At 38.2% G+C, this 70940-nt stretch overlaps 6 protein-coding genes, 1 long non-coding RNA gene and 1 other non-coding gene across 13 annotated transcripts; 4 read left to right on the top strand and 4 right to left on the bottom strand.

Annotated features, from left to right (window-relative positions):
* Window positions 1–18492: 18492 nt before the first annotated feature.
* On the top strand, window positions 18493–19834 carry LOC116192477. Of its 2 annotated transcripts, XR_004154086.1 has the most exons (3): window positions 18493–18744; window positions 18853–19260; window positions 19549–19834. It is a non-coding gene; the product is annotated as an uncharacterized LOC116192477 (long non-coding RNA). The 2 variants fall into 2 exon arrangements; XR_004154085.1 differs by having other exon boundaries at window positions 18853–19834.
* A 3813-nt stretch (window positions 19835–23647) lies between these two features.
* Window positions 23648–25948, top strand: LOC116188559 (ergosterol biosynthetic protein 28). Of its 2 annotated transcripts, none has more exons than XM_031518011.1 (3): window positions 23648–23844; window positions 25273–25479; window positions 25620–25948. In XM_031518011.1, the coding sequence occupies exons 1-3, from the start codon at window positions 23730–23732 to the stop codon at window positions 25685–25687; spliced, it is 390 nt and encodes a 129-aa protein (XP_031373871.1). In that variant the 5' UTR covers window positions 23648–23729; the 3' UTR covers window positions 25688–25948. The 2 variants fall into 2 exon arrangements, with proteins under 2 accessions (XP_031373871.1, XP_031373861.1); XM_031518001.1 differs by lacking the exon at window positions 23648–23844 and adding an exon at window positions 23864–24881.
* Window positions 25949–26119: 171 nt separating this feature from the next.
* Window positions 26120–28250, bottom strand: LOC116188552 (cilia- and flagella-associated protein 251-like). The gene is made up of 2 exons (XM_031517988.1): window positions 27967–28250; window positions 26120–27266 (listed from the first exon to the last, which is right to left on the bottom strand). Exon 2 carries the CDS (start codon window positions 27239–27241, stop codon window positions 26477–26479), a length of 765 nt encoding a protein of 254 aa, XP_031373848.1. The 5' UTR covers window positions 27242–27266; window positions 27967–28250; the 3' UTR covers window positions 26120–26476.
* On the top strand, window positions 28126–34060 carry LOC116202973. Its single transcript, XM_031534611.1, has 5 exons — window positions 28126–28130; window positions 31989–32859; window positions 32902–33689; window positions 33849–33951; window positions 34049–34060. The coding sequence occupies exons 1-5, from the start codon at window positions 28126–28128 to the stop codon at window positions 34058–34060; spliced, it is 1779 nt and encodes a 592-aa protein (XP_031390471.1).
* LOC116193367 lies at window positions 32506–32612 on the bottom strand. The gene has a single exon (XR_004154276.1). It is a non-coding gene; the product is annotated as a small nucleolar RNA R71 (small nucleolar RNA).
* A 6137-nt stretch (window positions 34061–40197) lies between the features above and the next one.
* On the bottom strand, window positions 40198–43907 carry LOC116192993 (putative lipase YDR444W). Of its 3 annotated transcripts, none has more exons than XR_004154180.1 (10): window positions 43378–43907; window positions 43231–43298; window positions 42346–42416; window positions 41938–42177; window positions 41503–41663; window positions 41346–41401; window positions 41078–41130; window positions 40843–40991; window positions 40525–40622; window positions 40198–40414 (listed from the first exon to the last, which is right to left on the bottom strand). XR_004154180.1 is itself a non-coding variant. In XM_031521711.1 (10 exons), the coding sequence occupies exons 1-10, from the start codon at window positions 43644–43646 to the stop codon at window positions 40343–40345; spliced, it is 1218 nt and encodes a 405-aa protein (XP_031377571.1). In that variant the 5' UTR covers window positions 43647–43904; the 3' UTR covers window positions 40198–40342. The 3 variants fall into 3 exon arrangements, 1 of the variants encoding a protein (XP_031377571.1); XR_004154181.1 differs by having other exon boundaries at window positions 40866–40991; window positions 43378–43906; XM_031521711.1 differs by having other exon boundaries at window positions 40862–40991; window positions 43378–43904.
* Window positions 43908–51006: 7099 nt separating this feature from the next.
* Window positions 51007–54113, top strand: LOC116192072 (endo-1,4-beta-xylanase 1-like). Of its 2 annotated transcripts, none has more exons than XM_031520505.1 (5): window positions 51007–51124; window positions 51364–51779; window positions 51926–52103; window positions 52187–52744; window positions 52840–54113. In XM_031520505.1, exons 2-5 carry the CDS (start codon window positions 51379–51381, stop codon window positions 53953–53955), a joined length of 2253 nt encoding a protein of 750 aa, XP_031376365.1. In that variant the 5' UTR covers window positions 51007–51124; window positions 51364–51378; the 3' UTR covers window positions 53956–54113. The 2 variants fall into 2 exon arrangements, with proteins under 2 accessions (XP_031376365.1, XP_031376356.1); XM_031520496.1 differs by having other exon boundaries at window positions 51040–51124; window positions 51360–51779.
* Window positions 54114–56469: 2356 nt separating this feature from the next.
* LOC116198537 (homeobox-leucine zipper protein HAT22-like) lies at window positions 56470–58897 on the bottom strand. The gene is made up of 4 exons (XM_031528707.1): window positions 58539–58897; window positions 57973–58241; window positions 57674–57753; window positions 56470–57010 (listed from the first exon to the last, which is right to left on the bottom strand). The coding sequence occupies exons 1-4, from the start codon at window positions 58735–58737 to the stop codon at window positions 56713–56715; spliced, it is 846 nt and encodes a 281-aa protein (XP_031384567.1). The 5' UTR covers window positions 58738–58897; the 3' UTR covers window positions 56470–56712.
* Window positions 58898–70940: the final 12043 nt, after the last annotated feature.

Below are 70940 nucleotides of genomic sequence, written 5' to 3'. Positions count from 1 at the left end.
GAACAGAAGAAATAGTGTAGTACAACCGTGGAAGAGATTTATTTATAGGTAAATTGCACTTGTGGTTTAAAATTTTTTACAAATATTTCAATATGGTATAAAATAATTTTTTTACTACTTGATAGTACAAAATGTTTTAAAGTTATTTTAGTATAGTATAAACCGTCATATCGTCATTGACGTCGTCAAGCCGACGCTGATGGTGCAAAATCGGTTTTTGTGGGACGTTCCATGATGATGCAAAATATTTTAAAGTTGTAACTTAATAGTACAAAATGTTTTACGTAAGTTACATGATGGTGTAAAATTTACAGATTTTGTAAAGGACGGTTTGATGGCGTTAATGGCAATATGACGATTTGTACTATACTGAAATAACTTTGAAATATTTTGTACTATCAAGTTACAAATAAAACTTTTTGTACTAAATTAAAATATTTATAAAATTTTTTGAACCACCAGTATAATTTATGTTTTATTTAATTCTCGTTAATATGATTATTTGTAGGCCTTTATTTAGTTTTAAGTTTTTTTATATTATGCTTGTGAGTTTCTTTTGTAATGAAAAAATAAAATGTAAGATGAATTTATTACTAATTTAAGGAACTAGTACCTACTAGAACGGGAAAGACGTGCATATACATTATTATTATTATTATTATTATTATTTGATTATTAAATATAGGAATCCAATTTTCTATTTGCTCATTAGTCGTCTTTCTTCCTCTGGGTTAGGCAAGGCTTGCTTTCTTTGCTGGTGATATGGCAATAATTCCCCCGATATGATAATTTGTCTATGACGGTATGACCCCATGGATGGATAGATAAAAAAATAATAATAAATGAATTGAAAATTTGGTGATGAACGTGTGGATGGGATATAGCTGTAATGCACTTCCCCCTATGACCTCCTGCCAATCTGAATATTATTAAATTATTGTACTTTTTATTTTCATGTGTATTCATACATTTAGAAATTTATCGTGTCTCGATTAATTCAATTCGAGCAGAGTCAATTCATAAAGTCATAAAAAATAAAATTCTTTCAATTGATAAATTTTTATATTTATAAAATTTAAATTCAAAACTTTATATAAGAGAAATAAACGTGGCACCATTTCGATTTTTGTTGATAATTATTAATATTTATTTGTTTATTTATTAAAATTTTCTATCCGTGCCTGTGGTAACCTCCAGTTGGATATTGGATCCTTTGAAATCGAATAAATTAACGCCGCGCCGCTCAACCAAACGGCATGTGAGAGATGCAACGTGACATCTCACTATTAGGCTATATTTCAAGACAGGACCCTCAGATTGGGAGCCAGCCAACTTGCGTGCACAGACATAGGTTCATTCTTCCTGACCAATTGATTCTCGACGTGTTAGCAGGTACCCCGGTCGTAATATGTTTCATAAATTTGGCTCTTCGCCCATTAAACTATTACGTGAACGGGATTAATTTCAAAGAGTTTGGCTTAGTGGTTAAGGTGCGCCTAAACTTATATTCGATCTCGGATTCGAATTCCATTGGAGCTACCGGAGCGCCTTTGGCGTGATTACCCGCTATGTGCGCCGCCAGGGGATTCACAGAACCCTGAGGATTAGTCGGACGAAACCTGAACACCCCGGATTAGCAAAAAAAAAAAAACGTGAACGGGATTCAGAGCGTCATAAAGAAGTTTATTGTCTCGCTATATGAGTTAGAGTCGGGAACCAAATTAACTATTCATGTCCCGAACTACCATCGTTCGTGAAAACTGAAAAATAAATAAAGGACGAAGAAAGAACGATTTCTATGCACCACAGGGGACGGGGATGCCGGTCCTGACTAAACAGAAGTTTTTTTCGATAATGTGTTAGTCAAAAGTCTAGCTACATGCTTAACGCATGTCCATAACACGGGGATTAACTACTCGAGTTAATCTTGTAGACTGGGCGAACCAAAGTGAGTTTCTTTAACCAATCCATCTAATTATATGGGCATCTCTTCGGCACAACATGAGTCATCAATAAAAACGATTTTGAGTGATTGGCGAGATAATATATAAAATAATTTCAGAGAAATTAGGGAATTTTTATTCGTACCGTCTTAGGTGCGCCGAGTAATCAAATAAAAATATAATGGGACCATAAAGAGAAAAGTTTGGGGGGCACTTTCAATACATGTTACCCATGCCGTATGAGTACTAGTTAGGCACGTACGAAAAGAAAGGGAAAATGTGGTGGGGGAGTTTTAAATTGGGAGGGTGCAGGGGCCCACTCGGGGTCCGGATAACAGCTAACCATAGCTATGTGAAATTGTGAATGGAGAAATAGCAGAATAATATTAATAATTTAAAAAATGAAAAATGGGGCAAAGAAAAGAATCTGGTCAATGGAAGTCCGATAGCCGGCAGCAGCAGCTCCTCCGTGAGTAATGTTGGGGACGGCAACAGGAAGGGTTTGGGACGGCCGACTCCATCCTATATTCGTATCCATTAAGAAGCTAAAAATGAAATGCAACACATCCAATATGGACCATGACTAGAAGGATATAGAGCAATCGATTGAGACGAGCAAACACAACAAACCTCATATGACAACAAGGTTGCTTTGTAAAAATAGACAAATATGAATTGCATTTTGGTAATTTAATTACTTAACGGGTTTAGTGCGGATTTTAGCATAAAATCCTTACCAAAACCTACTAGAAATTTACAAAAATAGCCTAAATCTTTCCTACAACTCAATGGATAAAACCCTCTAATGGCCTATTAGAGTTTGATACGAATAAATTATCTATTTATATAAACCCATTGTCATCCCTATTGGAGACTGAAAATTTTAAAGTTAGAGTTGAAGTAGAATAGATAATTTTTTTAACATAATATAATAAAATAAAATTTTTAATAAATAATAAAGAGATACCATAACTTCATTATCAGAATTGATCTTACAACATTTTTCTTTTTTGTCGGGTGAGAATCGCACTGCCTTAAGGTCTCCTTTTCAAGAGACAAGGACGGGACAAGTCATTTGATTTGTTTTGTTTCGACGCTAACGGCTGGCCAGGGAAGAATTGGCATATGTAGACTTTCCGTTGATATTATTTATTTTTAAAAATAGCAATATCAATAATGTTTATAAATTATAACTATATTGGTGATGATAGTATACTCCTTTTTGAAAATTATTAACAACAATAAATTTGGAAAAATTATACTTTCCCGATTGGATACGATATATTAGGACTTGGATTTGCAAGTTCCAACCAATCACTTAGCCAAAAAAAAAAAGTAAAAAAAATTCAGCCCTACTAACACTTGGATTTGGGAAATCTTGCCCCTATCCCGCGATAAACAGAGCATGCCCCGTCCAATGGTAATCAAGGTCTCAGACAGATGTTATAGCCTGTGTCCCTCAAATATGGTAAAGGTTCGGCAATTAATTTTATACCTGATGAAATTGCGCCGGTAATTTGAAGCTGGGACGGAATCAAGATTTTCATTAAGTGGAGGACAAAAATATGATTCGACAAAAATAGTGCATAAATATTTCACATTCTAATTATTGGGTATGTCCAGTTCATGGATAATTTAAGTGACATTCCACATCATCAAGTCCGACGCAAGGTCCCATTCTAAAAGTATTGATCGGATGGTGTAGAGAGATTTCTCAACTTTTATTAGTGAACGGGACATGAGAATTTGCCTGATTTAACTGGTATGCATGTAGGAAGGTTGTCTCAATCGAAATAGTGTACTATGTGCTTCCCCGTTACGAGTCTCTAGACAGAATTTATACTCTTTTATCGGCACTTCACTCCCCTTAAAATTTCGATATTCTTAAAAAATTTGTAAATATCGTCCTATAAATTTTTATGAAATTACTGATGTTCGTCACTCTTAAATCAGAAAATTTATGTTCTTATTATCCCCTTCAAGGATCTTGCCCTCCCAATCTAAATCTTGGGTCGATCCCTGCCAACGTGGAAGCTACCACTCAATGTATTCTTGGCTTGTGTATATGATGCTTAAGTATTAAACTAGTAGGACGAAGATGGATTAATGAGAATTCGGGGAAACCTCTAATGTTAAATGCATGAGGATTAATAAGTCCCGAGACGTATGTATTTGCCTAAGCGTCTTTTGGATTAATATCTCCTTTACTAATTACATTATACAATTAAATATTCTGAAAAAATTAATCTTATTAGACGATAGATTTAACCATCTATTTATATGACACAATAACTGTAAAGATTGTATTGATTGGCGAACATATTTCTTCCTCCGTGGATCATGATTCTTGGAGGGCAACGTCACGATAGAATCATTTGTGCGATACCTTTGCTTGAGGGAATATATCTGATTATTTATCAGCATCCCGCACCTAGGAATATCGCCTTTTTGCAATTGCTGCATATCGTCATGCACCATTAATATTACTAGCCAGTGGTCATCAGAGATCTCGAGGGGATTAATCTACATGTAATAGCCAATCTGTTTTTGCATCACGATGTCGACTCGCGATATGTACGAACTAGTCTTAGCAGCTAATATTAGGAGAAGGAACGAGGAATCACGGAGGCATTAATGACCAATACATTAAGACTAATGTTATTTGCAGCTAATATTAGGAATAGAGTTTTTTTTGTTGTTGTTTCCATTATTAGGAATAAAGTTAGTTAATTTGTTCTTTTTATAAGAAAAAAGCGAAATATGGTTGGGGAAAAAATACTATCTAATCCGTCATATTTCACATGATACAAATCGTATTAAAATATTCACACGTGAATTAAGGGCAAATTGAATGCGGCTGGCTACTGACTGTCAGTGGATCCTATGTTCGAAGGACACATCATATCACTTTTTTTTTCTGATTATTATTATTAATTATTAGGGAAATTCTAATTATTAAAGTAAATTATCATTTTCATACATGAAATTATCTATTGTCGTCAATTTGATACATGACGAAAATTTACCATCAATTTGATACATAAAGTTCCAATCCGTCCATCAAAATGCCGAACTGTTAAATTATTGTGACAGAATTGTGACGTAACATCCTATACAACATAAATGGTGATAGAAAAAAAATATAAAATCCATCAGACCAAAACGACCTAGTGTTAGGCTATTTAAAAAAAATATTATTTCAATGTTCAGAAAAAAAAAAAGAAGAAGAAGCAAGGGAGGATGGGGAGCAAGGATGGGGCATTCCCTTTCAATTTTTTTTATTAAATAATTATTTTTTAATTGGACTATATTAGGTCGTTTTAGGGTCTGATGAATTATTTATTAATTCTTTTAACGCTTTCAAGTCATGTAAAACATCATGTCAGATTTCTGTCAGTCACATTTAATGTCTGAGTATTTTGATAGACGAAATAGACTTTCATGTATCAAATTGATGGTAAACTTTCTTGATATAACAAATTGAAGGTCACGTACAATTTCATTTACCAAAATGATAATTTTCTAAAATTATTGACTAGGATAAACTCGTGCGATACTGCGAGATAAAAAATTTCTCTATCAATCGTTTGGTTCATTATCATATTAATAATCCAATGCAGAGTATAACTGAAACTAATTACAATACTTATATGTAAAGATTATGAACTTTATTCATCTGAAAAAATTATGAACTCTTGATTATTAGTAAATGATTCAAAATTTTTTAAAAGGTTATATTAATATTAATATTAATATGTCACACAATATAAAAACTAATTTCATATTAAGATTTTATCCTAAAGATCATGATTATCTGCACTACCCACCATCACCTCTCGATAGTATCCCAACACTCCACTACAGAGGATTGTGCCCTATTGCAACCGATCCTACCATCCATATGTAAAACCCAACCTTTTGTGGCTTTACGTTTTTTTTTTTTGGTCTTTTACAAGTCTCGACTCCTCGAGGTCAGTCGCTGGTTTGAACCGATAAAAGAAGTCTAGTTACTCTGGTTTGACAATATGCTACTTTGGTTTCATTATCGCTATTTTGAACCGATTAAAAAAAGCCTACCTACTTTGATTTGTCTATCTTTAGGATTGGGTTGCTTAGGGCATGGTTGAATTGTTTAGGTTTAGCGTTTATGACTTGTGAAGGGTTCTTGCGTTGGATATCAATCCAAGACCCCCATTGTCTCTGCTCCTTATTTCTACATGATAATAGTCTCTATATGGATTGCCCTTAGCTCTGCTTTCCAGGTTTGACTGAGTTCTATATAGAGTTTAGGAACAAGAGATCGAGAATACATCTACAACAACTGGAATGATTCCTGCAACTGTACTTGTGTTTAATTAATGTGCTCATGTCACATTTTATTTTCCTTTGCAGTGATCTCGATGGATATGCTGTATTTTTTAGTTACTGTAATCTTTCTCTTGGACATTTTACCTTGTATCTATTTTTGATGGTGATGGACATTCATTGATTGCCGATAAAAAAAAGATTATTGCCCCCTAAAATGGAACACTTTATGATCTTGTCCTAAAGATTATGATTTTTAAATTTTTCCCCAACATTGTCCCGCTAAATGTTAAAACTCTCTAAGTGCATGTTTGGTAGGCCGTATATAAAGTGGGATGGGATTTTAAAAATCCCAAACTCATTTTTGGAGACTACAAGATAAGGATTAACGGGGATATAATGTTAAGAGGTTAATGCTAGCTAAGGGGTGGGTTAAGGGTGGATTGGGATAGCATTTTATACGAAAGGATTAGAATGCCCCTACTCTTAGTTCAAATTTTCAAAAACAACCATTAGGGTAATGGAGAGGAAGAGGGGTGGTAGGAGCCTTCATGCGGCCCACCGCAACCCCTAGCGAGGACGCAAACCCAAGAATCACTAGAGACCTTGTAAGGGGTTATTGCGGCCAGCGTTGAGCCTTCACCGCCTCGAAATCATTTCTCTCTCTCACCACAGCCCCTGTCCTTCCCTCTAAGGCCGGCAGTATTTGACACCACACAATTATACGACATGGATATAACACGGAGTTAAGTGGGTTTGGGTTACGGCTGAATGTGTTTCATGTCTAAATTGGTTAAACTTGTTTAGACATGATAAATAATCGTATTAAACGGGTTCGCCCTTGTACCCTTTTTGACATGGTTGGACCAATTTATATTATATATTATCATGTTAATAAACTTGTTTCACATATTGTATCAATTTATAGAATAAAGTACACTAAAATCATCTAAATCTGTTTATATAAATCACTCATTTATGATTTTTTATCATGTCAATCATGTAGTAATGTGTAATTAAAATTAATAGCGTCATATCATGTAGGTATAATATGTATATAAAGGTAATATTGTCATATCGTATAGGTAATACATATTTAAACACGCTTAGTTAAACGGGTTAGATTTGTCGTGTCCGTGTCAACTCGTAATTAAACGTGTCGTGTTCTTTTTTTTGAAAATCTTAACACATTTATTAAACATGTTGTGTTCGGGTTTAAAGCTTTTTGACACCAACCCGTTTAGACACAAATCGTTTAAACACGACACGATATATATTGCCACCCTTACTCTCCCTCTCTTCTTTGAATAAAGAGAGACGATTGTAGGGAGGTGGAAGCTAGATGCGAGACGCCGTCGCCTTTGTGAGGTCATTAGCAAGCCCTGCGTGAGGGCTCCTACCGCCTCTCTCCATAAACAATCGCAGGTGGCCTATATTTGTTCCTTTAAAAAAAAATTAAGATAGTTTAAAATAATTATTTAAGGATATATTTGACATTTCCTTTTTATATCTCAATCATAATTCTTGTACACCTAAAATATTTGATTAGTATTACGGATATGGGTATTTACCTAAAATGGCACATGATTTGTCCGTTTTGTCAAATCTATCCTATGTTTTTTTGTCAAATCGATCCCATGGTTTACTTTTTGCATCAAATCTATCCCGACGTTATCTTTTTCGTCGACATCTAACGACCGTGCTGATGTGGCGCCTACGTGGCAAGTGTGGCCCACTATCTCTCCATTTGCCACGTCAGCACGGCCGTTAGGTGTCGACAGAAAAGATAATGCCGGGATAGATTTGATGCAAAAAGTAAACCATGGGATAGATTTGATCAAAAAAAAGCGTAGGATAGATTTGACAAAACGGACAAACCATTGGCCATTTTAGGTAAAAACCCCTTGCGAATATGTTATTGAGATTAGCGGAGGGGAGCATTTTCTTGTATCATGTCATTATAGCTAACCTTATTAGTTTCATGTATTTTAGGCAATAGATATCCTTTCTCCTTTTGCTCTGTATCTTGTGCTATATGTATTTGTCCAATTAGGGAATGGAGATTATGCTTTCCATTTGACAAATTAACATGGTATCAGGGCGATTCAACTCTGGGACCGCATCACGTTTTCTTGTTTGGGGTTTCAGTGACGGCAGAGTTGGTGGAGGGTGAAGAGATGACCGAGAAGGGAGTTGAGGCCGATTTGCTGTCGGTTTACTACACCAATTTGTCGGACTTCACTGGTGTGAGTCTAATCAACTGCAAGTTGAATGGATCGAACTACCTCACATGGTCGAAGGCCATGTTGACTGCATTGACAGTAAAGAACAAAGTCAGGTTAATTGATGGAAAGGTTCCAAGGCCACCAAAAGGCAATCCCAACCGAGCACGATGTGATATGTGCAATGCTTTGGTGTGTACTTCGATATTCAATACACCAGAATCAGAATTTCAATCATGTATAGCTTGTGCGACAGTTGCTTAAGTATTGTGGGAGAATCTCCATGAAAGATACTCGGAGGGTAACGGGTAACGAGACAAGGATCTATCAATTGAAGGCTGACATTGGGAAGCTCAGGCAGGAGGGTTTGGTAATTATGAAATATCATTCACGGCTGATAACGTTGTTGGAGGGTATATGCGAGGCAGTCAAGACATATGCAACACAACGAGAGCGGGAGAAGATTCACTAGATTTTGATGGGACTGGAATTCGAATATAACAGGGTGAGATCAAACATCCTGAGCCATGAGCCTCATCATTCCCCGAATAAGGTACATGTAATGATTCTGCATGAGGAGAGGCAAAAGATGGTGGCCATCTCTTAGGAAAACGATGCTAGTTCAACGGGGCTAACGGAAGCGAAAAAGAAACAGAAATTCAAAATTTCCTACCCGTGAAACTAATCCCAAGACCTACTAGAAGAATAAGAGTAAATAAAAGCGTACCTGGAATATTTAAAATTGTCGACCGAGCGTCCCACGCGTGACGCCTCTACCGGTATCCACACCGACTTTGTCGACGAGTCTTCGAGATCGGCGGTGCTAGCGGCCAACACTCGAAAAAAACACCGATGCGACACCCGAAATTTTTATACTAATGGACCAATTTGAGTTTGAACAATTCAACCCAAATTATATTAATATAAACTTATATGCATACACATATCATATATGTATATAAATAAGCCTGCACATATATATATATATATGCATACACATTATATATATAAAGCATTCCTGTTAGTGCTATTTATAAGCAATTTGGGAAATGCTTTCCCTTTGAATTGCCGATGTGGGATGAGGGGAATTAATGTCCCCAAGTGACATGTGTTCATACACATGTCCATTCAAATAAAAGCCATGTGCCACCATATTAATCGTGTATCAATTTGGTCCATTTAATCTAAAAAATCGAGTCTAATTAATCGACAAATTTAATCTCATTAAATATCTGATTAATCAGTCACACCATAAATCATCTAATCTCAATTAGACGATTTTATTGTTTCAAAATATCTCGTCAATTTAGTCGTAGTGTGTGACCCTGTAGGTTCCCAATTACGTTGACAGTAATATCGAAATCTCTATTTCAATATTATAAACAGTGAGCGGCATCTAGCAATGCATCACTGTTACTCAAGTAATCGGAAAGTCAATTTCTCGACGAACCTCGTGACCTATATTACCGTGTAATATAATCCATTGTCCTCTATATCTCTATTGAGCCCAAGGCATGGTCGATGACATCCTTGTATGGCTCAATATCTCTATTTCTTGGTTTACTGGGTAAGTCTATCAGAACAAATGAGTTCGATATCGCTATATCGACTCATTTGGGTATGCATACACTTTTAGACTTAACCACCAAGTGGCCGTGAGATATCGCTCCCGTTTCGTAGGAGGGACAAATCCTATCTTGATTACTCACATTCCTCTCCATGCTCTGTTGTATACCCAATAACTGTCTTTATAACCAGCCTGTTACAGTGGCGTTTGACAGTATCAAAGTATATGACATTACATGTAGGAATCCATGGTGACCTCAAGTCAAAGGACCATTACACTATAGTCACTTTGAGATATGCTAATGACAGTCACGTAACAACCCATGTAGCAATCTCATGGCGGATCAGTCCAATACACATTACTCTTAATGTATACATGTGGTGTGGTTTGATATCTCCATATCCATGACCTATGAGATTTGGTCATCAATCAACACTCACACTAATCTAACAGTATTATCGTTGTCCTAATTAACGATAATACTTTGACTATGGACATTTAGGAATAATGTTCAGTAATTATAGGATCTCACAATCAAGTCACACTTGATGCCTATTGAACCTACTATTCCAAGGACATTATTGTGTAAAATCATATTTAGCGCAATCTACACAATAACAGATATGCCTCGTAATATAATGAAATAGATATCATATTACAGAACTGATTATAGATTGCCTCTAGGGCATACACCAATTCCCAACAATCTCCCATTTGCACTAGAACCAATCTGGCATCTCTCTAATGCCAGTAGATCTAGTGTGAGCCTCGTGCTTGCGCTGCACAAGAGGCTTCGTAAGTGGATCTGCGAGATTCTCATCTGTTGGTATTCTACATATCTTCACATCTCCTCTATCGATGATCTCGCGAATGAGATGGAAGCGCCTGAGTATATGTTTGGATCGCTGGTGAGACCTGGGTTCCTTAGCTTGCGCAATGGCTCCATTGTTGTCACAATAGAGATCCACTGGGTCTGCGATGCTAGGAACCACAGCAAGTTCTGTCACGAACTTCTTGATCCAAACGGCCTCTTTTGCAGCGTTAGAGGCAGCAATATACTGGGCCTCTGTGGTAGAGTCGGCTACTGTCTCCTGTTTGGAACTCTTCCAACTCACAGCACCTCCATTCAGGCAGAACATATACCCTGACTGCGATCTACTGTCGTCCTTATCGGTCTGGAAGCTAGCATCGGTGTAACCTCTTACAACGAGCTCTTCTTCGCCTCCATATACCAAAAACTTCTCCTTAGTCCTTCGTAAGTACTTAAGGATGTTCTTTACTGCAATCCAGTGTCTCTCACCTGGATCTGATTGGTATCGACTCGTCATACTCAAAGCATACGAGACATCGGATCGAGTGCATAACATAGCATACATGATGGATCCAATAGCCGACGCATATGGAATTCTATTCATGCGGTCCCTCTCCTCTCGAGTAGAAGGACTCTGAGCCTTCGAAAGGCTTATGTCATGTAACATAAGCAGCAACCCTTTCTTAGAATCTTGCATGCTAAAGCGCCGAAGCACTTTATCTATGTATGCACTCTGACTTAAGCCAAGCAGTCTCCTGGATCTATCTCTATAGATCCTGATACCTAGCACGTAGGTAGCTTCGCCTAAGTCCTTCATAGAGAAACACCTTCCCAACCAAGTCTTCACAGACTGTAAGGAAGGAATGTCATTCCCGATCAGAAGTATGTCGTCTACATACAACACCAGGAAGATCACTACGCTCCCACTAACCTTCTTGTAAACACAGGGTTCATCTTCATTCTTGATGAAACCAAACTCTTTGATTGCATCATCAAAACGAAGATTCCAGCTCCTAGAAGTTTGTTTCAGCCCATAAATAGACCGTTGTAGCTTACAAACCTTTCCGGCACTATGTGGATCGACAAAACCCTCAGGTTGTGTCATATACACATCCTCGAGGAGCTTCCCGTTCAAAAAGCAGTTTTGACATCCATTTATCAGATCTCATAATCATAATAAGCTACAATTGCAAGCAAGATCCTTATGGATTTAAGCACAGCCACCGGGGAAAAAGTTTCGTCATAGTTAACACCATGAACTTATCTGAAACCTTTTGCCACAAGTCGGCCCTTAAAGGTAATCACATTACCGTTCATGTCAGTCTTCTTCTTGAAGACCCACTTACAGCCAATGGGTTTTGCCCCTTCAGGTGGATCAACCAAAGTCTATACTTGGTTAGTGTACATGGACTCCATCTCAGATCTCATGGTCTCCAGCCATTTCTCAGAGTCAGGGCCTATTACGGCTTCCGCATAGGTTGTAGGCTCATCATTATCTATGAGCAATATGTCATTGTCTTGAGTCACGAGAAATCCATATCTCTCGGGCTCATGACGTATCCTACTAGACCTACGAGGCTCCTGTGTCACCTGTGTAGAAGATTGTGCCACAACAACTTGTGGTACTTGTTCTGCAACATCGCCCGTCGATTGGTCAATGTCATTTTGTGGTAGAACTTCCCCAAGTTCTAATTTCCTCCCACTAGTTCCTTTGGAGAGAAACTCTTCTCAAGGAATACCGCAGTTCGAGCGACAAACACTTTGCCCTCGATGGGATTATAGAAATAGTATCCTCGAGTTTCCTTAGGATACCTCACAAAGTAACATTTGTCCGATTTAGGGCCAAGCTTATCCGAAGACAATCTCTTCACATAAGCTTCGCAACCCCATATTTTTAGAAAAGATATCTTGGGACGCTTCCCATACCACATCTCATATGGTGTCCTTTCAACTGATTTCGACGGAGCATTGTTTAATATGAGAGCAGCTGTCTGTAGAGCATATCCCCAGAAGGAGTCAGGTAAGTTTGCATGACTCATCAAAGATCGAACCATATCTAATAAAGTTCGATTCCTCCTCTCAGCTACACCATTCCACTGTGGTGTTCCAGGTGGAGTCAGTTGAGATAAAATCCCACACTGTTTAAGATAGTCAGCGAACTCATAGCTCAAATATTCACCTCCTCGATCTGATCGAAGAACTTTAATGCTCTTACCCAACTGATTCTCCACTTCATTCTTAAATTCTTTGAACTTTTCAAAGGATTCAGATTTGTGTTTCATCAAATACACATATACAAATCTACTGAAATCATCAGTAAATGTAATGAAGTAGAGATACCCACCTCTAGCAAGCTTGTTCACTGGTCCACATACATCGGTATGTATGAGAGCCAGATGATCACTAGCTCGCTCACCTTTTCCGGTAAAATGGGCCTTAGTCATTTTCCCCATTAAGCAAGGTTCATGTCTCGATCGATTCTAAATCAAACGAGTCCAGTAATCCATCCTTATGGAGTCTAGAGATGCGATTCTCGCTAGTATGGCCTAAACGACAATGCCAGAGGTAAGTCGGGTTCGAATAATTAGATTTAAGCCGTTTGGTTTCCACATTATAAATAGGCGTATCTAAATCAAGAACATACAGACCATTACTTAAATGTGCACTGCCATAATATACATCATTTATGTACATAGAACAACACTTGTTCTTGATGGTGAAACAAAATCCCTTCTTGTCCAAACAAGAAACAGATATTATGTTTCTACTAATAGCAGGTACATAATAACAGTCGTTAAGATCTAATACTAGCCCAGTAGGCAAAACTATGTGATAAGTCCCTACAGTTAATGTAGCAACTCTTGCTCCATTTCCAACTCGTAGGTCCACCTCGCCCTTTGCCAACGATCTACTGTCCTTTAGGTCCTGCATATTCCCACAAATATGAGCACCACACCCGGTATCTAATACCCAAGATGTAGAAGTAGTAGATACATTGATCTCTATAACATGGATACCTGAAGTGGAAGTCTCACTTCCTTTCTTCTTCTTCAACTCCTCCAGGTATACCTTACAATTCCGCTTCCAATGTCCAGTGTTGCCACAATGGAAGTAGTAATCATTTTTCACCACCTTGGCTTTAGGCTTCAACGCACCCAAGTCATACTTGGATGCACCTTTAGCCCTCTTGCCTTTACTCTTGCCCTTGCCCTTTCTTTTGGTCCCTTGGACCATTAGAACGGACGTCCCCTTGCTGATATCATGCTCAGCTGTTCTCAACATGTTAAGCAGTTCAGGCAATGGTTTATTGTAGTCATTCATATTATAGCTCATGATGAGCTGACTATAACTGCTGGGCAGCCACTGTAGGACTAAATCTGTGGCCAACTCTTGACCCAGAGGAAATCCCAGTCTTCCTAGAGTCTCGACGTACCCAATCATCTTGAGTACATGAAGACCTACCGGGCTACCCTCAGTCAACCTTGCCTGAAAAAGTGCTTTAGAGATCTCGAATCTCTCATGTCGGGCCTGCTCTTGATAGAGCTGCCTGAGATGCACGATCATATCGTACGCCTTCATGTTCTCGTGTTGCTTCTGAAGCTCCGAGTCCATGGTGACTAACATGAGACATCCGACGTTTACGGCATCATCATGATGCTTACTATAAGCATCTTTCTCAGCTTGGGGGTCTTCGTCAGGTGGTGGCGCAAGAAGAGGTTGCTCTAAGACATATAGTTTCTTTTCTTGGGTGAGAACAATTCTTAAGTTTCGATACCAACCAATGAAATTATTCCCTGACAGTTTGTCCTTATCAAGGACGGATCGCAAACAGAAAATACTAGAAGTGCTCCCTGCCATGGTAACTACCACAAAAATATGCAAAATAAGTATTATGACACTACAATATTTAATGAGGACTTTATTAAATATTGCTCCCACTATTTATATCAAATCAATGACCCTCACCATTGATTCAGAGAATATCATTTTCATAGTAGTTCAAGATCCATATCTCACCAAGCTCTGAGTCAGCGAGGGCTGATTCACCGAGAACTGGCTATTTAGGTAGGGAACTCACTTTCCCAATTGCATCACATGCAACTCTTGACTAGTTGGGTGAATAACTCCTTATTCAAATCTATCTTGTAGATCGATGCCCAACTACATGCCTCTGAACTCCTAATCTTATTAGGCTTGCTTAGTTAAGTCCGACCCATTGGTAAACACCACGTCTTACTAGGATAGATGAGGGCATCCTGCGAAGGCAAGGTCTACACACTCATCGATCTTGGTCTTGACGAGCGTTACACGGTGGAAGGATATGGACTTAATATTTTGAGGGATTTTATTAACATTTAATCGATCTCACCATACACTATTATGTAACCATTACATAATAGTCCACACGTATAACTATTATACTAACACAACTAGGACCTAGTCCATGTCTAACAGTCATGCACCGCAAATATCAAAACATAATCACACCAGTACTAAGCATAAAATCATATTTTATGCTATTATCTACTCAGATTCTAACTAGCTAGGCTCTGATACCAATTGCTAGTTCCACGGGGCTAACGGAAGCGAAAAAGAAACAGAAATTCAAAATTTCCTACCCGTGAAATTAATCCCAAGACCTACTAGAAGAATAAGAGTAAATAAAAGCGTACCTGGAATATTTAAAATTGTCGACCGAGCGTCCCACGCGTGACGCCTCTACCGGTATCCACACCGACTTTGTCGACGAGTCTTCGAGATCGGCGGTGCTAGCGGCCAACACTCGAAAGAAACACCGATGCGACACCCGAAATTTTTATACTAATGGACCAATTTGAGTTTGAACAATTCAACCCAAATTATATTAATATAAACTTATATGCATACACATATCATATATGTATATAAATAAGCCTGCACATATATATATATGCATACACATTATATATATAAAGCATTCCTGTTAGTGCTATTTATAAGCAATTTGGGAAATGCTTTCCCTTTGAATTGCCGATGTGGGATGAGGGGAATTAATGTCCCCAAGTGACATGTGTTCATACACATGTCCATCCAAATAAAAGCCATGTGTCACCATATTAATCGTGTATCAATTTGGTCCATTTAATCTAAAAAATCGAGTCTAATTAATCGACAAATTTAATCTCATTAAATATCTGATTAATCGGTCACACCATAAATCATCTAATCTCAATTAGACGATTTTATTGTTTCAAAATATCTCGTCAATTTAGTCGTAGTGTGTGATCCTGTAGGTTCCCAATTACGTTGACAGTAATATCGAAATCTCTATTTCAATATTATAAACAGTGAGCGGCATCTAGCAATGCATCACTGTTACTCAAGTAATCGGAAAGTCAATTTCTCGACGAACCTCGTGACCTATATTACCGTGTAATATAATCCATTGTCCTCTATATCTCTATTGAGCCCAAGGCCTGGTCGATGACATCCTTGTATGGCTCAATATCTCTATTTCTTGGTTTACTGGGTAAGTCCATCAGAACAAATGAGTTCGATATCGCTATATAGACTCATTTGGGTATGCATACACTTTTAGACTTAACCACCAAGTGGCCGTGAGATATCGCTCCCGTTTCGTAGAAGGGACAAATCCTATCTTGATCACTCACATTCCTCTCCATGCTCTGTTGTATACCCAATAACTGTCTTTATAACCAGCCTGTTACAGTGGCGTTTGACAGTATCAAAGTATATGACATTACATGTAGGAATCCATGGTGACCTCAAGTCAAAGGACCATTACACTATAGTCACTTTGAGATATGCTAATGACAGTCACGTAACAACCCATGTAGCAATCTCATGGCGGATCAGTCTAATACACATTACTCTTAATGTATACATGTGGTGTGATTTGATATCTCCATATCCATGACCTATGAGATTTGGTCATCAATCAACACTCACACTAATCTAACCGTATTATCGTTGTCCTAATTAACGATAATACTTTGACTATGGATATTTAGGAATAATGTTCAGTAATTATAGGATCTCACAATCAAGTCACACTTGATGCCTATTGAACCTACTATTCCAAGGACATTATTGTGTAAAATCATATTTAGCGCAATCTACACAATAACAGATATGCCTCGTAATATAATGAAATAGATATCATATTACAGAACTGATTATAGATTGCCTCTAGGGCATACACCAATTCCCAACAAACGATGCACCAGATGAAACAATATTTCTAAGCAAAATGGCTGGAACTAAGCAGGAGTTGCAAGGGGGTGGCAGTAACCAACGGTAATGAGGCAGTAGTATTGGGATTGATGTGTTCCATAGAGGCAATCCGTCATCAATTTTGTACTATGACATTTATAAACCATGAGTCATTTCTGTTATCGTGTGGTTGCGCTTTCATTTTACCCGATAACGTCCTTGGATAATAGGTTCGATAGGGATCGAGTATGACTTGATTGTGAGATCCTATCAATGATTAACGTTATTCCTAAACGTCCTTGGTCGAAGTATTATCGTTAACTAGGACGACGATAATGCAGTAAGGCTAGTGTGGTGGTGATTGATGACCAAGTTTCACGGATCATGAATGTAGAGACATCAAGTCATACCACAGGTATGCATTAGGGGTAATGCGTACTGGATTGACTCGCCATGAGACTGATACATGAGTCGTTATGAGATTATCATTAGCAATTCTCATAGTGACTATGGTGCAGAGGTCCTTTGACTTGAGGTCACCGTGGATTCCTACATACAATGTCGTATACTTTGATGCTATCAAACGCCACCGTAACAAGCTGGTTATAAAGACAGTTATTGGGTATGCCACAGAGCATGGAGAGAAATGTGAGTGACCAAGATAAGATTTATTCCTCTTCGTAACGGGAGCGATATCTCACTGGGCCCTTTGGTGGGAGAAGTTTGGAAGTTTATGCGCATACCCAAATGAGTCGATATAGAAATGTCGAACTCATTTGCTCTGACAGACTTACTCGGAACCAAGAAAAGAGATTGAGCCATACAAGGATGACATCGACCATGCCTTGGACTCGATCGGGATATAGAGGTCAAAGGGACATGTTGCACAGTAACATAGCCCATAAATTCGTTAACCAGTTGACTTTCTGATTACTTTGGTAACAGTGATACATTGCTAAATGTGCTCACTGTTTGTAATGTCGAAATGGAGATTTCGATATTACTGCGAATGTAATCGGGAACCTACAGGGTTACACACAACAACCGAATCAACGGATGATAAAGGCGATTTCATCTAATAGAGATTGGATGAGGTTAAGCGCAAGACGGAAACGTCGGAAGTTTAATGAGATTAAATTTCCCGATTGATTGGATTCCGATCATTAGATTTAATGGATCGAATAGGGGATCAAATCGAGCGATGACACTTGGTCCAATCATATGATGACAAGTGGACCAATAATGTGTCGACACGTGGCACGGTCATATGATGACAGGTGGACCAATGAAAAGTCGACACGTGGCGGACACATGGCGCATGGAGAACATCTCTTGGCAATCCCACATTGATTTCATGAACTCTATGGGGTCCTCCCCTAAGCCTATAAATAGGGGTCAAGGCCCTTGGTTAAGGGTATCGATATTTGGGTTCAAGAATTAGAATTACCCGATTCGATCACGACAAGTTGTAATATGATTACATCTTGCTCTAGGGCCTTATTCGGGTCCATTAGTTTAATAATTTTATCTTGAGCGGGCGCCTTCCTCCGGGTATAGGCCGCTAGCACTACCAGTCTCGGAGTTCTGTCGATGTGGTTGGCATGGATACCGGTAGAGGCGTGACACATTGAGCGCTTGGTTTGGCGAGCCGACATCAGTTCTGCGCAATAAGATCGCGCCCAGGTACGCTTTTTTTGCTTCTATTCTTCTAGTATAATCCTGGTTTTAGGTTTCGCATGGTAAAAAAATTGAATTTTCTACTTTCCTTTGCTTCCGCTGTTGCTTTGTTAGGCGCGTGATTCTCACAAGTAGAGGTTGGGGTTTTGGAGGAACGGGAACTGCAAGGACTTATTACTATTGTGCTCGTGCGGGCCATATCAAAAGCTCATGTTGGCCACTGCATAGGTACTCGACCAATTGGGAATCAAACCAGACGAAGGACGGGGGGAAGAAGCCATTCATAGTAGCAGTTCAGAGGAATTATGGCAGATCAACAGTAGTAGTTTAGAGGCAAGGGCTGGGGCCAAGTGGCTCGAAGTAATTTGGTGGGCTTCAGGCATCAAGCCCAACTCGGATAATCCAGGAATAGGCTAGACAGGTTCTCACGTCTCTCGGAGAAAGCATTCCAGAAGCTGCTTGATTTTCTTGGTCCCGATAACAATAACGTGCCTCCTAAATACCGATAAAGATTTTATTCCGGTAAAGCTTGGGCATAATTGGATAATTGATAGCGGAGCGTTTAGGCATATAACTGGTCGTGCGGATTTTCTTGTTGAGTCGCATTTGCTTGCAAATAGGTCGAGGATTCATATTCCGAATGGGGGAGGTTCTGATGCATGTAGAGCTGGACGAGTCCACATTGGTTCTCTTATTCTCTCGGACGTCTTATTAATTCCCGAATCTAATTGCAATCTCGTTTCCACTTCCTAATTATCCAAGGACCTAGATTGTTTTGGGATATTTTACAACGATTTTTGCTTAATACAGGACCGTGCCACGAGGAGGATGATTGGAGTGGGTGAGCATCAAGGGGGTGTGTACTATCTTCGACGTGTGGTTATTCAGGGGCCGGCCAATCGAGCCATCAGTGATGAGGCGAATGATTTATGGCACATGCAACTTGGGCACCCATCACGGCTAATTAAGATTAATGGTATTGATTTAGAATTGAGTGCAACTATGAATAAGGAGTGTGATATTTGTCTGCGGGCTAAATAAACTCGAACAAGTTTTGACTCGAGTACAAATAAAGCTGTTTTTCCATTTCAATTAATTCATTGTGATTTATGGGAGCCTTATAAGGTGCCATCTATTTCAAAGGCTTATTATTTTTTGACAATCTTGGATGACTATAGTCGTGCTATATGATTATATTTGTTACGAGAGAAATCGGAGGCTCAATATCTTCTCTTTAATTTCTTCAGATTGGTGAAGAATCAATTCGACCGCGCAGTTAAAATAGTGCGGAGTGATAATGGGGAGGAAATTATTTGTTGGGACTTGTAGAATTATTTCTTAAATGAAGGAGTTATTTATGGCTCCATCTCGGAACTCGTGGCATCTACAATTAAGACAAGCCCACATTCATGAATTTGTGGTATCTACGTTCCGCTGCTTCTTACTTGATACTGTGTCGTGTGATTAACATTTGCTTTATCCACCCTATGGTCTAAAAAGCATAATTAATAACTAAACCGTGAAATTTTATCAAGTTCAGTCCTATACCGTCCCAAAATAAACACAATCGACTACAAAATAAAATACAGTTTATTAGAGCCAAGGGTTTTAAAGTGTAGTCGATTGTGTCCATTTGAGTCTCGGACGGTACAGGTCGGGACCGAATAAGCATCCCTAAACTGTACATTACGATGTCTCGAGTCTCTCTTATACTAAGAGTAAACTGGCAATTTCGTCTCTGACTTACGCAAATTGTATCATTTGGGTCCCTAAAAAAAATGTTACATCGAATTCGTTCCTGGTCACATCGAAGTCGTCCCTAGTCACATCGAATTCGTCCTTGGTAACATCAAGTTCGTCCCTCGTCACATCGAATTCTCCTGTACACATCAAATTCGTCCTTGGCCACATCAAATTCGTCCCTAGGCACATCGAATTCGTCCCTGGTAACATCAAATTCGTCCCTGGTCACATCAAGTTCGTCCCTGGTCACATCAAGTTCGTCTCTGGGTACATCGAATTTGTCCCTGGTCACGTCAATTAGGTCATCCGTCACATCAGTTTGGTCATTGGTAACATCAAATCCATCCATCCGTCAAATCTATCGTTAACACTGGACGAAAAACATTATATTCATCAATATCGTCATTCTATGTAACCGTTCAATTTATTCCCCTTTTTTTTTGTTCCCTCTTTTATCACTCCTTTTTGTCTCTGGTTCATAACTCCCACTCTCCCGCTCTCTCTCTGCTCTCTGCTCTCTCTCTCTCTCTCTCATAACACCCTCCAAGCACGAGCTAAGCGATGTTGTTTCCTCTTGGAGAAAGATCTGTTTTGCTCTCTCTGATCTCTCTCTCTGTTTCGTCCTGATCATGGATGGAGACTTCAGATTCGTCCGTGAGCCAAGGTATGTCTCCGGCTAATTGTGACAAGCTATTGTTTTAAGCAAAAAGATGACATTTTTGTTGATGATAGGAACATGCATTACAGTTTGGTTACTGTTTACGCATTCGAATTTTCTGAGTTGAGACACTGTTTTGGCTAACAAAACAAAAAAAGGGGGGTTTTCTTAATTTTGGTTTTCTATGGTCTTTGGCAGTGGAAGCACGTTTAGGACAGTCGATGTGGTTATACATCATGGGGGAAAATTTGTTAGAGACCCCATTTTGCGATTTGAAGGTGGTGTTGTAGAAGTGAAGAAAGACGAAGACATAGATAAGTTCATTGCTGCAGGGGTTTTAGACATGCTTGGCAACACATATAAGACCAAACCCACTGTCTGCTTTTATAAAAATCAAATCTTTAGTGATTTGGATGTTGGACTTGAACCTCTAGCTAGTGATGATGATGCAAGATGGTGCAAATGAGGAAACCAGAGCATCTCATGTGCCAGGTGAGGGGGGCTCAGCTACTACAGGTGACGGTGCAAATGATGCACCGGCTGTTGCTTAGGATGGACATTTTGGTCATATCCCATCTCAACCTGAACTTCAATCAGCACAGCCCTTACAAACTGACCATCACACCACACATGTAAAATTTTAGTTTTTTTTTAAATAATTTAAGCATGACATTATTGAATAAATTAACTTTGTCATCCTAATATCATTTTGCTTGATGTATAGGGTCCTTGGCAGCACTTTCCTTCTATAGATGATCTTGCCAACATGCAGGTCACTCCTCCCGGTGGAATTGCATTCAGACTACCGCCTGTGAGACCTAGCACGATGCCCCATCCAAGAGCTCCCATTACAAAGAAAACCATTCAAGGTGCCAGTACTGGAACTGCCCAGAGATTTGCAGCCTTGATGAACACAGGAGCACCAAGGCCTCTTCAATGATGATAGTTGTCTTTTCTTGCTCATTTTGGTTGTTGCTGATCTTGCTTTAGAATATACTTAGATGCATTTTGGATTATGAAGACTGTGAATATTGGAATGTAATTAGGTTGGGACATAGATAGTTTTTTGCTGTGTTTTTAGCTGGATTGTACATGCTGGGTTATGCTGAAGGCAGTATGCATGCTGAATTGTACATGCTAGGTTTTTTGTTGAATTGTTATATGTTAAAGTTGATGTATTTTGTAACCGGGGTGACTCGGAACCTCTAACCGTAATGAATTTTATATTAAATTAATATTAATTGTCGCTAATTGGTTCGGTTGCTTTATTCATTTTGAATCTTTATCATTATGTTCTCACACTAGTGCACAGTAGATTTTGAGCCTATATTACAGCAAATATGTTATAGAGTGCTCAATCTGTTTCATTAAGGGTAGATGACTATATTGATGTAACTGATAATGACTCTGTTGATGATAATTAGAAACCAAAGTTGTATAAAAAAGATGAAAAAAAACCTAAATTACAAATACAGACATAAGGAACTTTTTTATACACATCAATCTGGGCCTTTCACGGAGTTATAACGGCAAAAGACCGTGTGAGGGATTTGATGTTACCAAGGACCAAACTGATGTGACGGAAGACTGAATTGATGTGACCAGGGACGAATTCGATGTGCCTAGAGACGAATTCGATGTTCCTAGGGACGAATTTGATGTGGTCAGGAACGAACTTGATGTTATCAAGGACAAATTCGATGTGACCAGGGACGAATTCGATATAACATTTTTTTCAGGGACCAAGATGATGCAATTTGCGTAAGTCAGGGACGAAATTGCCAGTTTACTCCTTATACAAAAGTAGTGTTGACTTCGCTTTGCGTTTTTCGTTGAAGCCAAGAGATGTATATATATTTTAATTATGGCCAAAAGAAAACTTTTTAAAACTTTTTTTTTTCGGTGATAATGGAGGGCGAAAGCCCTTAAAAGAAAGAAACTACAACAAAAATAGGGTAAGGAAGCCCCTGCAACTAAGAAATGTGAACCCAATGAGAAGGAAACCGCCAATCGAGCCATCCAATCAGCGCATGTATTGCTCTCGCAGTACGTATGACTGACTTCTACATGCCAGTCACGGTGGAGAATATCGCTAATGCTGCTCACTAGCGGTTCGAGACATTGATTGTGAGTTGCACCATCTGATAGCAGTCGCTGAACCACTTGGGAGTCGAGTTCCAAGACCACGTGCTGGTAGCCACGGTCCCAAGCCAGCTGTAGTCCCACCAAAGCACCCTAGAGTTCAGCTGTCGTTGAGGTTGCAAAGCCGATATTGTGCAAAAATCCACAAATCCAATGCCCATCATCATTCCGTAATAGACATTTTTAAAACAATTTTGGTCAGTCCAGATTCAGTTACGATGGGCATCTTAGAAAAAATTTAGTTTCATTTTCGATAGAGCAAGCGATGGTCAGGTAAGGACGTAAATGCAATATTTATAGTTAGAAGGGGCTCTTTTGAAATTAATGGAAAAAGCTTCAGACGGAGTTCTGTGTGTTTTGTGTAGTCCGTTCGCCATTGACGACCTCATTGAGCAGAAGAAGCGAAGAAGCGCAGAGCAGCGCAGCGCAGATCAGTGTCGAGGTGAAGATGAAGGCACTGGGTTGGTGGTTGATGCTGGTGGGCTCACTCCGATTGGCCTCCGTTTGGTTCGGCTTCTTCGACATTTGGGCCCTTCGCCGTGCCGTCTTCTCCACCACCACCAGTCAGTGATCTCTCCCTACACTTCTCCTTCTCAGTTAAACCTGCTTCTTTACTTCTAGTTCACCTGATTCACCATGTGAGATGTGAGATTTGGAGGGCAATAGGGAGATTTGGCGACCGCGCTGATGTTTACTTCTCGGTAGAAGCAGCCGTTGTTGTGATGGGAACCGACACAAATACTCTACATTTATTGATTGGCTCTGATTTCCACGGCCGATGTATGTTCGAGTTTCCGGTTTTGGGATCATCTGATTAGTTAATAGGTAAAAATGTGGCGAGATCCCAAAGATTTGGTGATCTTCGGATACATTAAGAACGTGGGCATCGTTCTCCTAGGTATTTCTTTTCGGATCATCCTCCATATCCATCTCACGATCTTGGAAATGGTGGACTTTGGAAGTAATGTATACTTTCTGCTCGTGGAAAGGGAATAGAGAACGTGTCTCTTCTATATACTGGAAACCCGCAGAACTATTTGCTAACCATTCGTTTGTCGTGTTCTTACAATCACTGATTGGCTGTTGTTATGAAAAATGGTTTCTTGATCTTCTATGTTGTTTTTTGTTGGAACTTTGACGTCGGGAATTTCATTCGATTAGACTGAAACAATAATAAACTGCAACGTTTCCAATATTTGAGGGAGTATCCAGCTGCAATTATCTATCGGTTTCTTAGTTGCAAATTGACATTTTAGTGTCTTAGGCAGGATTATCTTTAATGATCTTACTGACACCACGAGTAAAAGTAAATGAAGCTTATTCAACTAGTAGTATGCATGGATTTACATACATGGTTGAACTTTGAATCGTTGAATATCTTGCAGTATTGTCGCGTTTCCCATGATCTGTGAGGTATTGTTCATTGAGGCATGTTCCACAGATTATCATGCTTGATGATGCATGGGATCTGGAATGCAATACGTTTTGGCTGGAAAAGAGAGATGTTGGAGTAAAAGCGGAGAAAGATATGCAATGATGTGTCGGATTGTGCTAGATGTTCTCTTGCCCCAATCTTTTCAGCGACTCTGCAACCAAAAAAGTACTTATTTTTTGAATGAATGAATCGAGAAAAGATGTCATTTTGATGGATATTGAGATCACTAGAGTAAATTGAATCTGCCCTCTCTTTTGAAATAGTATCTTAAAGTGTTATGTCAATCAAAGTAAATTTGATTGGTATGAAATTATTTGAGTTTCTAGTAAAGCACTAACAAATGAAGTAAATTACACAGATTTCGAAGTATATTATAAAAATTCCGAAGTGAAGTAGATAAATTTTCAGAATGATTTACCTTTCTTTCAAAGAGTTTGACTCAGTTTAATTTTTTTAGTAAGATATGCTTAAATTAATTGTTTCTATTTTTCGGTTTCAGCGTGAAGTATGTGTGCAACTCTTTTAACCTATCTTCCTTTCTGTCTACTACTTGCAGTGACTGATGTTCACGGGAGGACATTTGGAGTATGGACTCTTTTAACATGCACCCTCTGCTTTCTTTGTGCATTTAATCTCGATAACAAGCCGCTTTATCTGGTTACGTTCCTCTCGTTCATCTACGCGTTCGGTCATTTCTTGACTGAGTTCCTCATATACAAGACAATGGCTATCACGAATATGACTACTGTGGGTATATTTGCTGGTACGAAAACTTGCCAATTCATAGTCTCCATCAAATAAGTTACTTGGCAGTTGGCACTAGTGTTCTGCTTCTTTTTTCTTTGATAACAGAATGAGGTCGAATTCAGGACCTTAAATTAATTATCACACTCTGTTTTCCAGGAACATCCATAATATGGATGCTGTTGCAGTGGAATTCCCATCAAAAGAATCATCAGAAACACAATTGACTTCAACCAAAGGAAGGAAGAGAAGGCACTTGACTCGCTGCTTACGTAACCCTCATGCGTCATTTCAAAGTGTTTGGTTGCCGCATGAATCGGGCCTGTGACTTTCGTTACTGGATATTGGTATGGTAGATCAGGCTTCTGTGTACCTTAGACTAGTCCTTATCTTTTTCTTGTTTGTGAAACTATGCTCTACAATTGATCTAATTGCGCCATTTTTCTCCCCTGATGCGTCTTCAAGCGATCTTGAGATCCATTTGGACATTGGTATATATTCCCGAAATAATTATCGAGAATTATAATCATCTATGCAGATAACAGATAATGTTCACTACAATGTACAGCTTACTTTGCTTTGGAGAAAGAAGTTTTGTTTTCTTAAAGGAGAGGAGTTTTTCTATAATATGAAGCTCACAATGTTTTTCGGAGGGCACGGGCGCATTCAAGCATCTTATGACATATATACACGTTCAAGTTGCTGACTTAGTTTACTATTCTCTACACTTGAAATTGCCGCTAGTCCAAGCAATTGTTGCCTAGACATAGCACATACACGACCAACGCATATGTACAGTTTGCTCATCAGCTGCATTTAACAGAATCATTATCCAAGGAATGCTAAATGGTCCCAAAATGATGTAAAGAATACTATCAGAAACTCCTCCTTGAAACTGTTATTCAGCAGCATCTCGAATTGCTTTCTCTCGGAAACCATCTCCACCACGGTCGTGAAACAGCTTCGTCTCAAGGATCTCGATCTCGATTAGGACTAGGAACCGGGTTAAGGACTCACTAACCTGCAGAACTTTTGCTGCTGTTTTCTCTATAAGTTGCATTTTTGTTGTCCATATCGTCAAGAAGAATCGACCTCAAATATGACTTCTTAGCCCGCGCATCTCTGTCAGAATTCTCGTTTCGCTCTATTAATCCATCTCGAAAGAATGAGGAGTCTTCCCCGTTACTTGTTTCCTCGCCATTCACTGAACCTCCCAAACCTTGTGTTCCCTCCACCAGTTTTGAAGTCGAGTCCTCTGCTTCCTCTTGATCTTCCTCCTTGACTTTCCTCGAAGCTTTCCCGTTTCCACTTTGGCCCTCAACCTCTTCTTCTGGACTTGCATCTTCTTTCTCCTGATCTTCTTCATCGATCAAATCCTCCATCTCCGTCTCGGAGTCTTCTTCGTCGGCTCTCTCCTGGTCATTGACATCAATCTCATCATCCCCACCTCCTCGGCCTTCAACAGTATTCTCTTCTTCTTCTTCTTCCTCTTCTTCAACTTTAACATCCTCTGCGTCCTGTCCTGATTCCTCATCCTTCCCTTGTCTCCCTTTCAAATTTATTAGGTCCTTCCTCCCGAACTTTATAACCTCTCCTCGAGTCTCAATGCCATCTGATGTTAATGTCGGAGAGGGATCTTCGTATTCCTTCTTCTTGTAATACGAGTGTCTGACTTGGTACAGCAGCCATATAAAGATGGTGAGCAGAAGGAATATCTGCACGACGTGCTTCACTTTGAATCCTCTCGTCCTCCCGTTTCGGCTCGGTGATTGCCTCAGCATGTTCTGTCACTAAAAACCAGTCAACCTGTAGAAGAAACGATCACCACATCAACAACGAACTCCACTGCTGCTCCTTTTTCTGGTCGAATTATCGACTAGACAACTTCTCTGCAGAACTAATAAAAGCATCCGACCAATAAAGATCCAGTAAACCATTAACAGAAAGGGGGAGGAAAGCATATCAACCGTCCTTTTCTCTGTACTTGGCACATTCACAGGCTAATTTCCGAGTAAACTCGAAATTCCGGAACAAGCTGTGTCCTCGCTCAAACCTTTCAAGAAATTTAAGTTTCTTCGGATGTGATATGCAGGTCATACGAGTCAGTTTCCTCTTCTATAGTTCTGGAAATAACACGCACCGCAGCACTTAAGGATGCATAGAATGGATCAGTTAGCCGTTTGACACGGAGTTAGTACTACGTTTCCATTCATAAATGAGCTGACAAAACATCAAGATGCATAGTTCTAAATCGCAGAGAGGTAAGGGAACAAGCACAACAGCAAAAGATGGCCTTGGTCACTGTTAGCTCGGCCGGCGAAAGAGTGAAAAATGAATACAGACATCTCGGGATGAAAAACCCAACATGATCTTTTGAAAGACACATGATTACTACTGCACACTGGTTCTTGGGAGGGGACACACACGCGCACACACGCAAAACCCAAGTAAAACTCTCTTAACAGAATCAACAGCAAACCCACAAGCAGCAGAAGAAGATGAGTACCCGGGACAGAGGAGGAGAGGGGCAGGGCAGGGCAGAGCAGGCTGCTGCACTGCAGATAAGGAGAAGTGGAAGCTGCTGCTCTGCTATGGTGTTAGTCTGATTTGCTGGGTTAGATACATGAGAGAGAGAGAGAGAGAGAGGGAGAGGAAAGATTGGTAAATGGGGTAAGTTCTGATGGGTCGGGGAAGAAAGGCATACACGAATTGAATTGAACATAGTCTACTGTAAAATGAATATAGTCGACTGGATCCGGCTTGGGATTGGATAATCTCCCCCCACAAAGGTTTGGGTTTAGCAATCTTCTGACTTCGTTTTTATATGTGCAGAGAAAGATCAAAATATCAATCATCAACATCATCAATACTCCTGTACTGTTATCGTGTCAATTTAAAAACGTAACTTTACTCATGGCTGGACGAACTTATCGAGATAAGAGTTTCAGCATACAGTAACTTACTAGAAAGGACGAGAGAGAGAGATACATTACTTATTATTAACATCAACTTGGTGGGGGCCGTTCGGGCCCATATTGGGGGTTGATGGAAATTGCAAACAATTATTACACCGCCCACCCCTATGTCTGTTATATATGTCTCTCTCTATTATATTGTATCGTATACAGTTCGTCGTAAAATTATCCGTTCTAGGTTTGCATTATGCTCAATGAGGATTTGGTATGGTCCGTAAAATTATTTGGTTTGACTCAAGACTGAATTTGATTAATATAACAAGTTGCAGCACGTTGTTATTATCTGCTATAACCCAAGGATTATAAATTCTGTGGGAGAAGATGAGGGATGTAGGCAGTGATCGTTTGGTTCAGTTCGGTTGTCGATAACGGCTTTGCCTTGGTGTGACGAAGTGTCGCCGCTGGGAATTAAACGTGACGGAGTAGCGTGGGAAGAACTTTAATACGATTTAGGGTCCTCACGCTTTTTCTCCTTAACCCTTTCCGTGCGTTAGTATTTGCCTGCCGATGCCCGCTTAGGATTGATGTGGTTTCTATGGAAGTTCCATCACTAGCGGCGCGTGTTTTGTGCAATGCAATAACATCGTTTTGGTTACGGCAGAGTGAGCTCACTCTCACATTCTGCACGAGGTTATCCAACGATGTGTCCCACCAATACCGGACTCGGATGATAATAGAACATTGAAAGCGCCGACACAACTTCGAAGCAACTCGACCCCGAAATTCGAGTCGCCACATACATTTGCAAACCGAAATTGATGCGTCCCAAAAACTACAAGCTCTTGCTACGAATTTGAAATCACAAGGATGGATCACTCCGCGACGGCTATTGAAAGATTGAAAGCATCTTGGAATTTCTACCAATGCAGCAAAGATTTGGGGCATGGTGTCCCTGTGAGTAGGAGAAAGGGGCCATTCAATTGAGCATTCAATATCCTCATCTGAAATGGTACGATACGACTAGTCAAATTTAATCAGACTGAAACTGAATAAATAAATGGGCCTATCTTTTAGGTTTGCCTTTCTTATGTGACATCGCATTCCGTATAACGAACAAAAAAATTATACGGAAAGTGGACCCGACTAAATGAGCTCCAGTCAATTCATTTACATGTGAGACTAGTACATTAGAGCGAAAAAATTACATCCCGACTATAACCTCACACCTCGATCTTTCTTGCAAAAGATTTAGTTATAGGATACACATGCACTAACCCAAAAATATTAAAAGAATAAGACACGGTTTTGTTTGGCCATGGAGTTAAATCATACTCCACTTAACTCCAATTTACTTTTTTTTTTTTTCTTCAATTCTTCAATTTAATAATAAATTCAACAACAGAGCTTTCTTTGGCGATGGATCTTTATGGGTTGCCTGGACCAAAAAATATTTGAATAAGAGGAGGAGTTTTTGGGGTTTAAAGAATCCCAGCAGATGCCTCATGGAGTTGGGAGGAAACTTATGCAGATTAGACCCCTTTATGACGCCTTATATCAGATATACAGTCGAAACAGGTGAAAATGTTTCATTCTGGCTTATGACCCTTGGCTCTCGGACAAACCTCTCCTGGATTGTGTTTTCCCACTATTGGAAAGGAAGCAAATGTGAATGTCATCCTGAAGTGGGGGGGACATGGGACTGGCTCAGGTCTACAGATCCACAAGCTGTTGAAGTGATGACCTTGGACTGCTTCTAGTTCTGGCAAATTCTCTACTACCTCAGCATGGGAACGAACTTGTTCATGAACCGAGCTTCCAAGGTAAGCTGGTGGAGAGCTGTTTGGTTCCCTTGGCATATCCCTCGTGCCTCTTTTAATATACTGGTTAGCATTGCGCAATAAGGCTAAATACTAAAGATGTATAGGTTGCTTGGGCTAAATACTAAAGATGAAAAGGGTCGCAACACTCATCAAAACATAAATAAATTCTCTCACATATATTTTGTTAACCATTATTACAATTAATTTTTTAATACTAAATCCTCCAAACTATTCATTACTATTTTTTTTTTAATTTAACAACACGATCATTACTTTTTTTTAATCTTTTTTTCAATTTCATAATAAATTATTCCACATATTTTTTTTAACCATGATTATAATTAATTTTTGAATAAAAAACTGATTTTGTCTTCATCCCATGAAGTTAAGTAGAATCATACTCTGCTCCATTACTAACGCCACCTAGCCACATGATAAGGGCATATTATACTCATATTTTATTGTGCAATTCATGTTAAATTATTATTAATTTTATAGAAATTATAAGAAGTCGGTGCTTAATTATGTGTAATTTGATATTGTAGGTCTTTGAGGACTTAGATGGAATTACGAGCAATATTGAGGAGTTTTGCGCAATTTGGAGCCAGCATATATCTTTCGGAAATCTTTTTTTTTGTTGTGGATATAAATACTCCTCATAACAAGATTAGGAAACCCTAGGGGGGGAGCCATCTTTCACCATTCTTTTAACCTAGAGAGTTTTTGGAGAGGGTCTTGTCTGGAGCCGTCACCTGGATCAATTGATTTGAAGCGAAGAATTGTGGAAGAGATAATTCCTTAAAGGAATTGTTGGGTTTTTGTTTTAGGATTCAATATCTTGAGTTTACTGCTGAATATGAATTCTATTGCAATGACTCCTTGGAATTATAATTGTGTTTTCAATTCCATGATATTCTAAGCTTCTTTTGTGGGAATATGATGAAACCCTAGGTAGCTAATATGATGATTGTCGCCATGTTATAGGATTAATAGATGTGTTGATGATTCATGATTGCAATTCCTATAATTTCAATTTTAATTCTTAATTGGTTATAATTGTTAGAAACACTATTGATACGGGAGTTGATATAGTGTTTGTTAGGAATTCTTGATTAGACTAATTAGTTAAATGCGATAGCTGCGTTAATTAGTTTAATTAGAGATTATCCAGGGATTAATGCAATGTTTCTAGTTAGTTATTCGCTAAGACATTAGGGATAATTAATTTAGGGCATTAGACAATCATAGCACTGGAAGGTGTATGATTATAATTTAGAGTCCACTATTAATTAGAGATGCGGGAGCTGATTGATTAATTAGAGGTTTAAGACTTTAATTTTAAAGGCTTGATAAACTCACTTGAATAATCACATAGCTATCAGTCTATATAACATGATGGCAATCTGATTAGTGAAACTAGGGTGGATTCTGTTTTTCCCACTTTCAATTGATATATTTTCGTACAATTCTCTTTTTGCTCTTTGTGACGATTTAGGTTGATTAGTAGTTAATTAGTTAATTCTCTTAATTTGATTGCTTAGATAATAATAGAATCTAATATAGGTTTAGTACTTAATTAATCCTTGTGGGATCGACACTCTATTCATCACTATATTACTTGATCTGACCCAGTACACTTGCTGGTAGAATTTGAGCTTATTTTTATATATATTTGCAAAGGGATCAAGTTTTTGGCGCCGTTGCCGGGGATTAACTTAATATTAGACCACCTTTAGTTCTATTGTTAATTTAGGCGCACTTTACTGTGTGTTTATTTCTTGTTCTCTTTGCAGGTATTCTATGCGCAGGAGTAGAAGTGCTGAACTTCTACCATTAGATCCTGAGATAGAGCGCACCTTGCATCGGTTGAGAAGAGAGAACAGAAGAAGGGAAGAATTGCAGGTAGTTGAGATGGCAGATGATGACATCAACCGCCAAATACAGGGTGCTGCCAGAGCACTTCGAGACTATGCAGTACCTACTATTATGGGTTCTGCGATCAGAAGGCCCACTATTCCAGCTAATAACTTTGAACTGAAGCCAGCACTCATCCAGATGGTTCAATCAAATCAGTTTGGAGGATATCCCAACGAGAGTCCTGATGAGCATATTGCAGGATTCCTCCAATACTGTAACACGGTAAAGATGAATAATGTCACTGATGATGTTATTAGATTACAGCTTTTTCCTTTCTCGCTTAGGGATAAAGCGAGAGCCTGGTTCAATTCACTGCCACAAGAGTCCATCACCACCTGGGCCGACCTTTCATCTAAGTTTCTCAGGAGATTTTTCCCACCAGCTAGGACTGCAAGATTGAGGAACGAAATCACTAACTTCACCAAGTTCAATGGTGAATCACTTTATGAGGCATGGGAGAGATTCAAGGAGGCAATCAGAAAGTGCCCACATCACGGATTGCCAGATAATCTCCTAATTGAGGTCTTCTATCTTAGCCTGGATGATACATTGAGGTCTCTAGTAGATGCTGCAGCAGGAGGCGCACTGATGGGTAAGAATTATGATGAAGCAAGTGCTTTGATAGAAGAGATGGCCTCCAGTGCACATAATTGGCAGAATGAAAGAAGTAAATCAAGAGTGGCATCAGTCAATGACATGGACACTATTGCTAATTTGACAACCCAGATTTCAGCTCTCACTACCCAGGTAAGTAAACTCACCTCAGCACATTCTTTTAATACTAATCAGGTTGCTTTTTGTGAGTTGTGTTCAGGACCACATTCGACTCTTGAATGCATGTCTGGAAATCCCTCGGCTTCACCCAATGGAGAGCAAGTGAACTTTGTCAACAACTTCCAACGGAGTAATCAAGGGCCTTATTCGAACACTTACAATCCCGGGTGGCGTAATCATCCTAATTTCTCATGGAGGAATGAGAATAATGCACTTAAACCGCCACCTGGATTCCAAAAGCAAGGCCCTGCTCAGAATGCTCCACCTCAGCAAAGTCAGTCGAGAATGGAAGAGCTCATGTTGAGCTATATGCAAAAGACTGACACCATGCTACAGAATCAACAAGCCACTATTCGAAACCTAGAGGGTCAGATTAGTCAGATTTCTCAGCAATTGAGTAATAGACCATCAGGGTCTTTACCCAGCAACACTGAAGAGAACCCCAAGGGTGTCAATGCTATAATGCTGAGGAGTGGCAAGGAATTGGAAATAGTCAATAGAAAAGCTCAAACTCAGGAGGAGAGTCCGGAGAAAGACAAAGGTAAGCAAAAGGTGGAGGAACCAAGGCAGAAGTCACTAGGGGTGAAACCGTATGTTCCTCCTGTCCCTTTTCCAGGAAGATTGAAGCAACAACAGTTGGACGCCCAATTTGCTAAATTCCTAGATGTTTTTAAAAAGCTGCAAATTAACATTCCATTTGCAGAAGCACTCCAGCAGATGCCTTCATATGCTAGATTCATGAAGGATCTGCTCACTAAAAAGAGGAAGTTTGATGGGAGTGAGCCTGTGATGCTTACAGGAGAGTGTTCTATGATTCTCCAAAAGGACTTGCCTAACTTACCACGCAAACAAAGAGATCAGGGGAGTTTCACTGTTCCTTGTACTATAGGGAATTTTCATTTTAAGAACGTTCTTATCGATTCAGGTGCAAGTATAAATTTAATGCCTCTGTCTATTTTCAGGAAACTTGGACTTGGAGAATGCAAGAAAACTCATATTACCTTGCAACTTGCTGACAGGAGTATCAAATATCCAAAGGGTATTGTTGAGAATGTCCTGGTGAAGGTAGACAAATTCATATTTCCAGTCGACTTCATAGTCTTGGAGATGGAGGAGGACAGAGAGGTGCCCATGATCCTTGGCAGACCGTTCCTTGCGACAGGTAAAGCATTAATAGATGTGGAACAAGGTAAGCTCACTTTAAGAGTTATGAATGAACAAATAACTTTTAATGTTTATGACGCCATAAAGAAATTTGATGATGGCAAATCATGTTACACCATTGATATTATTGATGAGCTTATCTCTGAGTCTGTGGAGGAGAAAGCAGGTGTGGATACAATGGAATCAGTCCTTAGGGATCTGGACGATTGGAGTGATGATGATGAGCATGAGGAAGAATCTGTGGAGAAGGTATCAGAAATCAAGGCTCGCTACTATGAGGAGCTGGGCACTAGTGCGACAAAACCAGTATCATCTTTGACACAGTCCCCGGTGCTAGAACTTAAACCATTGCCTAGCCATTTAAAATATGCCTATCTTGGAATAGATGATACTTTGCCAATAATTATCTCTTCTTCCTTGACAGGTGATCAGGAGCAACAGCTCCTAAGCGTGCTGAGAGAGCACAAGGAGGCAATAGGATGGACTATTGCAGATATCAAAGGGATCAGCCCTTTGATTTGCACTCACAGGATAATGTTGGAAGCTGAGTGCAAACCCATAGTGCAACCACAGAGGCGACTTAACCCAACTCTCAAAGAGGTAGTGAAGAAAGAAGTGCTTAAACTGTTGGATGCAGGTATTATCTATCCTATCTCAGATAGTAAATGGGTTAGTCCTGTTCAAGTAGTGCCCAAAAAGGGTGGTATGACTGTGGTTAAAAATGAGGTCAATAAATTAATCCCGACTCGTACTGTGACTGGGTGGAGAGTTTGTATAGATTACAGGAAACTAAATGATGCTACCCGTAAAGACCATTTCCCCCTCCCCTTCATTGATCAGATGCTAGAAAAACTTGCAGGGCATGATTATTATTGTTTTCTAGATGGTTATTCTGGTTACAATCAGATTCATATAGCACCCGAGGACCAGGAGAAAACCACATTTACTTGTCCTTATGGCACTTTTGCCTTTAGGAGAATGCCTTTCGGTCTCTGTAATGCACCTGCCACTTTCCAGAGGTGCATGATGTCTATATTTTCTGACATGTTAGAGAATTTTATTGAAATATTTATGGATGATTTCTCTGTTTTTGGGAAGTCATTTGAATCTTGTCTGACAAATTTAGGCTGTGTGCTTAAAAGATGTAAGGAGACTAATCTGCTTCTGAACTGGGAGAAATGTCATTTTATGGTAAGAGAGGGTATAGTCTTAGGTCACAAGGTGTCAAAGAAAGGGATTGAAGTTGATCGAGCAAAAGTGGAGATAATAGAGAAGTTGCCACCACCCACTTCAACAAAAGGAGTAAGGAGCTTCTTAGGACATGCTGGCTTCTACAGGAGATTTATCAAGGACTTTTCTAAAATCTCTAGACCTCTTTGTAATTTACTTGAAAAAGATTCTGCTTTTGTTTTTAATGACAATTGTTTGCAGGCATTCAATTTATTGAAGGAGAAACTCACTTCTGCACCAGTGATCGTTGCACCTAATTGGGAGCTTCCGTTTGAGCTGATGTGTGATGCCAGCGACTATGCTGTAGGAGCAGTACTTGGGCAAAGGAGAGGTAAGGTATTTCATGCAATATACTATGCTAGTAGAACTTTAAATGAGGCCCAAAAGAACTATGCCACAACTGAAAAGGAGCTTTTAGCAGTCATATTTGCATGTGACAAGTTTCGGCCTTATCTGATAGGTTCTAAGATCATAGTATACACAGACCATGCTGCCCTGAAATATTTGTTTGCCAAAGCTGATGCTAAACCTAGGCTAATTCGTTGGATTCTACTGCTACAAGAATTTGACCTGGAAATTAGAGACACAAAGGGAACTGAAAATGTAGTGGCTGATCACTTATCCCGTTTGGAATCTGATTGTTTAGATTCACCCATTAATGAAAAGTTCCCTGATGAACAATTGCATGTAGCAGAAATCCAAGGATTACCTTGGTATGCTGATATAGTCAATTACATGGTTAGCAACATCACACCATATGGTTTGTCATCTCAACAGAAAAAGAAATTTTTGCATGATGTGAAATACTATTTTTGGGATGAACCATATCTGTTTAAATATTGTGCTGACCAAGTAATTAGACGCTGTGTGCCTGAAACTGAACAACTTAGCATAATACAACACTGTCATTCTAAGGAAGCAGGAGGCCACTTTGGTGTGGAAAGAACTGCAACTAAGATCTTATCTTGTGGATTTTATTGGCCTAGAGTATTTCATGATTGCAGGAATTACATTATGTCTTGTGCTCCATGCCAAAGAACTGGCAATATTTCTAGGAGACATGAAGTACCACAAAATAGCATTCTTGTAATTGAGCTTTTTGATGTGTGGGGAATAGACTTTATGGGTCCTTTTCCCTCTTCTTTTTCAAATAAATATATTCTTGTGGCTGTTGATTATGTTTCAAAATGGGTAGAAGCAGTTGCTCTACAAAGTAATGATGCCAGAGTTGTAATCAGATTTTTGAAAAAGAACATCTTTTCAAGATTTGGGGTACCTAGAGCCATTATAAGTGATGGGGGATCACATTTTTGCAATCGGCAATTTGAAAAATTATTATCAAAATATGGAGTTACTCATAAAATTGCCACCCCTTATCATCCACAGACTTGTGGACAGGTTGAGGTGTCCAATAGGGAAATAAAGCGTATCTTAGAGAAAACAGTCAATGCATCTAGGAAAGATTGGTCTTTAAAACTTGATGATGCATTGTGGGCTTACAGGACAGCTTTCAAAACCCCCATAGGAATGTCCCCATACAAGATTGTTTATGGTAAATCATGTCACCTACCAGTAGAGCTTGAGCACAAAGCATATTGGGCCATAAAATACCTTAACTTTGATTTACAAGCTGCAGGTGAAAAGAGATTGCTCCAATTGAATCAGATGGCTGAGATGAGAGAGGAAGCATATGAAAATGCTAGGATATACAAGGAGCGAGCCAAGCGATGGCATGATAGGAACATCCTAAAGCGAGAGTTTTTGCCTGGTCAGAAAGTCCTATTATACAACTCTCGCTTGAAGTTGTTCCCAGGTAAGTTAAAATCTCGATGGTCTGGACCATTTGTTATTTCTAATGTTTTTCCCTATGGTGCAGTTGAGCTGAAGTCAGAAGATGACCGCACTTTTAAAGTAAACGGTCATCTTCTCAAGCATTACTTTGAAGGGGAAAATATTGATGGTGATGCCACTACGGTGGATCTAGCAAATTCGGTTGAAGAATTGGAAAAGTCGAACTAGCGACTATAAACTAAGTGCTTCATGGGAGGCAGCCCATGTCTGAGAGCTAAAGTCCCTGTTGGCTCTCAATTCTTTTGCTTCATTTGTTTTATTTTGATTTGCTGTTGGTTTGTACTTTATCAAGCACCCACTCATTGGGTAGACTTGGGATATTTGCTATTTGATTGTTTTAGTTAAGATGGATTATCTGCTATTTTTGTTCTTTTTGTTGTTTTCTTTTTGTTTTTGAAGCCAGGGTGGATAACAACTGCTGACTCTCTCTATTGCTATACCAGTTGGAACTCCAATTGCTTCAACTTAATTTTTCGAAACCGGGGAAGTACTAGTATCTCTTTTTCTCTTATGTTCTTTATTTTTATTTTCGTTTTACTAGAGCTACATTAGGAACAGTGAGGACACTGTTTAATCTAAGTGTGGGGAAGGGAGATACTAAACAGATGGAGTATAAAATTGAGTATAGTGTTGATGTCTGAATTCTGTGATTTAATTTGTTACTCATGACATCTGATGCCTGTCTTTGTTGATAAATAGTTATACTTCCCTGTCACCTTGAATTATAATTGTCCTTAAGTTATCTGGCAATTGTTAGGCCAAATTCTTTTTTTTTTTTTTTTAATTTTTTTAATTATTGAAATCTAGAGATTGTACGAAGAATACTGTTGATAGCATTTGTTCAGGAATTGTTTGAAAAAAATTGACTCACTTAGGCGCCCTACTCACCACTGTTGTGATTTTTGTACTTAGTTAAAATTAATTAGTCAAATCTTTAGAAATCAAATTTACCTAGTTTTTAGCCCTAGAGTTTGAAGTTTAAGAGTCGGTCAAGTCCTTAAGTGAAAAATAAACAGGTCTACTTCTAAGCAAAGTTAGTTAGTATATCCTCTTTTTAATTATTCTAATAGCACTTTAACATTTAGTGAAAGAGGTAGAAGAAGCTTTGTACTTAGTGATTCCTATAAAAGAAGTCTGAAAAGTGTTAGTGAGCATTCAAAAAAAAAAAGCAAGCATAGCCTTTACTCCAATGACTCAAGAATTGAGTTATGAGTATCCTAACTTGAATGTTAGAGTGAGGAAGAGTTCGTAGGGGTCCCTTTAAAACCCGGTCACTTGGGTGATGAGCCCGGGATGTGCCGACTCAATGAACTCACTATAACGAGAAGAGCGGAAAGGCACAAGTTCAAACAAAAATTGGACTTGAAAAAAAAAAAAAAAAAAATTTGCTTCTTAAACAGAAAGGAAAAATTGAATGCAAAAACAAAAAAATAAATTAAGACTTGTAATAAAAAGGAAGAAAACCTAGGGACGAAGCAGATACCATATGCTTTCACTACCTTGTTGACTTGCTTAGAGGGAAAATTAGAGGGATTATATGCCTGCTAACAGCTATGAAGTTTAAATGTGTATTTTTCCTTATAGGACTGAGTATTTACTTTTGAAATAGAAATCTTAGGCTAAACGCTTGGATTAAAATTTGCTTTCTCTAGATTAGCTGGTTAATTTCAACTGTAGTACTCTAATCACATGTTTCCAGTTTGGTTTAAGCAGTGGGCACCACAAAATAACGAGTAATAAATTATGAGATATCAAATGCTTAAATCAGTGAATATGAAAATTTGTACTCTCTCTCATAGATTTCTTTCCTTGGTCTTATTTATTTTGCTTGAGGACAAGCAAAAGTTCAAGTGTGGGGAAGTTGATAAGGGCATATTATACTCATATTTTATTGTGCAATTCATGTTAAATTATTATTAATTTTATAGAAATTATAAGAAGTCGGTGCTTAATTATGTGTAATTTGATATTGTAGGTCTTTGAGGACTTAGATGGAATTACGAGCAATATTGAGGAGTTTTGCGCAATTTGGAGCCAGCATATATCTTTCGGAAATCTTTTTTTTGTTGTGGATATAAATACTCCTCATAACAAGATTAGGAAACCCTAGGGGGGGAGCCATCTTTCACCATTCTTTTAACCTAGAGAGTTTTTGGAGAGGGTCTTGTCTGGAGCCGTCACCTGGATCAATTGATTTGAAGCGAAGAATTGTGGAAGAGATAATTCCTTAAAGGAATTGTTGGGTTTTTGTTTTAGGATTCAATATCTTGAGTTTACTGCTGAATATGAATTCTATTGCAATGACTCCTTGGAATTATAATTGTGTTTTCAATTCCATGATATTCTAAGCTTCTTTTGTGGGAATATGATGAAACCCTAGGTAGCTAATATGATGATTGTCGCCATGTTATAGGATTAATAGATGTGTTGATGATTCATGATTGCAATTCCTATAATTTCAATTTTAATTCTTAATTGGTTATAATTGTTAGAAACACTATTGATACGGGAGTTGATATAGTGTTTGTTAGGAATTCTTGATTAGACTAATTAGTTAAATGCGATAGCTGCGTTAATTAGTTTAATTAGAGATTATCCAGGGATTAATGCAATGTTTCTAGTTAGTTATTCGCTAAGACATTAGGGATAATTAATTTAGGGCATTAGACAATCATAGCACTGGAAGGTGTATGATTATAATTTAGAGTCCACTATTAATTAGAGATGCGGGAGCTGATTGATTAATTAGAGGTTTAAGACTTTAATTTTAAAGGCTTGATAAACTCACTTGAATAATCACATAGCTATCAGTCTATATAACATGATGGCAATCTGATTAGTGAAACTAGGGTGGATTCTGTTTTTCCCACTTTCAATTGATATATTTTCGTACAATTCTCTTTCTGCTCTTTGTGACGATTTAGGTTGATTAGTAGTTAATTAGTTAATTCTCTTAATTTGATTGCTTAGATAATAATAGAATCTAATATAGGTTTAGTACTTAATTAATCCTTGTGGGATCGACACTCTATTCATCACTATATTACTTGATCTGACCCAGTACACTTGCTGGTAGAATTTGAGCTTATTTTTATATATATTTGCAAAGGGATCACCACACTTCCTCCATCTCCCAATATATCTAAATGGATGGTCGTCTCTTAGTCGCTAAAACTTGAGACTTGAAGAAGATGGTTTCTTGGAATCCTTTTTATAACTGAAAATGATCAATCATGTGCTGGATTACATCGGCACCATCCGAGTTAATACAGTAAGTCTTCACCTGGAAAACAAGAAGAGCATGTCAGTCATCAGAGCTTGCTTAGAGAAGTTTCGGGGCTGCAACTGGATGACACTTTATGTGGCCTTTTGAGTTTTGAGATATGTTCTCGCCTGAATGGTGTTGTGAGCCAAGAATCGCTGTTTACTTCCGCTGAAGCTGACGTCTATCCTCTCCCAGCTCAGTCTAGTCAGATGTCTGAGCATTTCCTCTGCAAATTCTTTTATCTTGTTAATGAAAGCGAAGCAGAAAAGTTGCTCAGTCACTTGTTTACCAGTATAATTTCATCACTGCCTAAATTCTCTTGATTATTTATGAACATGGAAAAAAGACACCGTCTAAACTATATGCATATGGTCATGATAGAAAGAAGTTCAATCAGCGGACAGGCTTCAATCAGGGTCAAGGAACTTTAAAGAAAAAAACAGAACTTATTAGCAACAAGTGAACCTTCCATGTCAGTGATGTCCCCTCCACCAGCTTTATTCTCTGATGAAACTTCTAGTTCCGGACTAGCATTTTTTGCTGCTTCAACATTTATGATATGTGGATAATTCTGGTGTCCTGATAGATGGTCCCGCTAATAGGAAAAGATAATACAGAAAATTCATTATGTAAGACCATAGTTGATCCAACAATAAAAGGCAGAATAGTTTCATAGATTACCTTTGGGAGCTCATGCCGACGCCGAAGAGATGATGTGCTCCATCCCACAAGGTCTTTGAGAAAAAGTCAAGTCCTTCAAAGAAGAATCATCCAAAATATGTGTATTATTTTGAAAACCAAAGCATGACAATGGCGAATCACAATTACGTGTTAGCTAAATGTTACTAGAACGCTGGCTTTGTATACAAGTACAAGCTGTTGATTGTCCAACTAGATATATTCAACAAAAGTTCAACAAAAAAATAATGCGAAAGCTTTGAGGGGATACGGTCGAAACTTGCATTTGCATAAGCAACTCTACACTTGAAGGATTGTAAAGCAGATCTGCAAGGAGAACAGACAGGAAATTATGTTTCCATTTACTCACACAACTACAAAGGACCCCCCATTCTAGACATAGTAGTAATCAGTTTATGAAAACTCACATAAATTTGAGATTGTCAGTATCCTGGACCATCTGAAGAAGAAGAGGAGGTTTCCCACCATCACAATCAGTCAAAAACAGATGTTTACCGGTTCTACCTAAAACCCATGATGTGTGAGCTGCCAGCTTTTCCAATGTCTGAAAGCCACAAAATACTGGCACCTGAAAACCAGAAATCTTTCACCTTCAGGAATATGAAAATAGAAGCTATCATACAATAAAGAAACACATCTAATAAGTGATAACAATTTATTTGGCAAATTGATGAGGGAAGAATTTTCTCGGCAAATATTTCTGCAAATAAATTCTCCTTAAAGATTAAATGATACAAACTCAAACATGAGCCCTGAAAATCATAGAACTTCAAAAATATATTACCAAATAGGCCAGGAACAGGAAAAGACCAATAATATGATTTCTTTCAACCAAAAATCACCTGTTTATGACCTCTAGAACCAAGGTGTGGAGTTGCAGATGTTATAAAATTCACGGGCTCCAGTCCAGCTATTTTATGTTCGAATTTGTCTTCCCGGCAATGGCTTCCAGACTCATCACTATTTGAACGATCCCGTGTATAAAGCCTAGCAATCGCATATCTTGAAACCAGACCACCTAATGAGTGGCCGATGAATGAAATTTTTTGAAGATAGGGATGATCCTTTACAATCGATTTAACCTGAAAGAAAAAGCAACCTTCAGAATCTGTAGCATTTAGTTATAGCAGTATCAAAATAAATGATACCTGCTGGGGAACAAAAATTCAAATCCATGGATAGCTTCAGGGTAAACCAAGAAATAAAGAGGGACTCTTCGGCGATATCAAGGGAAAAAGACCAAATCGCACCTCTTCAGCTACTCTCCCTCCCATTACATCAACACCATCAAATGTTGACATTGAAGGATTACAGTCGCTGCCTGCGTTGCAAGTTAAGCATTGGCAATTCATTCCATGATATGAATGTCGTGGACATCAAATGTCCACCCAAACGGGATCTTGGGGACCTTTAAAGTAGATGTCCATATGCAGAATAAAAAAGATCACTCATCAGCTAATGACTGCCATTTCTATCTTTGGGGACCAGCGGTCGTATTCTAATAATTACAAGGTCATAAACCAGTGCTTCAACTTAAAAAACTCGACATGATATAACGCAGCATTGACTAGCAGTAACTTATGGATCCATAGCATTCAGTTCGTTCATAAGTATTCGGGGTGGTTTGTCTACGATAAGAGGACATCACATCCCACCACACCACAGCTGCATCAAAATCAGTAAATCCAGAGCTTCATCTTATATGGTCGACAAAATATTTGAATATGTGAACCGACAAAAAAGCGGAGCACGGATGCTACACGGTGGAATAAAACTGTCACAGGGTAATGCCACTGAGACTCAGGACAATTTCATTAGTCATCATATTACATTTCAATTTTTGACTAGTCAACAGCAGCATTAGTTGACCAGATTAGATAGACTAAAGAACTTTCTGCCTAAAGTCCATACCCTCATTTGCTCTCCCTATCTAATACTATTCCAGATAGTCATTAACCATGGAACTAATGATGGAAATGAGACTAATATATCGCAGGCATCAGTCGATCAAACAGATAATACTAGCAATCACGCACGCCGGCCGAATCAAAACTCGAAAGTATCAAAAAAAAATTTTATTGAGTCGGTAAGCACTACGAGCTCACGAAACACGACTGCCAGCGGCAGTAACTCACAGTGAACGATGATATCTCGCGGATACTTCTTCATGAACTGCCTCGCAGCAAATCTCCAGTTCTGAGCACTGCACCAAAATTGCAGGCAGACCATAATCGCACAGATTCAATCAAAGCCTGAAATCAAAATCATACGCACTTGCCCACCTGCCAATCAGACCGTTCACCATGACGACCAGGTGAGAGGGGTGGGGCCGCTCACCGTCGACCTTCACGACCTCAATGTCGAAGCTCCCGGTCCCGTCAGGTTCCGATCTCAGGCAAGCGAGATTGGGCAGGCAGTACGAGCTGCGCCTGGGCCTGCGCCTCCCGCGGGCTTTTCGGCTGTCGGAACCATTTGGGGTTGCGTGCTTGGGTTCTCCGGCTTCCACTACTTCGACGGTCTCGCAAGTGGCTTCCGCCTCAGGAGAAGCCATTGGAGAATGCTGTAGTGATTATAAGAGCGCGCGCGAGAGGGGGAGAGAGAGAGAGAGAGAGAGAGAGAAAATAGGATTGCAGTTAGGGAGAGAAGAGGAGACGGAGAAGAGTCAACGGAGTCGGAAGTTTCCTTGAATTGAATGGTTTGGCTGTGGAAATTGGAGCCCCTACCAGGCCACCAGAAGCATCAACTCTCCCTCTCCGATTCGTGGAAGAAGACGACGACATAGGAAATCATAATAGATCTTCACTTTTTTTTTTTCTTTTTATTTATTTACTGTTCGGAAAAATAACACAATAATATCACACATTTTCTCTTTAGGAGTATGCGGCAAAATTCCTATAACTTTGGACTTTTTTGGACTATAATTTTAATTTAAACTTTCCAGTCCTATATGTTTGCTTCATAACACGTCTTTGATCATATCAGGATCTGCTGATGCAGATTTCACACCATCATCTATCATAGGTAGTTGTTAATTATTCACAGACAATTTTCTACTGATAGAAAATTATAAAAAGAATTTCTAGAATTAACATAAGAAGTCCACGTGACTGTTAACCGTAGATTGGGTTGACGCTGGCCTTCCTAAAAACTGATGTGGTTCTTGGGGCATATCCCACGTGTATCTTTCATCTCTTGGCTTGTAATCTTAGATAGACTTGCTACGAAATCTAGATTTCTATCTTCGGAGTGCTTGGATAGATAATCTTTTTATGAATTTTGTAATACTATAGTGAAAACTCGTGATCACCTTTTATTCTCATGTACTATCATCATATAAGTTTAGGCTAGTGTCCAACATAAATTGGAGCTAGTCAACCAGACGGGTGATTGGACTTCTGAGCTAAATTTTACTACTTCTTGAAAGGGAATAACGCTAGACACTATTCTCAAAAAGCAATATTGAACTTGTTACATTTATTTAGTATGGAGGGAGAGAAATTTCAGGGTTTTCGAAGGCAATAAGATGGATCATAAAGCCTTAAAAGCAATTTCACTACCTAACTTTACTCATAAAGTCAGATTCTGTTGTTTAGCCTCTAGTTTTGGTTTTGATGACTTGATGTAATTAGTAAAGCACTTTGTTGACTTGTACTCTGTATATTCTGATCCATGAAGTATTAATGAAATTGCAATCGTCCAAAAAAAAAAGGCCATGTGGCAATTTTATATTTGTTGAAAACTTTTACAAAATAGGAAAAAAATTGGGGATTCCTTCTAATATAGGGATTATCCCGATTTCGATGGGTGAACGCCCCGATCCTAGCCACCACCCCCCGGTTGGGATCGCCACAGTGACCGACAGGGGTCGCCACAATGACCATCAGTGGTCACCGACGACCCCAACCGGGGGGTGGTGGCCGGGATCGAGGCCCTCATCGCTGGGCATTACCTCGATTACGATTTTCTTTTCTATTTTTTGTTTTGTTTTTGAAAATTTTTATTATTAAAAATAATAATTAATTAGATTTTAATTTTTGTAAAGTTTTTAGCAAATACAAAATTTTCACGTGGACTTCTTATGTGAATTTCTGAAATTCTTTTTTGATTTTCGAACATTTTAATTTTTAGCAAATAGAAAATTGCGATATGAACAACTAACAGCCACCTAAGACAGATTTAACGGTGTGAAGTCTATAATGGTTGTTAACGGATAGGACTAAAAGTGTGCTACGAAACAAACATATATAGGACTGAAAAGTCCAATTGAAACTTATAGTACTAAAGTCCAAAAAAATTCAAACTAATAGGACTTTTGTTGCATTTCTCCCTTTTCTTTTTTAATTTTCATTGCCACACACATTTTTAAATTTTAACATAGATAGCATAAAATTACGATTTATTTCTTTGTCAAATCTAGCACATCATTTAACAGACCTTAAAAAAATTGACCGAAAGTTGAGGCGAACTTGATGGTTGGCCTTCCTTGCACACGTGGGTGCAACTCGTAGACAAAATAACATTAAAAAAATAAAAATGAAAAAGCAAACGGAAGAAGGAGGTGGAGTTTCCTACAGGCCACCACCATGCATGCGAGGTCTTTGACCCTCCGAGGACCTCGGTCCTCACTGCTGCCCTTTTCTCTCTCTGTTTGAATAGGGAAAGAGAGAGAAATGAACATATCAGGGAGAGCCTCCCCCCTCCTCGAGGAAGATGTCCTCGAGAGGTCGATAGGTCTTTAGTGACATTGCTAAGTGGGAGGCCGGTGAGGAACCCCACCTCTTCTTACCTTTTTCTTTTGCCTTTTTTTAATTTTTTAATATTATTTTGTCCACGCGTCACGCCCATGTGTTCAGAGAGGACCCATCATCAAGGCTAGCTCATTTCTTCCATTTTTTTTATAAAATTTCCATTTGAGCCTATATGGACTTGAGCAAATCTACAATCCAAAAGCTTAAGCTAATAGGTTGCTGGACTCAAGCCTCATATAAGCTTGTGATTTTTTTCTCAATTTTTCCATGTGGGACAACATATCTTAATACCCACCCTCACGTGGCAACGTGTGATTTAACACGTGCCACGTGCCCTTAAACACCTGCCCTTAACAATTGATCACGAGTCGGGCATCCTTTTTCGTGCTCGGGTAAGGGGGGACAAATACCAAATTAGTCTCAAGCTCCACATTCGGGCATAAGTAGAGGTGCACCTTTTTAGATACCTCGAAACTGGACCGGGCCACTCTCGAGCCTAATTAATATGAGGCACACTTTTGACTGCCTTGATAGAATCTAGCATGGAGTGAGCCCACATGAGCGCCCGAAAGTATAACCCGCTCTGATACCATGTAAAATTTCACTGGGCCTATAAGCTATTGGACACATCTCCAACCCAAAAGTTCAAGCCGATAGGTTGTGGTATCCAATCTCTTATAAATTTGTGAAATTCCTCTTATATTTCCGATGTGGGACTTACTCATTCTTAACTCTCAACACCCGTCCTCACGTGGTAACATGTGGTCCATCACGTGCCACATGCCGTTAAACACCTGTCCTCAACAATTGACCACGAGCTGGACATCCTCTTTCGTGCTCGGGTAAGGGGGGACAAACCAAACTAACCACGAGTTCCACAATCGGATATTACTTAACATGAGGCGTATTCTTGACTGCCTCAAAACTGGACCTAGCCACACTTGGGCTAATACAAGCTTATTTTTCCATTACCCTCACAAACAAACCTTAAAAACTCAAGTTGATAAGTGGCGGTATCCAAAACTCATATAAATCAATAGTTTTTCTTTCATCTTTTCAATATGGGATTATAATTCCCAACACCCGCTCTCATGTGCAACATGTTGTCCATTTCTGCCTACATGTTTTCACGTGCCCTTGAACACTCGCTCTCAATAATTGGCCTCGAGCTGGACTCTTCTTCCGTGCTCGAGCGAGAGGGGACTAACACGAGGCGCATTTTGGCTGCACTCAACATATTGAGCCTAGCGTGGTGTGGGTGTGTATACGCGTAACCTAGGCTTTGATACCATATTAACTTTCTATTGGGCTTATAAGGGCTTGAGCCAATATCCACTTAAAAGTTCAAGCTGATAAGTGGTGGTACCAAAGTCTCATATAAATCAATGGTTGTTCTTTCATCTTTTCAATGTGAAATTATAATTCCAAACATTTCTAATGCATGTTAAATGACGCGTTAGATTTAATTGAAAATCATGATTTATGCTACATGCTAAATTTTAAAAACATGCTAGTCAGTGAAAATTGAGAAAAATCTGTGCTATATTATGCTATTTTTCTGCTTTTATTTCTATTTATCTATCTATGTCCTTTAATAGATGTGGTTTGTACTAAAAATATACATATTTATTCATCACAAGGAAAATTCATAAGTTGAACGATATTTTATTGATGAGGAGTCAAACTTAAAGGAGCATTTGGTTCATCAGAGTCTTCCTAAAGTCTCGGGGATTTATCGAGCTTTCCCACAAGTTTTCTCACACTTGCTCACATAATGAATCCTAGGAAAATTCTCAAATGAATTTCTCATGGAAAAGGAAAGTATCATGAATCACATTTCGAGGGTTTTCTTAAAATACAAAGGAGGAATCTACCACGTGACATGAAAAATTACCACAATCCTAATTATTGTTCTCATAATTGGACCGAATGTTGAATCGGGAGGTATGGATTCATGGATTTGTGGGATTCGATGGGTCGGATCACACATTTAACTAAAAACTAAATGATACCTAATTATTACATAAAAGTACAATAAATAAAATAATACTCAATAATTCAAATAATTATTCTTAAATCCGAATCAGTGTTCTCATAATTGGACTGGACATTGAATCGGACAAGTATGGATTCATGAGTTTATGGGATTCGATGAGTCAAACCTCATATTTAATTAAAGACTAAATGATTTGTCATTATTACAAAAAGTACAATAAATAAAATAAATACGCAATAAAAGTTTCACCCGGTCCACTTTGTCTTGTCTGTTACTATATATATTATTGAAACGGTCATGAAGATATTTTATATATCCACTGCAAAAAACGAATGCAAGGGAAAATACCTAACCAAATATTACAAGAGCAGGATATGATAGTTTATCAATCATGCAATCTACAAAGGAAGATATTGAAAAAAATCACATCAAAATAAATGAGTAGAATTAAAGATTGCCATCTTGAAACCATTAATCTCGATCACAACATGTCTATAGTATTTCACCCTGGACCCACCGGGAGGGGATCCTCGGCCTAGTCCATAATCCATGGTGAAATTCCACTTTCAAGGAAAAAAATGGGGAACATACATGGCGTCTTGAGCTGGTATTCGGGCACAAGATCTCACAACAACTAGGGCAGCTAAGCAGCTAGATCACCTAGATTGGTTCAAATTAGCGACTGTCAATCAATCTTAATCAACATAACCCAAATGGTTCAATCCCAAGACAGTCAAACATAAGAAACTAGAGAAACTAAGCAGATAAAGCTCACTCAATTTGTACAAACTAGCAACTGTCAATAGGGGAACCGAACCTATTCATAATCAACAACTAAAATGTAAGCCACAAAAATTGATATGAACGGGTGGGAGGAGGATCAGACGTGTAAGGAATCGCGATCTTATTCGTGATGGGTGAGGATGCTGTCACTAAGGTGGGCTGATTTGCCATAGACGAGAAGCCATCACCGAGGATGAGGAGTGCCGATCAGGAGGGTCGCAGAGAAGGATAGTTAGGGCGGGGTTCCTAGTCGGTTCTGGAAGTTGGGTCGGACACCGATCGGGTCGGGCTGTCAGTCGGGCGGTTATCTGTGACTGTTACTATATAGATCACTTTTATATCCCTCTTTCTTTATGAAAAGCTAAGAGGGACCCTGAGATCTGTGTTTTGAGTCCCCACCCACTAATTAAAAAAAAAAAAGCATTTCTGATTTTTTTGGGCTCGTTGAGTTCACATAAAAAATTCCCGTTTCTTTTACCGGCCGAAGTATATAGATTCAGTCCCCAAACAGTTTGGACCGGACAAAGGTATTGGTTCCCAGCGACAGTAATTCATCGGTTAAGATTATACAACGTCTATATTTCTTTAACAAATATTATGATTATCGAATATAAAAGCATAACTATAAAATTATATCATTTCCCATCATTTTACTTAGATAGCGTATACTACTACAACATCATACCTCCCAAGCACAACATTATTTGCATTTCGACTTATATCACCTTAGAACCTTCTAGTTTAAATTTCAAATGAGGGCGGACACGGTGAAAGATATTCGATGGCCCCGGTCATATCAACAACTTTTCTCTTCTACTTAATAGGTAGTGAGCTGTCTAAAAATTTCTCATATTCGTCCTCCCTGAATGGGTTGATCTTCATTTGTTCTAGTTCTATCAACTACGCGGAAATTGTGGGAAATTCTATGGCAATCATCAAAAGTATTTGTATGATACGATTATATAATTTACTAAAATTTTAAGTAAAATTTTCTCAAAATTCATGTATATATAGTAATTAATAATGTAAGTAAATTTTTTCGAAATCCGTGTAATTTAATTCATTTGTAAGTAATTTTTTGATAGATTTAATTTTTCATTTGTAAGTAATTTACTAGGAATTTTTCACGTGGGGAGAGTTTTACCCCTTTAGTGGACCGATCCGGCTCGACTGAATTAGTCGGGGCCTATTGAGTTTCTAGATATCAGAGTGCTCATAAAAAAATAATTTAGTAGGAATTTAAGTAATTTATCACAATTAATTTCTTAATATAGTATAACTCCCTCGATGTATATGTAATTTACTTAATACATAGTTAGTTTAATACAACTTTTTTTAAGTAACATCAAATTATTTACTTTAAAATAATTGCAAGTTAAATCCTTCCTGGCCATTACTATTTGGATAGCATTGATAAATAAGATGGAATAAATTGAGACGCGGACAAAACTTTGAAAGGAGGGCCAATTGAAATTACCTTTTAATTATTTTTTTAAATTTATATGGGACTTCTTTTTAGGACTTTAGTTAATCTAATGCACCGAAAAAATTAATTTAAATTAATCATTGAAGTGCTCGATGGTTATAAGGAGACTCGTGAGTCGTGGACCTCATAAAACAAAATAAAAAAGTTAAATAAAGAGTGCTGAACTTTGGAGAATCGAATCCAAAACCACTAATTTCAGGCGGGGTGTTTACAATTACATGAACCTCCCTTTTCTCAATATTGTGCTTTTTTCATTGTCATATAACAACATTAAGGGTCAGCTCATCCACTAAAGTGGTAAAACTCTTTCAGTATAGATTTTCTCCATTTACAACACTCGAATAATGGTGAATTTAATTGATAGAATGTTAAATCCAATTTTTTCTTTATTTCTTCCATGTGCGAGAGATTTTAAAAAATGTTTTAAAAGAAAAAAACACATGCTACCATGTCATGCAACTCCGTGATCACTATCTATAACTCTTAATTAATACCGCGTTATCCTTATCCATCAGTTTCTATAGACTCTGAAAAGACAATGCGACAGGATACAATCGAGAGTTAAGCAAGTTCACCGGGTGATGACATGCGAATGTTTGCGACTCCTGCTGTAGTCTGCTCGGTTAGGAAACATCTTGCCTTGTAATCAAAGACAACTGCTAAATTAGCTATAGGCTAGCGGGTTTTCAATGCAATTCTATCCAGCACGTGTAACACATAAGAGAAGAAGCCTTCTTCTCCAATTCAAGCATTCCAATTTCTTTCTGATAACAATAACAATAACGGCAAGACGATATAAGCACAGCCTTTTCCCCAATTTGCAAGTTAAAGCAAAGATGATAAAGCAATTCACGACTATTCTATTGTTGTGCTTTAATTTGTTTTAGCCTGCATTTTCGAAGACTTCACTTGAAAACCACACCAAATTACATCTATGGAAAGCCCTATAAAATGAAGCGGTTGCCCCGTCACGCTAGCACATCTTCTCAATCCATTGAAGGCACGGTCCACCTCAGGTAAATCGGCCTTTTCACAAACTCGATCGGGATTATGTATCGTTGTTACTAGTATGCTCTTTTTCAAATTTGTCGGCAGGCGTTCACTCAAGTTCAATATCATGGAAATGAGATCGGTTCTCGTGATGGTGATGACATGACGTACTTCATATATAATCATATCACTGTTATTATTTGTGTTTGATGTGGTTTAATAAGAAGATGATTTTTGAGATTGATTGATGTTCTTGTTAAGTAAGAGTCGTAGAGAGAAGATGGATAGTCTTCAGCATGACCATGCCAATACATCAGAGGAATGTAAGACGATGAGGTTACGTGATGATGCATCCGAAAATGAGAACATCATCCTGAACCCGAACTTTGATGATGGCGTGAACAACTGGTCAGGGAGAGGCTGCAAGATCGTCCTCCACGACTCCCTGGACGGTGGGAAGATCCTTCCCAAGTTGGGCAAGCATTTTGCATCGGCGTCAGAACGTACCCAGACATGGAATGGGATCCAACAGGAAATAACCACAAGGGTTAAGAGGAAACTTGCATACCAAGTTAGTTCTCTGGTTCGGGTGTATGGCAGAAACATAGGCAGCGCCAACGTTCGGATCACGCTGTACATCCAAATGCCTGATCTCAGGGAACAATACATCGGTATTGCGAGGTCTGTCAGCTTTTAAATAATAGAATACCGCATCTTCTTCAGCTGTAAGCTCAAGCCTTTAGATCAGCTGGCTCTGGTCTATCATTTTCGTTCAAACTTAATGATTTCTAGCGGTTTCTGAGATTTTCCGGGGCTCGATGATGAAGTGTGCAGGCAACAGACAAGGACTGGGTGGAATTGCAGGGGAAGTTCCTTCTAAACAGTTCCCCCTTGAAAGTGATTGTTTACTTTGAAGGCCCGCCTGCAGGAATCGACATTCTCGTGAACTATCTGGTCATAAAGCATGCCCAGAGAACGCCGCCTTCCCCTCCGCCTTCCATCGAGGTTCGTAGAACATTTAAACGTTCATACTGCAGGTGCTTCTGATGTCTTTTCCTCAATCGATTTGCCATTTTATGTTTTTACAGAATCCTGAGTACGGAGTAAATATAATCGAGAACAGCGAACTAAGTGATGGGACGACCAACGGGTGGTTCCCCCTCGGCAATTGCACATTAACCGTGCAAACTGGTTCACCACACATTATTCCCCCCATGGCGAGGGGCTCTCTCGGTCCCCATCACGTGCCCCTTAGCGGACGATACATTCTCGTGACCAACCGTTCCCAAACTTGGATGGGCCCTGCTCAGATGATCACTGAGAAGCTTAAGCTCTTCCTGACCTACCAAGTGTCTGCTTGGGTTCGTGTCCGAGCTGCCAGCGGTGGGGTGCTGGGACTCCCGCAGAATGTGAATGTTGCACTTAGTGTAGACGGGCTGTGGGTGAACGGTGGACAAGTCGAAGCTAGCGATGATGAGAGGTGGCATGAGATTGGAGGCTCATTTCGGCTCGAGAAGGAGCCGAAGAGCGTGATGGTTTACATTCAGGGTCCGGTTCCGGGTGTGGATTTGATGGTCGCAGGGCTTCAGATCTTCCCAGTTGATCGGTGTGAGAGGTTTAGGTACCTCCAAATGCAGGCTGATCAGGTAAGTAACTTGTAATCGATTGAACTATTGTTCCGTTAAGCTTTAACATTCATATTATTGCATCGAAATATTGTCATTTTGCTGCTTTCTCTCAGATTCACAAGCGTGATGTTATCCTGAAGCTCTCGGGTTTCGATCCAAGCAGCTTCCTCGGGGCAGTTGTGATTGTCAAGCAGACCGAGAACTCCTTCCCGCTAGGATCCTGCATCAACCGTACCAACTTGGACAATGAGGACTTTGTTGATTTCTACGTGAAGAACTTCAACTGGGCGGTCTTCGGGAACGAGCTCAAGTGGTACTGGACAGAGCCGCAGCAGGGGAACTTCAACTATCGGGATGCCGATGAGATGCTCGACTTCTGCAGGAACCACAAGAAGGAAGTCCGGGGCCACTGCGTCTTCTGGGAAGTCGAGAGCCTGGTTCAACCTTGGGTCCGTGCCCTGAACCGGAATGATTTGTCGAGAGCTGTCCAGAACCGACTGACAGGTCTCCTGAGTCGTTACAGTGGGAAGTTCAGGCACTACGATGTGAACAACGAGATGCTGCATGGATCGTTTTACCAGGACAGACTGGGCAAAGGCATCCGAGCATACATGTTCAAGACCGCGCACCAGCTCGATCCCTCTGCTATCCTCTTTGTGAATGACTATCACGTCGAAGATGGAGATGACCCGAGATCATCGCCTGAGAAGTACGCCGATCAAATTGCCGGTCTCCAAGATCAGGGAGCGCCAGTGGGAGGGATAGGAATTCAAGGCCATATAGATAGTCCTGTGGGGCCCATCGTCTGCTCGGCACTCGACAAACTGGGTGTTCTCGGTCTACCAATCTGGTTCACCGAGCTGGACGTGTCGTCCAGTAACGAGTATGTTCGGGCGGACGACTTGGAAGTGATGCTGAGGGAGGCCTTCGCGCACCCTTCGGCGGAGGGAATCATGCTGTGGGGGTTCTGGGAGCTGTTCATGAGCCGGGAGAACGCGCATCTGGTGGACGCGGAGGGAGAGATCAACGAGGCCGGCAGGCGGCTCCTCGAGCTGAAGCAGGAATGGCTGTCCCATGCTTATGGAATGGTTGATATGGAAGGGGAGTTCAAGTTCAGGGGATTCCATGGAACCTATGAGGTGGAGATTGTCACTCCCTGCAAGAAAGTCTGCAAGACGATTGTTGTCGAAAAGGGTGATCTTCCATTAGTTTTGTCCATTGATCTGTAAACCCGAAAAAAAAAAACCACGTTACGGACATCAAATCCGTCTTAAATTACATAAACGGTCCCTGTCCTCGAGCGGGGTACCTTCTGTGTCTACGGAACATTGTTTAGATATGTTTAAGGAATAATAATCTACCTAAAGCACGAGCAGTCCAATTTCCATGCTCAGCCTTAAGGAAAATCGAACCACCATATCATAAACCAAATATTGAGTAATTGGGCCGCAGCTGGGCCCTCAGATGGGGCCCAAGACAGGCTTCCAGGCCCAAATTACTTTTTGATTTTTCGTCGTGGACAAACGTCACCTAATACATCCTACAGCTTGACCGACCTCCTTAATTATCGTAAAAATAAAAAATGACCTAATCAACTATCGCATCATTAACCAATAAGGTGTAGTTCAATTAGTAACGTGCTAGTGTTTGGGGTTTAACTCTCCTTCCGCGACAAGGTCCGAATCCATGTGGTAACGCCATGTGGAAATTGTTATGCCAGTCATTTTCGACCCTTTTTATTCATTAGAAAAAAAACTGTCGCATCATTACAGTATAGTAATGGAATTATGATCTGAATATATGGGGATATGATTGAGAAGAGGTAAGACATATTATTATAGTCAACGTTATAATTTTCACGATATAGCAACGTCCGTTAATTTTTGTATTTATCGGGTCAAGATGGGGACGCAAATGACGTAATTAAGCTAACATAACCGGACATCGCTCGTGCCATTGCATACATCGATCGTCACTAATTTTGTGGGAAACTTGTGTGCAAGAGACTCATCCTAAAGGTCGTCTTGTCTGACAATCACCGGCCAAATCCAACTTCTCGACTCCTCCTAAACCTTTGCTATATTAAAGCTAGGATATATCGTCTTCAAGTTTTAACGTGCGTAATCAAAACAATCATATAGTTGATTTTTCATTATTTTTAAAATTGTTATTTCTAATCTTTTAATATACCTTTTTTGTATTATGTTTTATGTATCTCTATCAGCGTTGCATCAGATTACCTAATTCTAATTTGTCATCAACCACGTGTTATTGTTATAGTATGCCTCCCGTCAATGGTACTTGTCTCCCACCTTGCTAATTATAGGCCAAATCATCACCATCACCATCACCATCATCATAATTTACTTCCTTTTTCTTACCTTTCCGACAGACCAATACCTATAGTTTCACCCTTATGCATATGTAAAAGTATATATATGTTATATGTAACATAAAGAATAACATACATACATATATATATATATATATGCTGCATGCGCGAGATAAATATAAAGTTTTAATGTAAAAAAAGGGCACATAACATATGATATGTTATATATAAATCAAGGTATATATATATATATATATATATATAATTTTTTTTTGATTTCTTCTGTTTTTTACTGGGGATTGAGCCAACATTGGTTTTGTCGATGAATCGTGCTAGAGTAACAAAAAACTCGTGTGAAAATTAATTTATCTTAAGAACACATATCGAATTACAGTCTCTTATGAAAACTCAAGTCGCATCACTTGCAATATTAACATGACTCGCGCTATTACTTGAAGAGATACAAGTATGGGCTTAATTAATGCGATCATCAAACATTTTACTTCCTCGTTGGATATAAATCTCCTTTGAAATGAGGCCGGGAGTATATCCTTCTCAAATTATATCAATAATTATATGATGATATATATTATATGTATAAAACATATATAATTTGAAGCTTTCAACAATTAAAAGTAATAGTCGGTATGCACCGCCCAAAATTAATCAACTGTCTCTAATCATCAATTTGATTAGTTGCTACTTTATGTCACGAAATAGCACTAGTATTTAGTTATTAGTTAATTTCTTTACTGCCCAAAGCACTCAAGTTTTATTTCGGTTGGAATCAAGAAAAATTGCGGATTTAATTCTCGTTCATGTGACCTTTCGTGACTCTTCATCTCCTTTTACCTCTCTCTTTATTAAACTAGCAAGCCTCCTAAATATTCAAAAAAAAGAAAAAAAAGACGAACTCTGAAAAGAAAATTCATGTGTTTGAATCATCCTCTCTGAATAAAGAACAACCAATCAAAATGCATGTGTTGAGATACACATAAAGGTTGGTCTACAATACATAGGGTTGAAAAAGTGTGATGATTCATGCAAGTAAGCTACTTATATTTTTCAAGTAAAATACTTAACGTCAAGTAATTTATTTGTTATTTACATAATCTACACGAGTTATAAGTAAATCACTTGCTCCATTTGTATTCAAAGTGAGATTTTAAAATCTGACTTTAACTTAATTCTACCCACAACAAAACAAAATAACTTATACAAAGTCAAATGGTGAGTCTTATTTATACAACTCATTTTCGAAATCAAAAGCACATAACTCATACAAAGTCAAAGGGTGGATCCCATACATAACAATTTATACCATTCTTTTTCAAAATCAAAATCTAATTTTAAAATGTTATTTACAAACCAAACAGAGCATTGATATTCCTGGAGCAAACACAAGTATCTGTAGTAGAATTTTCCAATATATACGCATAAGAAAGCAAATCCCCTCCTCATACTTCTCTACAAAAATGTACACCTTCACTTTTCTTTTTCTTTTCCCTTCTTCTTTTTAACGTTTTGCACAAAGGATCATCATCAATTCAAACTCTCTATATATCATGATGAAGCTACAAAGCACAACTGATAGCTAGTTGATGTACATGCCTCATGATCAGTGTTTCTTTAGAAGTACTACAAGTTGAATTAACTAACAAGCTGCGGATGGATTAGAAAAATGAATGTCACAAAGTCGAGATTTCGTTACGCTGCTAGAGAAGAATCTTGTGGGCAAGCGATCGTCAGATCTAGTCCCGATCCTCTCGCATGAAGGGCACATAACGGGAAGGGTGGTCGATGGGATTTGCATCAGGAGCGGCATTGTGGCCGCCGGTGTTTGGGATTTGAGCTCCTGCACTTCCTCCTGCAACCTCCTATTCTCTTCTCTCAGTGCTTCACACCGCCTCTTGAGTGACTCGCAGTCCACTTCGATTTGCTTCAGCTTGATCCTATGGCATCAATCGATTTATCAATATGTACGTATATATAAAATGTAAGTATGTGCATCTCATTATTGTCAGATGAGGAAAAAACATCACAATTCGAACATAGATATGCAACACGAAGCAAGTAATTCAGTTTTGGAGACTCAGCTGGAGTCATACATTGAATTATCAGTACAATTCTTGTTCAAGGTATGGGTATCAGCATGTACATAGCAATTAATTAGAGAGAATCCATCAATTGAATATGATGTTTTTATCATGTCACTCCTCGGTCCATCTCAATCAAATGAAAATATCAAGAGACAGGAATGAGGTCATGTGCGATCATGTCCAAGACGCACAAATGAAGCTCAACAAGGATCGTTGAAGTAACTGGAAGTCAGAAACATAAAACACGCACGAGACGTATATATATATATATATATATATATATATGTATATATATGTATAAATATGTAAATATATATGCATGACTAAAGTTGATGCAGGGCAAACCTAATTGAGGAATACAATGAGAGGTTAGATTTGATAAATTCAAGATCTATATAGTTTAGTTAAAGCTTCCCCTAGCAATGGCTGGTTCTAGCTAGCTGGTTAAATGTCATAAATGATAAATATATACATACAATCAACAGAGAGGGGCTAATAAGTGAAAATTTTTAATACCTTGCTCTTCTATTTTGGAACCATACTTCAACTTGACGTGGCCGGAGGCTAAGTTGTCTTGCCAAATCTTCCTTTTGTTCCTGCCAATTTTTACCCCACAACACAGAAAATTCAATTAAAAACCAGACCTGGCAACTGTATTCATCATCTCACATACTTGTACTACTATATATACAGTTTGGATCCTTTCATCGATCGGATTCTAACTAGACACACCTCTGCGGTATCAGAATCGTCAACAGAAAATAGGAGGGACTGATCGAGGGAATTATAGTAACATATATTTGTGTAAGTTATACCGGATTGAGAGTAGAGTGGGCTTTGAAGCTGCCTTCTAAGATGGAGATCTGCTCTTTGGACAGCCTGAGCTTCTTCCTCGCAGTGCTGCAATCTTCGTCTTCATCACTGATCATCATCATCATCGACTTCTTCTCTAGTTCGGCAGCCTCTTGCAGGTCCCTCTCTCCAGATCTCTTCATGGTACTCGAACAGTTCAAATGCGATGAAGCCTCTCGAGTCAAATCTATTAATGTTGTTGGTTCACCTGGAGCATATTTGTCCGTCATCCCTGCATGATGCAGCAGTGAATTAGTACCGATAAACTCCATCCAAATATAAAGAACCTCAGAGACTTTTCGATTTTCTTGTTCCTTAAGAATATGTATTCTCTAAATCAGAGAGTTTTGAAGGTTTTCTTCCTTAAATCAATTTGATCAAGCCAAACATTTCCTGAATTAATTAATAAATGCTAAAGTCGTTATCTAGAACATGCTAAAATGGGAAAGTACTCCGATATATAGGATTGAGTTGATTGACAACCATGTTATTGATGACCCAGTTCCCACATATTTCTTCACCTTCTTACCTATGCCGACAATCTTCGAAGCTGATTGATAAGCCGCCTCTGATAAGCCTAACGAGAGTGATGGCAGCAGTCGCTCATCGTCATCTCGATCGCGCAGCGTTCTGTGCTGATTCTCTGATCTCTGTCCACTCGAAAGAAGTTCATACCGAAACCCTAGCCCGAGAGCAAGCATCGTGTTGCAGGCATCACCAGACTCCATTGATCTCAGCGCACGGAGAGATCTCAACGCACATCAGTTACGCATATATATAGTGGATCGAAATAGTTAGGCAATACAAATTATAATAACACGCTAGCTAACTCTGTTGTTTCCAAGCAGGAGAAAGAGAGAGATGCCAATCAGTTCTTGTTGATGAAAAGGTGATGGTGAAGGGGAAGTGAATATGAACATAAAAAGAGAGTGCTTCATAATATATAATGAGAAAATGTCGGTATTTTGGGGGACTGCATTCCTATAATTAATTTAATAATTATTATTATTTTCATTAAAATTACGAATATTTTTAATTTATTGATTGATATTAATTTCGTTTGTACATAAATTAATAGAAAAATATTATTCAGTCTCTCGCATGGGGTTGACCTCGAGAGATATCCTCCTCATCTAATTTAATTTATCTCTAAAATATCAACTCAATATAATTTGGCAAAAAAAAAAAAGATAATCATATTGAGTAATAGTATTTCTACGTGGCTGTTATATATGTCTTTTTCATATTTGTAAGGGCCATGTGACCTTATGATTGTGCCTATAGTTTTTACATCTTAAATGTATAAAATAATGATACCAATATATTATCATTTCTGCAAATTTTTATTCATCTTATTATCCTTATCTTTTAGGATATTATCATATTATACACATACAAATATAAAATAATCAAACTACGTAAGATGTTGTGGGTGAAAAAAAAAATGGACACAATAGTTGGATAGAGACCCATTACTGACTCATGGTATGCTTGTGTATATGTCAACCTTGCAGGCATGGTCATGAATTTTGTCCATATAGGAGCTTGTGTCCATGCATCACCGAGTTTTCTCGAGTTTATCCAGTCGGCTGATCAATATATAAACAAGTCATATTAGGTCATATCGAATGTATAATATATATCCTTATTAAATTTAAATAAATTATTTATTCGATACTCAATGTATCTCGTGATCTCTGAATAACATTAAATTAACATACTACAACAGATTAGTTTTTTTTTTTTGGGTGGGTTGTGGACAGGCCCTATGATTAGTCCGAATTATGTAAGTTTTTCCATTTCGTCATTATTTGCTGGCCCAAATTTGTTTCCTTTTGATCAGACACCGACGATATCCTTTCACTTATTAATTGATTGAGGGCCAATTCAAGAGCTAGCCACCAACTTCCCTTTTCTTTCCTCTCTTTCTTTATTTTTTTTAACCGCAAATGAAGACTTCTAATTTATGAACACAAAATAATATATTAGACGACTGGCCGAAAAAGAAAAAGTAATTAAAGGACAAAAAAAAGTTCATAAAATACAAAATAAAATTTACAGAAAATGAGGTTGGGTATAGTGACAACGCTGTCGACTAATAATAATAAAAAAAGGTATGAATTCAATTCTCACTAATAAAATTCTTATGTATTTTCTATTTTCCATTTCTTATTAGGTTCATAAAAACATCCTCATATAACCAAAAAATAAAATTTAAAATAAAAAACCACAAATTTGACATTGTTTTCCCAATCCACTTGAAAGAATTGAATCTAATTATGAATTTCAAAACAATATAAGAAAATTTCTCAAAATAAAGATGGGAAAGGAAAAAAAATTTGAAAGCGATTTTGACTATATGGGCAATACATAGATCAGCTCCACTAAACCATATCAAGTGTTACAGTCGATAATCTTAACTCGATCATAGCCAAGATGCTTATGCTGCGTTTGGTTTCAAAATAGGATTTTAAAATCAGATTTTGATTTTGAAAAAGAGTGGTATAAATGAGGCCTACCATTTGACTTTGTATGAGTTATTTTGTTTTGTTGTGGAAAAAGAGTGATATAAATGAGACCCACCCTTTGACTTTGTATAAGTTATTTTGTTTTGTTGTGGATAGAATTAAGTTAAAGTAGGATTACTTTGAAACCAAACAAGCCATTATAATTAGCGCAAATATGACTCCCCTTAAATTCACATTTTCAATATTTGAATTGGTGAAAGTACATTCGACCATATGTTTATTGTTCTGGAGTTGTCAATTTAGGCTGCTATTGGTAAAAAAAAAAAAAATTCTGTCCAAAAATATTACATTTTTCAACACAAAAATACTGTAATTTTCTTTTTTTTTTTTTCAGTGGATACTGTATTTTTCTTTTTTTGTTAATAGTTTTACTGTGTACTGGCAAAAAATAATGGTATAACTGTGTATAGTTATTTCGTTCGCTGTGGAAACGTTAAAGTGTTTCTCATTGAGATCCAACTCTCTTCCCTCTATATTGCACAACTTCGTTATCAGCATTCTCTTAGAGAGTCTCTGCGGACTCTTTGGCCAAAACGGAAATTAGTAGAGCTGTGGACTTTGTTGCCTGGTTGTGAAGTTTGACCTCTGCTTGTAAGCGTTCTGTTTCTTCTTTCCCATTGTCCTCATGTTGTTTCTTTCCTTGATGATGTTTTGTCTAATGGGATCTAATGATCTCTGGTTTGTACCTTAATTACTCTTCCTTAATGATATTTCTGATGAGTTAAAAAGAATATAAGGTCGATATTTTCACCCACCAAAATGTAAATTCGTTCTTTCCTTTTCTTGAAAAGAGAATTCCTGTGAAAAGTTTAAATGCCATCCGAACTGACATCCCAATTGGTCCTGCTTATCCACCGACTAATCTCACAAATTCTAGGGCACATAATTGAAGGGGTTTCAAATCAACAAGACGTCTAAATAACTGTTTCATAAATAATATATACATTCTATTTACTTTGCAAAAGAAAAAAAAATGTATACATTGTTTTGATTTTGACAAGTCCTTGTGACCATTATGAAATATTCTTTTCAAACTTATGGAATAACTTAATAATATTTACATTTTTATGATTACTGTCTAGTCCTAACTGTGACAGTTATGAAATACACTTCTAAGTTATTGAGATATGTTATTCCACATGGAAAAATTGAAAAAGAAATCACAAGTTTATATATGACTTGGATCCAGTAACCTATCAATTTAAACTTTTGGATTGCAAACGGGCTCAAGTCAGTGTAGGCCAAGTGGGTATTTTACATGGTATCAAAGCAAATTACACTTTCACGTTCATGTGTGGGCTCACACTATGCCATATTAGGTTTCGAGGCTCCTAAGAGGGCGCCACTTGTTTATCAGGCCTGAGAGTGGTCCGGTCCAGTTCCGATGTAGCTAAATGTGCACCTCTAGTTAGGCCCGAATGTGGAGCTCGAAGCTAGTTTGGTGTTTGTCCCCCATTGCCTGAGCACAGAAGAGGATGCCGGCTCGTGGTCAGTTGTTGAGGACGGGTGTTTAAGGGCACGTGGTACGTGTTGCATCACATGTTGCCACTTGAGGTCGTGTGTTGAGATATATTGTCCCACCTGGAAAAATTGAGAAATAAACCACAAGGTTATATGAAACTTGGGTCCAATAGCCTATCAGCTTAACCTTTTGGATTGCAGATGGGTCGAGTCTGTATAGGTCCAGTGGATATTTTACATAAGTGATGGGATAAGTTTGTATATACCAATGATACAAGAATAATATCCAATAAGGAGTATTATGCTGTTGTATGATTTTGCAGTGACTTGAAGTTAGATTTCCCTATCGGATTAACTTTTGTGTTTTAAGAAATTTTTTATCAAAAATACCTTTTTAATTAAAGGAGATCCTCCAAAATGATTTCAGTGCGCGGCCATTAAAGCTAGAATAGGTTGAATCATCAAACCCTTCTTCAACAAGTTTCTGTTGCAATGACGTGCAATGACGTGCACTGAGAGCGACAATGCGGAATAAAAAATTCCCAGCGAAAACCCAAGTCTGAGTCCACTAAGAGCAGATTTAGGAAATGATTAGTCGGGGATTAACCAATATCTTCTAATACTTTTGGTTAGTAATTTGCCATAAAAAATGCTTTTTATTAATCATACTTATCTTTATTTTAAATATATATATACAAATATCTTCATGGAAAATGAGGAGGGTATAGCTTTAAAATAAAGCAAAGCCAAGATATCAGGCAGGCACAGATCCTTGTTCAGCTGGGTTAAAAGACTATCCTCTTAGCTATTCATTTGGATTTATATAGATTCGAGTGCTCTTTTTTTTTTCGGTGAACTGCGGGCAAGTGTCTAGAAAAAAAGAAAAAACTGAAAACTAAGAACAACAAAGACCGGATGGAGGGCCAGCAATATCGTTGAATAATAGCGCTCCGAGATCGATAGGTGGATGTTGGAATAGATGAATTCTATAGGAAGTTTAAGTGCACTCTTCGCTAACTAATTCATTGTTTCCTTTCTGATAAGTGTGTGTAATCTCAATTCTCCACGCCCAAGCAATGTACTCACGGATAGGATCAACAAGTGCAGCTAGATGAGGAGCACATGATGTGTGCTGATTAGCTTCCGTATTATATCTGAATCTGCTTCCAGGATCATATGACGGACACCCAAGCGCCAAACCTTTTCAAGCCCCGTCAAGACTTCCTAAAGCTCCACAACAACCGCTGAGGCGATACCGATTCGATGAGCAAATCCAACTATCCATTGCCCATTCTCTTCACGCACGAGGCCCCCTGCCCCTACTGTACCTGGATTGCCGGAGGAAGCCCCATCCGTGTTAAGTTTCACCCACCGGGAAGGAGGTCGAACTGAATTCGAGTGCGTTTTTAATTTAAAAGGTCAAACTGATAGATAGATAGATCCAAAAATCTTATGTATCAAGGATTTTCTCTCTATTTTTTCAATATGGGATAACAAATCTCAACATTTGCCTTCACGTGGCAATACATGTCGACCTTTCACTCACCATCACGTGTCACGTGCTCTTAAATATTGTTCTCAATAACTGACCATGCAACCTTTTCCTGTCCTTGGAGGGGGACACACAAGACACGAGTCCTACATTTGGGATAAACCTAATGAGACACGCCTTGGCGAGGAACAACTGTTGATTTGAGACTTATTACTTTCTAGAGGTCGAATGAATTAGTTTAGTTTTAGAATTCGCTGATTGCCGTATTCACGTTACCAATGAACCGATCAAGCCGCGCTGATACCATGAATAAAAGAGCATAGATAGGAGAGAAGAGTATTAAGAATATATGTTCTGGCTGGGCCAAATCACCAGAGAGTTATTTGACTCGGAGAATAAATAGAATAAACTCGTCTTTAAGATCAGTAAAACAACTTAATAAGAAAGAAATAATCTCAAAATGTTAGTATGATTTTATACGAGCGATTAGTTGTCACTGTGACAATGCGGCACTTCATGTTAAAAGGTGTGGTACATCTATTAAAATGTATAGCATTTTGGTTACCGGAGTCAATACAACAATGAAATTTTAAAGTATTATGCATTTAAATAGAAGTATCACCCCTTTCAGCATAAAGTAGCGCATTGTTACTGTAACAATTAGACACCATAAAAAAACCATTAGAATAAATATGAAATTAGATATTGAGAAATCCTAAATACCATTACTTAATTATTCAATACAATCTTGTTTTCAAATATTTTATTTCCTCCCATAAAATCTCATCTCTAATACCCATGAGATGAGCGTGTAGTGCAGAAAAAGAAAAAATCTTCTTATGGGGATAATCTCCATCATTTGAATGTTGAGAATCTGACCGAGTTTGATGATGGCCAGGGCTTTTTGGCCCGATGATTAGGGATAGAGCCAGGATTTCATTTAAACGGGGGCAAAAGAATGAACTTTACTCTCATAACTTTTTTTTTTTTTTTGGGATCGTAAGGGCATATTTATAAAATAATTTTTTTAGGGTAAAATGCTAAAGAGACCCAAACTTCAGAGGGGGCAATTGCCCCCCGCCCTATGTGGCGGAGGATGATGATCGACTATGGAGGAAATAATTTTTGCTTTCAAAGGTCACATGAATTGGTTTGAAGCGTTTCGGTTCAAAAACCGGAAGTTTAAAGCAGCTGTCATCTTGTTTATCGTTACATTATCAATGTCTCTATTGTCTAGTTTCAATGGCATCTTAAATTTCTTCTGGACTTACATGGATTTGTGCCATATTCATCTCAAATTTAAAGGTTCGAACTTCTGAGTTGTATTTGCCTAACACCATTTATAAATTCAGTAAGAATTTTACTATATTTCTCTGCTTATTAACATATATCAATAACTAAAGTGCAGCTAACAGGCAATTAATCATGATTGATGAGTCGTGACTTTGATATTGATGGTAGCACAAATCCCGTTTTCTCCTTATGTGAATAGTGATGAATAAATAGTTTTATCCCTAGCCTACCGAAAAAAATAGTTTTATCCCTACGCTTCATTCTGACGGACGGACATGATGTGATAAATGCACTCGTGATTTGGTCATGCCCACGAATGCCGTCTCCACACGGTTTCACATAAAGATCTTTCGGCAAACAAAACAAAACCCATGAGGTATTTATATATATAATTAGCTCAATTGCGGTTGGAAATTGATGATCATAATATTGGATCATATATACAGGAAACTGTTAGGAAAAGAAAGATGCCTAAAATCGAGATACTAGAAATAAGGTAATAAATCGAATGCCAAATATATGTTGTAAAACTCTTAACGAGAGAAACATTTGCAGATAGAATAGGGAATCCACTAATAAATGGGAGATTACAACTCTCAAATCTGTCTCTCATTCTCTCTCATTCATGTTCTTTCTCTTACCCTAGAGTTTCTAGGAAGGCATCATAGAGAATCCCGAAAAGATTACACCATCACTTGTCCAGTTGACTAACCATCCTCTCTCAAATTGACCTCAAGGGCCCAAGGCTTCGCGGCACCGATGCAACTTTTTCTCTCGTACAATACCCTTATATATAGCCCCTCAAAAGATATCCGTTGATATTCTCTAGAGATATTCGAATATCTCTCCCTAAAATATTTTTTATATATTCAAAAATTAAAAGAAATCTAGAAAGAAGGAAACACAATCTCAATAGAATTTGAGATTCTCAACATCTGTGTCCGACAAATGTCGTGCTCACTCCGGATCTTCGAGTTTTCGAGCTTAATGCAAGACATCCCAACAATCTCTCCCTTGGCTTACATTAAGCAAAGCACTGCAATGATTCATCTTCATTCACCTATTCTGTCATAGCCTTCACAGGGCTCTCCCTCGACCTGTCTTCCGTTTAGCGTGTAGTCCCATGAAATTTGTAGCCTCCCTTCAAATTATACATATCAATAAACTCTACATCAAGCCGAGATCTAGAGCTTTCACCTAAGCTCGACCTTTTTCCGCCGTTGCGTCTGGGTCGAGGCAATCCTCCTAGTGTTCCCTCAAGGCCTAGCTACTCAAGCGATGCCCTGCTGTTCGATCCATCAACCTTCTGAACATTAAATCTCTTAACCACATCTTCAATCGCTCGGAACCTGAGCTCCGATACCTGATGTTGGGAAAAATAATATGCCTAAAAACTAGATAATGAAAATAAGGTAATAAATTAAACACCAAATATACGTGGTAAAACCCTCAACGAGAAAAACATCCATAGATAGGATAGGAAATCCATTAATAAACATGAAATTGTAACCCTCAAAGATGTCTTTTAACCCAACCCCCTTTGCAAGCCCATACCAATAGTTCTCTCTCATTCATCTTCTTACTCTAACCTTAACCCTACAGTCTCCGAGAAGGTATCATAGAGAATCCCGAAGAGATTACATCATTAGCTATCCAGGTGGCTAACCACTCTCTCTCAAATTGGCCCCAAGGCTTCGCGGCACCAAAGTACAAGAACCCAATATATAGATTATAAACAGATATTCTCTGATATTTTCTAGAGATATTCTAATGTCTCTTCTTAAAATATTTTATCTTTTGAGTATATTCACAAATTACACGAAATTTAGAAAGTAGGAAATACAATCTCAATAGATTTTGAGATTTTGGACATTTGTCTTCCTGATCTCGTGCTTGCTCCAAGTCTTCAAGTTTTCGGGCTTAATGCAAGACACTCCAATAAAAACGATCTTTCACATATGGTTATGGCTTGGCCTCCACGCACATTTCAATTGGTTGATCCACGTATAATTATAATGTATATCCTGCACCCATCCGATCCATTTCAGTGTGTAGATAAAATAAGATTTGCTTTTGGGAGGGGCAAGGTAGCAAGGAGCAAGCTAGGACAAACATGGGGGGACCCCACAAATGATTTGGAAAGATGAAGGGGTGAATATTGGAATCTAAAGAGATGATGATGAGAGTGTGGAAGGAACTGAGGTTTTGGTGTGGTGGATTCTGATTGATTGAATTTGATGGGGGCTTGTTGGGTTTTCAATTGTGGGGGTGGGGATGGTGTTGGAGATAAGGTTTCAAGAAAATGTTCTCCGGCTTTTAAGGGGAATGGAAAACAGAAACATCGTCCTTTCAGAACGCAGGATTTTGCTTGCTGTTTCCCTTTTCCAGCACATATCTTTCTGCCAAACACAAAGCCACCGCCCATAATCAGATCATGAAAAAGCAATTAAAATTCCATCATCATTTTTTTGTCTCTCTCATTTCGTTTTAATTTCTCTAACCCCATTATATCAACCAACTTTGGATTGGATTGAGATCTGATCTTTAAAGAGCCATCATTAGTCCGAAGAATCACTAGCTAATCGTGGAGACAGTTTTCCAAGAAAGGAATGATATGGGAACTGTTTTCTCCTCAATCATTGATATGTGAGGAAAAAGGGAGCGGTGATTAAGGATGTAACTATGGTTTATAAATTCAAGTATTTAGTAGTTTGTTCAACATATCCTTTGTTTTAATGGTATAAATGCTCCCTACTTTGAGTTTGTAATTTGAAGTTGCTCTTTTATATATTTAACTTATAAAACATCTACCTATATTTGGATTAAAAATCTATAATTAAAATCCTACATGCTTTCATCCTATAGTATGATATATGGTTTGCATATTTATTATTGAAAAGAACTTAAATATATTTTCTAGAAAAGAAGCCGGAAGCCAAAGTTATCTCCTCGACGTGCAGTTGGACAGGGGGGTCATTATGTCGGAAACGTGATTAATTAATTGGTTAAGGATACTCTTGGTTGGAAGCTGGCAATTGATTATCATGCTATAATATGGTATGGCATATACATGCACATAATCACTCTCTAACTTAAGTTAAGTGGTGACAAGTTCTACTATCAATCCACTGCACTGGATGTGCCGGATGGATGGCTAGCCTACTCGAGCCGATGCTGTCGGGATTGAGGATGAGAAGCAGCAGATCGATGGCATCATCAGGAGACTCATCTTTCAAATTCTGACCTTCGCAGTTTATTTAAAATTAAAGCAAGAAATGATGGACAAAAGGAAAGAAGAAAAAGAAAAGGTTAAAGAGGCATAAAATGAGGCATATAATTCAAAGCAAGAGATCATATCGGGCCCTAAAGGAAAGGACATGAGATTTTTGGGTCGTCGTTTTCTTTTAGGGTTCAGGCGGCATATTATTTCTTAACCATTGCATTGCACAGTGCATGTGGTGTCATGGCCCAGTCTCTTAAGCATGCATGCACGTACATGTGGGCTTAATCCCAACGTGAAGAGCCTATGCAAGCCTGAGCTTGGGCTTTCTGAGCCCTTTAGCTAGATAGATGTGTAGCTCAAGGTCTAGTTTTCTGGTTCGAGTCAAGCTCGAGCTTGCATCTTTGGCATCGCGGCATGCGCGAGCGTGTATGAATGTGAAAAATATTGAGAGACTATTGGCAGCTGATCCTCGATCTATTATATAGTTATCTCACCCAACTGAACCTTAGTTTCCTCGTATGCTTAGATTGAAATTATAATCATGAATGTTACTCTAATTAATACATGGAATTGGTTTAACATACATGGAGCGTTTGCAGCAGATTGAGATGGCATATATCGAGACTTGATCCCATGTTCATTTCCATTATAAAAAAAAAATCCTAAGAGAGCACTGCTTGGTGATATAATGTTAGTCTATGCTCGCTATATATATTTTTTTCTGATCAACTTAATGCTCTCTATATTAAGGTGTGATTTATATTGATCTAGTAATTAAAAGAACTAGCTTAGTTAGTGCGTGATTGCTTTTGTGTGCTTATGCAATCTCAGTTTTGATTTTTATGGAAAATTAGTTAGATTTATGAGAATTATGATTTACCTTTATGGATATTTGGTAGATGTAACTAACTTAACTTTACTTAATCTAACTTAACTTAACTTAATGCAACTTTTCCTCAATTCAACAACACAATCATTACTTTTTTTATATCTTTTTTTTTCAAATTCTCTCGTATACTTTTTCTTATTTGTTATTGCAATTAATTTGTATTATTAAATTCTCTTAACTATTCCACACTTTTCCTCAATTTCAACACTTTTTCTCAATTCAACAACACAATCATTATTTTTATCTTATTTTTCAAATTCTCTAACATACTTTTCTTAACTACTCTTATCTTCATCTCCTCAAATTAAACTAAATTAATTAAATTAAATTAAATTTAACTTCGTTACCAAATGTTATGTAAGTAAAGACAGATATCGAATTCCCATGTATTTTATTTCTTTTGTTTTTTTGGTAAAAGTAGGACAATAAGTATGAGTAAGATTTTATAATAAGATCAAACTAGTTATATACCCGTGCGTTGCACGGGGATCGTACAAATAATCTCTTAACTATTTTGGTAGAGAAAAATATTATAAATACACGAATTAAAAACTCGTTAAAGAAAATTGAGATATGAGACATATATAAAAAGAATAGAATTGAATTAAAATATATGAGCAAATATATCAATCAAAAGAAAATGAAAAATTCTCATACAAATGTGTGAAAAGATGAATTCAATGAAAGCATGTGAGCAAATATATAAACCAAAAGAAAATAAAAATCTCCCCAAGCAAGATATCATAATAAAATAAGTGAAGAGAAAACCTGATAAAACCTTTTTAAAATGATCAAATTGACATATATTGGTGTTGGTAATGGATGCTCATGCAACACAATATACATATAAAGTCCGCAAAGACACCAACACGTCTTTGCAGACAGAAATATAATGGAAAAGGTTCCGTGTAAACGACGTCTATTTCCATAACTCTAGTATATAATGTTAACTTTGTCTGTGTAGTATATGTCTTCGACTATATATATACACACGTTTCTATAATAAATAAAACAACTATATATATTATATATAGCTGCCAAATAAAAATTACAATATATAATGTTAATTTTGCATGCGCAATATTTATCTACTACTATATGTATACACATTTCTATAATATATCAAACGACTATATATATATATATATATTAAGCTACCAAATAAAAATTACAATACATATTTTATCGTATCAAAACATATATGTACCCCTATAATACAATATTGCGTGTCATCTTTAGATTCTATTATACATAAAGGTGGTATTTTGGCCGGTTATGTATACCATTAAAAGAATATTATTAATATATTTTGGTTGCCATTTTGTTGTTCAATTTCTATATTTTAAAAAATACTTTCATCGCTTTCCTCATAAGGCTAATAACGAAATATTTCCTTCTCTTAATAAGAAAGGTGGTATTTTTAATATTTACATAAATATAGTAAATATAATATTTACATAATTAAAACGATGACATGGCTTGGCGAGAGGGACTGTAATTCGACGACATGGTTGCACAAGAGACGTGGCTATCCAAAGTATAATAGAACTTGATATGGTTGACTACCCAAGGCCTTGTCTTTCGTAAAAAGAAAAATCTCATTTTGCCTGCCTCTCTTTACTCAACTCGTGCGGTAGGTATATATCTATATTGCTTCAAAAAGGAGAATGAAACCTTTTGGTTTAACATTTGTTTTTCCAAAACAGCCCATAAACTTTAATTAAACTGAGTCGTTAGATTGGAGGATTAACTATGGTAAATTCAATTGACTTACCCTCATGTTCTTCCTTCCCTGTTGCCGTTTTTCTCGCCCTCTCTTTTTATCGGACTTCAATTGCCTTGGCTCACGTTCTCCTTTTTAATTTGTATTTTTCTAATATCTATTTTTTTTTTCATTTTTTTGTAAAAATGAATTAATATAATTTTGCCTATAACACAACAGAATAGAATATTAAGTTAGGAACATGACTGTATGTCAAGCAATTAATATTATATATTTTAATAATTTTGTTTAAAACATTAACAATAGAAAATAATATCTAATT

This window comes from Punica granatum, chromosome 1 (genome assembly GCF_007655135.1).
Source record: "Punica granatum isolate Tunisia-2019 chromosome 1, ASM765513v2, whole genome shotgun sequence".
In the NCBI taxonomy this organism is placed as follows: Eukaryota; Viridiplantae; Streptophyta; class Magnoliopsida; order Myrtales; family Lythraceae; genus Punica; species Punica granatum.
The sequence above is the reverse complement of the archived record's forward strand: the minus strand, read 5'-3'. Positions and strand labels throughout refer to the sequence as shown.

Excerpts from the sequence above, each read along its gene's own strand:
- LOC116188559 (XM_031518001.1), top strand. The coding sequence starts at position 24,743 with ATGGGATCTGGAATGCAATACGTTTTGGCTGGAAAAGAGAGATGTTGG. Across the intron at positions 24,882-25,272 it reads GCGACTCTGCAACCAAAAAA|TGACTGATGTTCACGGGAGG; the intron begins GTACTTATTTTT and ends TACTACTTGCAG. Across the intron at positions 25,480-25,619 it reads TACTGTGGGTATATTTGCTG|GAACATCCATAATATGGATG; the intron begins GTACGAAAACTT and ends TCTGTTTTCCAG.
- LOC116188552 (XM_031517988.1), bottom strand. The coding sequence starts at position 27,241 with ATGCTGAGGCAATCACCGAGCCGAAACGGGAGGACGAGAGGATTCAAA.
- LOC116202973 (XM_031534611.1), top strand. Across the intron at positions 32,860-32,901 it reads TTTCAGCTCTCACTACCCAG|GTTGCTTTTTGTGAGTTGTG; the intron begins GTAAGTAAACTC and ends AATACTAATCAG. Across the intron at positions 33,690-33,848 it reads CCTGTGATGCTTACAGGAGA|GAAACTTGGACTTGGAGAAT; the intron begins GTGTTCTATGAT and ends GTCTATTTTCAG.
- LOC116192993 (XM_031521711.1), bottom strand. The coding sequence starts at position 43,646 with ATGGCTTCTCCTGAGGCGGAAGCCACTTGCGAGACCGTCGAAGTAGTG. Across the intron at positions 41,664-41,937 it reads GTTCTAGAGGTCATAAACAG|GTGCCAGTATTTTGTGGCTT; the intron begins GTGATTTTTGGT and ends TCTGGTTTTCAG. Across the intron at positions 41,131-41,345 it reads TGCAAATGCAAGTTTCGACC|ACCTTGTGGGATGGAGCACA; the intron begins GTATCCCCTCAA and ends TTTTTCTCAAAG.
- LOC116192072 (XM_031520496.1), top strand. The coding sequence starts at position 51,060 with ATGAAGCGGTTGCCCCGTCACGCTAGCACATCTTCTCAATCCATTGAA. Across the intron at positions 51,125-51,359 it reads GAAGGCACGGTCCACCTCAG|TAAGAGTCGTAGAGAGAAGA; the intron begins GTAAATCGGCCT and ends GTTCTTGTTAAG. Across the intron at positions 51,780-51,925 it reads CAATACATCGGTATTGCGAG|TGTGCAGGCAACAGACAAGG; the intron begins GTCTGTCAGCTT and ends TCGATGATGAAG.
- LOC116198537 (XM_031528707.1), bottom strand. The coding sequence starts at position 58,737 with ATGGAGTCTGGTGATGCCTGCAACACGATGCTTGCTCTCGGGCTAGGG. Across the intron at positions 57,754-57,972 it reads CCCACTCTACTCTCAATCCG|GAACAAAAGGAAGATTTGGC; the intron begins GTATAACTTACA and ends AAAAATTGGCAG. Across the intron at positions 57,011-57,673 it reads TTCCAAAATAGAAGAGCAAG|GATCAAGCTGAAGCAAATCG; the intron begins GTATTAAAAATT and ends TTGATGCCATAG.